Genomic DNA, 64696 nt, shown 5'->3' on the forward strand with positions numbered 1-64696 from the left:
GTCCCCACTTTCCCAGACTCCTTTACAACAAGAAATGACCGTGCAACAGTTGTGGCCCAGGAGATACAGGAATAGTTTGTGTGGAGTCATCTGGGAAAGGTCTGCCTCCTATTAACATGGGCCGATGCAAAAGAAAATCTGGCTAGTGCTGATCCTCCTTCTAGATCCTGAGTGTGATGAAAGGCCATCTAATGACCAAGAGGTAGCAAGCCCAATAACAGGTAGCAGGCTAATTATGGAGGGTGGCAGAGAAGGGTGCAACAATCCTGGTTCTTGAGGATGTGGTTGAGCCACTGCCTTCAACCTAGACTCCCCGGGTGCCCTCCCCACTTCCATCCAGCCCTCCACCACCCCAAGACTTCTTGTCTTCAAACTACTAGAGTCTAACTATCTTGAGGGCAGCGACTTTGTTGCATGCACTCCCCCTGCCTTGAACAGTGTCTGGCACACAGTAGGTGCTCAGTAAATATTTGTTAAGTTTTGAACGGTAAGTAGATGACTCTAAGGTTTACACCAATCAGTCACTGGAGTCATCTGTAGCTTGTAGCCAATGAATCCTGACATTGTAGGACTGAGAACCTCCTGACAGCAGGAAAGAGACTGAGCATTACTGAACACTATCTCACAGGCTGCCACAAGGCCCATATCTAAGAGGAACAAACACCTATTTCTCAGGAGAGCCCCAGGCACTGCCCTGGAGCTGATTTTGGGCCTGCCAGAGCTGGATGGTTAGGTCTGTTGAGTTCCCTTAATCAAGACGTGGGGTGACCAATGTTCATAGCAGCACTCTCCACAATAGCTAAAACATGGAAAGAGCCTAAGTGTCCATCAACAGATGAATGGATCAAGAAGATGTGGTTTATCTATACCATGGAATACTACATGGCAATGAGAAACAATGAAATCTGGCAAGGGGAGCAACATTGGATGGACCTTGAGGGTGTTATGCTGAGCGAAATAAGTCAGGCAGAGAAGGACAAATATCATATGTTTGCACGTATAGGAGGACTAGGAGGAACTTAACAGAGGACCAACCGGGAGAAGAAGGGGGGAAATGGTGGGGGAAAGGGAGAGAGGCAAACCATGAGAGACTCTTGAATGCTGACAAAAACTGAGGACTGATGGATGTGGGGGGGAGGAGGGATGGGCATGGAGGAGGGCACTTGTGGGGATGAGCACTGGGTGTTATGTGGAAACTAATTTGACAATAAACTATTTGTAAAAAAAAAAAAAAAAAAAAAAAAAGACGTGGGGTGAGAAGCCCCTGAGGCAACTAATGAGAAGCTTACGAATGTCCACTCTGGATTTCCCATACCAATGACACCCAGAAGCTACGCCAGCTACAGGCGGAGAAGGTAGAAGCTGCCAGCAGGTGTTGCCACTAGATTCTTCTTGTGGTGGAAAGAAAGAACTTCTGAGAATAGCCGGACCCATCCTCCATACAAGTCATGAATTTTCAAGCCACTGTGGTCAAGTCTCAATCCTAAGTGTGGCAGCCAGGGAAGATGAGAAATGAGGAGGGAGGCACAGGGCATCAGCAACTTCACAGGTAGGACCTCTGATGATCTGGTCCCACTCCCTTGTTTCACAGATGGGAAAATGAAATCCAGAGTAAGTGGGCAACTTGCCCTACCGTACCCAGAAAGCAATGGCAGTGTTTGTGAACTCAGGTTGATTTTAATGTTAAGAGGTTTAGGAATGGGCATTAGAGAAGGGATCCTTTCAGATTCTGCCAACTGGTATTCAGAATTAAGAACAAACATGCATATATAGGTCCACTTTTTTTTAAAAGTTTATTTTATTTATTTTTGAGAGAGAGAGAGAGAGGCAGTGGGGCAGAGAGAGGGAGAGAGAGAATCCCAAGCAAGCTCTGCACTGTCAGCATGAAGCCCGATGTGGGGCTCAAACCCCTGAGCTGTGAGATCATGACCTGAGCCGAAATCAAGAGTCGGACGCTTAACCGATTGAGCCTCCCAGGAGCCCTAGGTCCACTTTTCTGAAGAAGGTCTATAGTGTTTGTCAGATTCTCTAGGGGGTATACGACTAAAGTAAGGTAGAGAGAATGGAAGAGGCCAGGCCAGGGTCACATGGTGAGTCACAGCAGGCCTGAGGCTACCACCTGTGTCCTAGATCCTTAGTCACTGCCCTATACTTTCTCTCCATGGGAAAGGCCATTTTCTTCAGCGCACCAATGTACCAGATTCGTTCAATAAACCAACGCACCAGGTAGGACTAGTCAGTGGGAAGACCATGGTTTCCAAAAGGTGGAGGCTCTGCTGTCCTGCTGGCATGGACACTAGAACTAGGGAAGGGCATAGAACTACACAAGAACCACTCACTCCTGAGCTGTGCCCAGACGATCCCGGAGTAAGATGAAGGCCACGGATCCATGGCATCCAGAACTGAAACGCATTTCCTTTAAGATGTAGTCTGTTCTTTGGTTCTGACTGTTGATGCACGTCATGTTCAAGTCTTGTATATGTTTCCACAGGCTCCACTGGATACCGTGCTAGCCTTGAAAGAGTCAACTCCCAAAGCAAATGACAGATCGATTGAACACAACAGCAAAGTATGAAAATTAATTGAGATATTTAATAGACAGTGCAAACCATAATTTCATCTGAATATAAATGTATGCACATGTTTCCAATGAGTTATCTATCAGTTATCACAAACAGCAACAAGGACCTTAGAGCTATGTTAGAAAAATGCATATAGCTGGAATTTAACTCTACAATCTCACTTGCTCTCAAGAACACCATCCATTTCAAATCAGTGTCACAAACTCCAAAAGACCAGGGGAGTACGAGTGAGGGGTGGGTAGAGTGGTAAACACAGGGGCCAGTATACAAGTGATGGACAGAAATACAGCTCTCAAAGAACCCAAATCAGATGCATTATTACAGCTAAGGACAAGGAAAAGCCTATGGCTTTAAAAAACGACTCTTCTGCCAGTACCAAACAAGTCTCACAAAGAGATGCGCGACGAGTCAACGGACTTAAAAGGACAGAGGCTACATTTTCAGATCATTTCAACTGCAAATGGTCGACCCTTTCCATTGAGGTTCAGCAGTGGAGTTAGCGTAGTCCAGAAGCTCAATGTTGGATTTGCAAATACAGTTTATTTTACAGAAATTCAACATTATAAACAGCAGGCACCTCCCACCCACCCCTCCCTACCCCCCACCCCCCTCCCCATCCCGCTGGGTGCAGACCATGCTATGCAGAGAGTGAGCAGTGATGCAGCCCTACTGCTTTGGAGGGAGATTCAGGAGCGATGGAACCTGCCTGCACCATGTCCTGCCTGCCCCGCACACGCAAACGCCTGCCCGCTGAACAGGCCACCAGAGTCTGTCTGGGCCCAGCCCGCACTGGACCAGTTAAATGGATCCAGCCCAGTTCTCCAATTCCTTCATGTCATCCTCTTCCTCTTCCTTCTTCTTGGCTGTGTGAAGAGAGAAAGGGCTACTCAGAAGCTGGTGACAGTGCTCTCAACACATTCTGGCTGGGTGCCGGGGCTGTGCCACATCGTGTCTGCAAAACAGCCCTGCCCTTGCACCCAGCCTTACGGCCAGGCTATCAGCAGACCGTTTCTCTGAGCCCGAAAGCTGCAGCATAAAACTCCTGATAACAGGCATACCGGTTCCCAGCACCTCCCCTCTACCAGCACTGGGGCCAGGCCAAACAAGCAGGGTTCTACACTGAGAGTCCGTCAGAATTCAGGCGAGGCTTCAGTCCCAGAGCATTCAAGGAAGAACCCCAGAGATCTAATCCTTGCCAGCACTCCCCCTCCGCATCCACAATCACCTCTCCACACCCACAAGTGCCCCTTAAACAGTGTGTGGACCCCCTCTGCCTGAATCCACCACAGGCTGCTGACTCAACTGAGGGACCATTTCCTCACGTCATGCGGGAGGGTGAGAGGAGAGCAGCCTGGATCACTGCTCCCTGGGCTCTCCCTCCATGCCAAAGCAAACTGCTATATCTTTTCTAGAAGTCTGGTGTGGAATACTTCTATTCAAGGGTAAAAAGTTGAGGAGGGAGGGGGAAGTTTCTTTCCCACAGTGGCTGCCTCTGAGGCCCTAAGTTTTTATAGGTGTGCACAGAACCGGATATTAGACGGAGTAAGAGCTGTCCTGGAATTAAACTCTCACATCCTCTCCCAATGCCTAGAACTTTCTTTTGTTTGGTGACATAGGAAAAATAATTCTGGAATAATGGTTCTCAACTGGGGATGATCCCCCCCATACTCTGCAGGGGACAAAGGCAGTATTGAGACATTTCTGGTTGTCAAACCTTGGCGAGGATAGAGCCCAGGGGTGCTGCGTAAACATCCATAGTGCATAAAACAACCCCTTTCCCCCAACCCAAAGAATTACCTGATTGTGTCAATGGTGTCAAGGTTAAGAAACCCTGTTCTAGAGAAAAACTAGGAAAACATAGGTGATGTCGTCTCTGTGGCCATCAGAACAGATCTTATGTGGTTCTCAATCCTGCGCAAACTCAGGACCCAAACTGAGGCCACCACACGGCAGCAGGGGTATGTCATGACTGGGTAAGAAGTACTCACTGGGTTTTGATGGTAAGGTTATAGAGGGAACATTTGGTAGAGGGACTGTTTCGGGTCCACTGATTTCCAGCAAATTCTTGTCTAGTTCCTCCTGTTCTAGTTCTTCTAATTCTGCCATGAGCTCATCCTGGTAAAAAGAAACACAAGAGTGAGAGAGATGTCCCTGGGAATCCTAGCCCCTGCAGCAGCACGTCTTTCCTGATGGCTCAGGGAACACACACCCCTTCTAAAAAGGGCAGAAGAGAGATGAACTCCAGGTCCACACTTTGTGACTCAAACCCTAAACACGGTTCTACTGGTGAACCTAACTAACACACTAGTGAGCCATTATGGAGTCCATATCCAGTGTCCTGCACTAGCTGTCAGCATTTTGAGAGAAGGGACTGTATATTTTCATTCCTATTGCTTTATCTCAGAACTAGACACACTCAATGAATGTTCAGGAATATTTGCTGAATTGAAATTAACTTGACTAGTCCATCCAATTTCAGTCTGATAACATGAAAACCCTCGTGCTAGGAGCCACAGGTGATGAGCCACAGGCTGAAGTGTCAGCCACCCAGTGGGAATCAGAAAGTACAAAGAGGTCCAGGGGAGAGGACGTCACCTTCAGTGGCCTCAAATCTAATCTAACACAGAATGAAATACTTTCAACAGGGCCTATTATTGTATTTTAAAAACCTAAGAGACTTAAGATCCCAATTGCTATAGCAGAAACCGGCAGGTGGCCAAGTTCCAGACCCATCCCTCAGGGATCAGATATAAATGCTCCTTCCTTGGCTTTATCTTTACCTCAAATCAAGAGTTGCCTGAGGGCAAATCCTGTAACCTTCTCCAGGGAACGGTCACCTCAGCTGCCACAGCTCTGAGCCTCGAGTCCACCACAAAACGTGTAAGGTAATTATTTACTAAAACCAGTTATTGACCTGAAGCCTGCTGAGGAGCCTCTATGAAGGTTCCTTTCCTCAACCTAAACGTCTACACCAAAGAGTGAAAGCGTCTCTCAAAGTTCAGAATTAGGGAGAGTTAATACCATGCCCCGTTTATGTTCAAGTCTCTGGAGGGATGAGAAGCGGTAACTTCCAAAACACACACACACCCTACTGGAGAACCCTCAACAGCACATCGAAAGGTGGCTCGGGTGTCACTGGAGGAGCTCGTGTGAACTGCATGGAACCACTCACCTCATCAAACTCTTCTCCAAATCCTACAGGTTTTGAAATAGCTGTGGAAATCTCTTCCGCAAGTTCTTGCTGGTCAGCAATGTCCTGCATTAACTCATCAACTTTATCGATGTCCCTTCAAACGAGATGGACAGATGTCATATTAGACATTCAGCCTGTGTGAAGAAGGCCTATGAGGCAGGAACAGAAACCCCGCTGCACACAATCTACTTCCTAGCGCTACCCTCTGTACCCCCTATAATTATTCCCTATGAGGAATTACTTCTTTGTCTTTATTGTCTTCCTCCCCCTTTTAAAACAGAGTAGCACAGAATCAAGAGGATGGAAGTGTTCTTAGACATCATGTACTCCAAAACCCTAAGGAAATAAGGCTTAGCAAAGTTAGATGCCACATTCACGATCTCTCATGTAAGCTAGTAATAAACACGTCAAACGAGACTACAGGACTTTAACTCCTAGGCCAATAAGCTCTTCTTCAAGCTCAAGGGCAATTCTAACTCCACACAGGGGGAGATAAAATCACAAATCATAAAATATAGCTGTGCCACTTGACAGTTCCTACCCATCTACTCAACTCCACTTATGAGCCTCCACTAGGCTCCAAAAGAAAGGCAAACATGCAGAATTATTTTCTATATACTATGAATCTTATAAACATACAATTAATCAATATAACAAACATACATATATTTCATTTTTTTTTTTTTAATTTTTTTTTTAAATGTTTTATTTATTTCTAGGAGAGAGAGAGAGAGAGAGACAGCGTGAGCAGGGGAGGGTCAGAGAGAGAGGGAGTCACAGACTCTGAAACAGGCTCCAGGCTCCGAGCTGGCAGTCAGCACAGAGCCCGACGCGGGGCTCGAACCCACGAACTGTGAGATCATGACCTAAGCGAAAGTCGGACGCTTAACCGACTAAGCCACCCAGGCGCCCCACATACATATATTTCAAAGCATGCAGAGTGGTTTACGAAGATGGGCTCTATGCTAGGCATCTTGGAGAACATAGAAATGAAGCGGATATGGGCCTCACTCAGGAAGCCTGGTCTAATGAACATGCAACCTCTGATAATACTTCGCTTATTTTTTTTTCAACGTTTTATTTATTTTTGAGTGAGAGAGACAGAACGCAAGTCAGGAAGGGGCAGAGAGAGAGGGAGACACAGAATCCAAAGCAGGCTCCAGGTTCTGAGCCATCAGCACACAGCCCAATGTGGGGCTCAAACTCAAAAACCATGAGATCATGACCTGAGCCGAAGTCAGACGCTTAACCAACTGAGCCACCCAGGTGCCCTAATACTTCACTTATTTAAAGGCTACTTTTCCTGCAACCTCACATTTCTAGAGCACAGATCAGCAAACTTTTTCCATAAAGGACCAAATAGCAAATATCTTAGAATTTGTGGGCCATACAAACTCTGTCACAAACACTCAACCCTGCTGTATTGCACAAAAGCAGCCATAGACAGTATGTAAATTAATGGGCACAACTGTGTTTCAATAAAACTCTATTTACTAAAATAGGTGGCAGGCCCATTGACTGCATTTTGCCAAACCCTGTTCTGGGACGTGGCTGAGTACCTCCAAGGAAGTAAAAAAGGGCTTCAAATACTCCCTAAATATATGCTCCAAGTCCAAGCACTACAACAAATGCAGAATTTTATTCATGGGATAGGCTCTCATTTGGAGTCTAGTGTTACTCTGGTCTTTAATTACAATTGTAACAAGATTGGTTATCTAGTTTCTTAGGCCACTGTATGTGAGAAGTAGCCACATAGGGAAGGATTGCTGAGGTCAAGAACATCGTTTTTACAGATATATTTTCTAAAGTAATCTTTACACCCAACATGGGGCTCAAACTCACAACCCAGAGATCAAGAGTCACTGACTGAGTCAGCTAGGCACCCCAAGAACATTGTTAATATGATAGCCAAAGACTGAGAACAGGGAGGAAGCCAGAAGATTCCATCAAAAGCAGATGTAAGAACAGAGAGGTCCAAAGCCCTTGGAAGCACCATGTTTTTCAGGACCTCTGGCAGCATCAGGAAAAACCCATGGACACTGATTCTAATTCCAGTTCTATCTAAGCTCATACATAACACAGGGCAAGTCACCTCCCCTCTCTGGGACACAGCTTCCCCACTTTGATACTCAGAGGCCTGGACAAGAGGACTTTCTAAGGACCTTTCTGGCTAGAAACTCTGCTTACCACAATAACCCTGAATTACGTAGAAATACTGTTTCATTCCATGTGATCTGCTTCTATAGGCAACAGGGTATATAATCCATTTTAGGAGTTCCAAAAAGGAATGCAAATTAACACAAATTCACGTGTTTGAATGGGTAAGTTAAGGGGTCGCCCAGGCCAGGTCCTGGGGATTGAGGTATTCCAGGGCCAGCACTGCCCTGACACACAGTGCCCCCAACCCCTCCACCAGCGGGTGATCACGTACATGTTGTCATGGGCAGCCTTCATGGCCTTGGCAGCATAGCCCATGTTCTTGAGCACCTCAGTGTTGGTATTGGCGTTCTCCAGGGCCTCTCGCTGAAACTCAATGGTTGATAGTGTGCCATCGATCTGTGCCAGCTGCTTTTCATACCTCTTCTTGCGCTTCAGTGCTTGGAGGGCCGCTGCATGGGGGAGAAAACAGGGTTTCAGAGAGACTAGACACAGAATATCCTCAAATTCACTTGAGTCTTCTCCCTAATTGTAATAGATGCACCTCAGTTGATGCTTTCACTATAACATAGGGTTAATAATCTCTTCTACACAAAGAGCACATTCAGTTTTCTAAGAAAACTATACAAAATTCACATACTTCAAAATGCAGCAAAGCACACAAGCAAAAGTTCACACTGTGGCACCTCCTCCCCCCAACACATCAAAGCACACAGAGACACCCACATGGAGAATGTGTTTTGAGGCCATACTGCTTTAGGTTCAAACCCCAGCTCACAGACTTAGGTGAGCTATGGTGCCTGCCTGATAGGTTCACTGTGAGGAGTAAATGAGATAAAATATGTAAACACCTAGTACAACATTAAACAGAGCAGACACCCAGAAAACAGCACCTCTAATTATTATAAAGCAGCTTTAAAGTATCATTTTATGATAATTAAATTCTAAGAACAATAAATAATTATTATACTAAATACAGGATCAGTTGGGGTTAAAATGCTCTCTCACACATAGCTGACAACTGTAAAATGATACACTGCTTCTGAAAAACAACATGGCAACCCCTAGCACAGCCATAATGGTGTGCCTGTCCTATGACCCAGTAATTTCCTTCTGGAAATATATTCAACAAAGCAAAAATCCTCATGCCTAAAGATGATTACTATAGCATTCTCTATCATAGGAAACATAACACAACTAAAAGAAAGACAGAACTATCAGGACAAATTGAGAGTCTGACCATTTGGTCAAGTCAATGTCATTGTCTATCTATGCTTCCTGGCTTCTTAAGGCTGTAGAGATCATTTGTTCCTGGATCCAGCCAGGGCAAGCAATTTGACCAAGATGAATTAGCAGTAGAACAGGAGTCAAAAGCACATCTCCGTACTCTCACCCAGGTTTTGTTCCCCTTACTGTCTCCCCTGTTTCCACCAGGGAGTATCTTTACTATACATCTCAGATGGTTATCAAAGCCAGAAAGAAGGTTCAGCACAGACTTAAACAAGGAAGCTGCCCAGCTCTGCCTTGGCCTGGACAGCACTAGCCTTAGACACATGTGCACCCACACACACATGCCCCCCATGTCCCTGAGTTCCAGACACAGCCATCTCTGGTGGGCCCTCAGAGACATGTAACTGTCCCCCTATAGGGCTGTGGTTTCTCCACATGTCACATGAATAGGTCCCATGCTCCTTTCACTCATACTCCCTGTTAGCCTAGGGTTGCATCCTGAAAACCATTTGCCAAGGGAAAATGGCCTTGGCCTGCACGTAAACAGTCCATATTTCCTCTAAAAGTAGCAAATAAAACCACTAGGAAAATTCCATCAGCCAAAGGATAAAGCAGGCTAATGAGAAATGTCAAAAAATCTGAAGAACAATGAAATGTGCCTGTTTAAAAGCTGACAAATGGGGTGCCTGGGTCACTCAGTTGGTTAAATGGCCAGCTTCAGCTCTCAGATCATGATCTCATGGTTCATGAATTCAAGCCCTGCGTCGGTCCCTGTGCTGATAGCTCAGAGCCTGGAGCCTGCTTTGGATTCTCTCTCTCTCTCTGCCCCTCCCCCATTCCTATGTGCATGCTTTCTCTCTCTCTCTAATAAATAAACGTTAAAAAAAAAAAAAAAAGACAAGCCATTCAAGCTGGTATTTCCCTTGATTCCTGTGTAAATGGCCTAGGACTTCAAGAAATCCAATCTCCAGTCATACCCTGGGGGCCTCAAGACTCCTTCCTTAATGAATACCTTCAGCTGCTAATACTAAGTTATACATACTATATAAGTACCTCACAAAATGGCAACCCTTTAAGGTAGAAATGACCACCCTTTTCAGCAGATGAGGAAACTGAAGTTCAAAGAGGTTATGTAACTCAGGTTATCCAATAGTAAGTGGCATAAGAGATTAAGCCAAGTGTGGAACTCCAAAGTCCATACTTTGCCAATCTGTTACACCCACATTTAATGAAAAAGGCAGGATTCTGCCCTGGAGGAGTCATCTAGTCCAGCAAAGAGTGTCAATGAGACCATGGAAACACAGAAGAGGGAGTGCAAATCCAACCATGTTTTTCTTTTGTGTAAAAACCCGTTTCAACAGCTACCTGTGCCCAGAAGACAAAGCTTCCATGTGATTTAATGTAGCCTGTAAGATTCTGCAAGGGACTGGGGTTCTCACGACAGGTCGGGTTCTGGGAGTCCTCTGCCACTGAACATCATGGCCAGGAAGATCTCCTGGTATATAAGTGCTCAGGGCCTGGGGCTGTTTCCTTGTGCCTGTGCTGCCTTTCCACAGAAACTCAAACACACTGTAATCAACAAATGATTCTCAAGCCTTCTTAGACCAATGTCCCACAGATGCCTCTTCCAGGTCCACCTCAGCCATCCCCACCACACACAGAATAGCCCAGCCTATAAAAACGTGTGTGCCATGTTTGTGAGTAAAGTGAACAAGGAGTCTGACCGCCTGCCGTATGGTAAGCAAGCTAGATGGCTGTGGCGGTCCTGTCCACCTTCTTACTTAACCTTCCTAAACCCAGTCATGGAACAGAAATCCCAGATCCATACTAACAAAGAGACTGGGGCTCAGAAAGATGAAGCGACTCCTCCAACTCAGGCTGCTATTAAATGCGGAGGGGAGGGCTCAACCACGGTAAGCATAAACCCCAAGGCCTCTGCTCTTCCCATACAGGCTCAGAATGATGGCAAGTGACACTGGGCCAGTCCTTAAGAATGAATAATGAAATGACCCATCTGCCTTGCTTTTCAGTGTCCTGGGTGTAACAGAAGCCTTAATTTTATATAGTCAGCTACATTCTGATTTTTTCTTTTGGTTTTTTTTTTTCAGTTAAAAAAAAAATTTTTTTTTTTTAATGAATTCTTGTGTTGAGGGCTGACTCTCAAAAGATGGCAGTGAGGGAGCTGCTCTGCTATGTACAAAACCCCTGCCCAGAAAGAAGCATGTCCATGCTTGTCCATGAATGGTTTAGCACCAGGTTCCCCATACATTCTCATTTTTAAAATAACTTTTTAACCTTTATTTAGTTTTGAGAGACAGAGCATGAGTAGGAGAAGAACAGAGAGAGAGGGAGACACAGAATCCAAAGCAGGCTCCAGGCTCTGAGCTGTCAGCACAGAGCCCAAAAAAGGGCTTGAACTCATGAACCATGAGATCATGACCTGAGCCAAAATCACATGCTTAACCTACTGAGCCACCAAGGCTCCACCCACCCCCACATTCTGATTTTTTAAATCATATTTATTTTTTCCCTATTAACAACACAGATTTAGAACTGCTTTAACTTTTTCTCTAATAGATTTTCAATTGGCAGTGACTCCTTATATGCCAATCTTAGATTTCTCTTATCTCTACCCTACTTCTAAAATTCTCGCAACAAACGATCTGAAAGCAAATACCCAAACATACCAGGGAGGTAAGCAAGGCCCCCCGCCATGAATGAAATGTTCACATTTTTCATATTTATAGACCAATATCCAGCACAATGGCTGGTACACAGTAAGTGCTTCACATGTATTAAACGGACTCTAATTTCATCTGTATTTAAAATTTTCATATATTTTATGCAGGGTTCCTCATGTGGGATGCACCCACATTTTATCTCTCGTGTACCTCTGACTCAAAGGAGAAATGATAATGTCTCACTGAAATACTGGCTAAAATGGCCATTTGGCAGGATTCTTTCCCTGCATTCCTCCTGCAGGAACTTCTACAAGCACCTGCCCTTCCCTCCTTTCTCACCAAAGAGCATGTCCTCTCTGAGACTGGAAGAAGGGCCTGAGCAGAGCCTGGCTCTCCGGGGTTCCCTGCTCTGCCTGCAGGGTTCACACAGTCTCTTCCTCTCCATGCAGCAATCTCTCCAGCATAGTGTCTGGCAGAGACAGTTGATTTATTTAGCCCAATATAACTCCTCTGTGTACCTCTCAACCAGTTAAAAACTTCAAAAAAAAGGGATACTCAATTCATTTTCTCCCTTCATATATGGTTCATGAGTAAAGTAATCTTGAAATTAGACCTGGGGGTCACCATTTGGGCTACAAGATGTGTAAACATAAATACAGCACTTAAACCACTCTGTATGTTAGAAACAGTGCAGCAGAGTGGTGAAGTATAACTTAGGGCAAACTAAAGGAGCAAAGTGCCACTCTTTCCTGTATAGTTACATTTAAAAGTAAAATATCACTCATCCCAACCTTATTTTTGACCACAGAAATTTACTTCTTTTTTTCTCCTTTTTCCCCAAATGTTTATTTATTTGGAAAGAGAGAAAGAGAGAGTGTGCACATACATGAGCAGGTGAGGGGCAGAGAGAGAGGGAGAGAGAATCCGAAGCATGTTCTGCAATGTCAGTGCAGAGCCCAACGTGGGGCTTGATCTCACGAATGGCGAGATCATGACCTGAGCCAAAATCAAGAGTCACAGGCTTAACCAAGTGAGCCACCCAGGTGCCCCCAGAAATTTACTTCTATAAGTAGCCAAAGTTTAAAGGGCCAAACCCAATGTTTTACATAAACATATGCTGGCTCTTAATATTCTACTTTGTATGTCTCCAAATTCCTGATGGTTGGGTTAAAAAAAAAAAAAAAAAGTACTGGGTTCTCATTACAAGAAAAAAAAAAACTGTGAGGGGATGATATTAATTTATTGTGGTAATCAGTTTGAGATTATATATACATATGTATCTATATATAATATACATACATTATTATATTATGTATTATATGTATATGTAAATGCAAACATTATGTTATGTATTATATGTATATGTAAACATACATTATATTATGTATATATACGTATTACCATTATGCTGTATACCTAAAACTAATACAATGTTATGTCAATTATATCTCCATAAAACTTGGGGGGGGGAGGAATGGGGAAAAAAAGCACTGGGTTAACAAGGAGTTTATTTAAACCAAATAATCAGAGGTGTCCAAAGAAATCCCTTTTCTGCCAGCATCATTCATAAACACAGCAGCTTTAACAACTGAAATCTAGGGGCACCTGACTGGCTCAGTCTGTAGAGAATGTGACTCTTGATCTCAAGATCGTGAGATCAAGCCCCACACTGGGTGTGGAGCCTACTTAAAATAAAAAAATAAAAATAAAAAAAAACCACAACAAACAACTGAAATCTAACTCAGGCCAGTAGAAGTTAAAGAGGTTGCTTTTAGATGGAAAAAAATAGTCTTTGGAATCTCCATATTTAATTATGCCTTTGCTGGTTCCAAGAGAGTAATTACAGCAGCAATTACAGAATCTAATAACCAGCTTTATTGGCTCTGAAAGCTGAAGCAAAAACAACTCCAACCATGTTGAAATAAACATTAGTCTCCAGACAGTTGCTTCATTAGACACTCTAAACAGCTATTTGGGGGAAAATACAGAAGAGATACCCTATGACACAGAGACTAGTTGAAAAGGCATCGCCCAGGACTGGAAACTCCCTCTGTAAGGCACCTGCTAGTGACAGTACACAAACCATTTTCAGAGAACCATCAGTTCAATACAAGATAGGAGGCTCCTTGCTCTTAGGCAAAGGCAGATCTGACTTCTCTTTGAAGAGTTGCTAAGGAGGGCAAGTTTGCTTGCTCTGATCTGGGGACATTCACTATAGGCACCATGGGCCCTGGGCATCTCAACAGATGCTAAAAAGCCATAACTGTATGCTAATGACTAATACAGAGAGATTTAGGCATTGGAGAGAAGGAGGGCCCAGTAATAACCTCTCACTGAATGAATGAATGAATGATGGTGTCTAGAGTCCTTTCAAAGACCCAAGATTCTATATCTGAATTCATCTAGCAAAGATACAGGGACTAGGTAGGAGGGAAAGAGGAGAGTGCCGTTCCTTTCCCACTCTCAGCATGAACTACACAGCAAACACAAACACACTCCAGAGGACACTTCCACACAGATGCAACACTAAGTGGGAATTCTGAAGAACACTCAGCAGGTCTGATCATGGCAGGGCTCCTGGCAGGCAGGCAGATGAGTGAAGCTGAGGGAGCCCTGCTTTGCCTGCCTCCAGCCACCATTCAGATGCCCTCTGCTCATCATGCCCATGAGTAAAAACCTCAGTTGTTCAGGGTACCCTCAGCCAAGAAAACCTTATCTGGCCTTTAAGCCACTAGTCACTGCTGGGGTTACCTGTCATCTGCCCTGTGTATGTGGGCAAGAAAAGACCCAAAGTCAAAACAGTCAAGTTGATCAATGTCAAGGAAAGCCACCTCCTGCAGGGATGGTTATTGATAAGCATCCTGCACCCCATGGCATCAGACGTCCCACCAGACCTGACCAAATGAGTTACAACTTTGGCATCAAAAGGGGGTGGGCTGTGTGCTTAAAGGCCTCACAGAAATACTGATGTCCAAGCTGTCTCCTTAGAGAACTGAGAAAAAATGATGCCCAGAAAAGGTGACAGAGTTTGTCAGGATCACATAGGGAATTAAAGAAAGAACTAGAACCCAGGTCTGTAGCCAGGGCTCTTTCTACCACCTCAACCCTCTTATCTCCAAATGGAGTTGCTACAAGTAAACCAGCAGTTCCCTCACCATAAGGAAAACAATCTCCTAATTCTCTTTCATCCAATTTCCAAACTCTGCCCTTTGCAAACCGCATTTAAAAGCTCATGCTGGGGGCACCTGGCTGGCTCAGTTGGTAGAGCATGCGACTCTTGATCTCAGGGTTGTGAGTTTAAGCCCCATGTTGGGTGTAGAGATTACTTAAAAATAAAATCTTGAAAAATAAATAAAGTTACCAATATTCTCTTCTAAGCCTCCAAGTTAGATGACAAGGAAAAATTAATGGGAAAGAGGTGTAACATCTGCCTGGTTCCAGAATATTTTCCTCACATGTATGCTGTGGATCCTGTCCACAGTCGCAGAAAAAGGGGCAGGGCTGGGCTCTCATTTCTCTACCCTGTATAGAAGTGGCAGGAATAGCAATAGCCTGGGTCTATAGGGACTACAGAAAGGTCTCAGAAACCCAAATGTGCCTTTAAGTCCAAAAAGAGGCTGTTTTGTGTCCATCATCACTCAATATCTCAGGCTCATCTGCGAGAAAGAGGGACTCATCCTGCAAAAGCCTTGGAATGCTGTATTTATGCTCACATGGCTGAAGAGTACAGGCCAGAGGTACTGAGAGCATTTTTCAGAGCAGCTTCCTTCTCTGATATATCTCCCTGTTCCCCTAATTTGCTCTCCGTGACCTGGAGCTAATGCGCTCCATTTAGAGATGGTAAAATAAGTACTTGTGTATGACCAGGAAAGTAGAGTCTGAAACCCTGCTGACTTCATCAGCAAACACACAGGGAGTACAGTACTCACTGCAAGGAAAAATGCTAGAGAGAAAGAAAGAAGCCCCTTATCTGTTTAATGGGGACAAAGATGAAAAAAATAAGTCCCTCAATCAACTATCTAACAGAATCACAAATTGTTCCAAATCATTTAAACAGCACATAGAAAATGGTTCTGCGAAGGTAGGATAAAGGCAGGATAAGACACCTTCAAACAAGCTTAGGAAATGCTGGGTCATGTCAAGTTCACATGGTCATTTAGGGAGTCTAGTGTTCAGCTCTGAGTTTCAGTTCCACTATCAGGTAAACCCTGAACAATTATTGAACTTCACTAATCCTATGAGATAATAATACTCATCTCATAGACTTATTGTGAGGATTAAAATGAGATATGTGAAGCACCTGGCACAGGGCCAGACATGCCAAGTATTTAGGAAGTGGTCATTGGTATTATTATTAACTGCAGGAATTCTCAGAGCCTGTTTTAACAGAAAAAGAATCACCATCATCAACACGCCCCTCTCCTCTACCCGCCAAAAAAACAGCTTGGCGGAAAAAAAAAAAATTTAAAACCACCTTGATTACTTAGCCAACATAAGCTTCATCATCCTTGGTCCTGGGTGATGTGCAGTGGCACTGGAGCACAAAGAAAAGAGTGTGAGGCTTGGTGTCAGAATCGTGGCTCTGACACTGGCCTGCGGTAAGTAATTTCACCTCTCAAGTTATTTCACCTCTTTATCAAATGGAAAACGGGAGTGATATCACTACCCCAAAGATGAATGAGAAAGATAATGTCTCCGAAAATATTCAATAAAATGTGAGCATTCTCTCCATCTTGCCCATTTCTTTAAACTTCTGCCCCTCTCTCCTTGCCTGTGCCTGACATTCTCTCTAGGGAATCTGTGTCTTCTTCTATCTATCCTGTTCTCCCCTTAGCTCAGTGTGTCTCTCCATGAATGGGCATGCAGCTGTGGCGGTGAGAAAAATATAATATAGAACAGCAGCTAACATTTCTAAGTGGCTTCCTGGGTGCCAGGCACCATGACTGGTGCTTTGCATGTTCACTGAATCCTCCCATGAACCGTATAAACTGTTACTGCTCCACTGACAGATATGAACATTGAGGCTCAAAGAGTTTAACCCTTGCCCAAGTCATACGGTCAGACAGTGAGAGGCCTGGGATCAATGCCCGGATGCCTATCTGCAAAGAGTGTGTTCTTATTCCATGGAGAACATCTATCTACCCTGCACTGAGAAGGAAAGTGGCCTGCTTTTGCTTGAGCCTGGGGATCTGAAAGCCTCCTGTGCTTTCCCACCCAACAGATTCCACAAGCTAGTAGTCTGGCACCAAAGGCATCCAGAGGCAGCTCAGTCTGCCCAGAAACACTTGACTAATTGGTAATCCATGAGAGTAGGCAGTAAAAGCCTTTGGCTGAAAAGACACATTTTTTTCCTAGTGGATTTTAAATTGTTTAAAGGTACATGTGCTAAAATTCAACCATTTTATTAGCTCCTCTGCATTTAGGTTGACAATTCCGAGTATTGTAATGAGTAGTTTTCTGTTTTAAAGAATATCTGCTCTAGGGTGCCTGGATAGCTCAGTTGGTTGAACGTCTGACTTCAGCTTGGGTTAGGATCTCATAGTTTGTGAGTTCGAGCTCCATATCAGGCTCTCTGCTGCCAGCATGGAACCTGCTTTGGATCCTCTGTCTCAATCTCTCTCTGCCCCTCCCCTGTTCATGTGTGCTCTGTCTCAAAAAAAAACATTAAATTAAAAAAAAAAAAAAAAAGAGTATCTTCTTCCCTCATGCCCGCCCTGTGTCTTCCCTAGACCACAAGCTCCTCAAGAGTGGAAACTACATTTCTGTGCCCCTAATAGCATTGACATAAGGAAGAGATGAGGGTACTCCATAATGCTCAACTTTGCCCTGTCATTTCTTCTGAGGCCAGTAGGCTCTGCCCTCTGTCCTCTCACTCCATAATGTCCTCTAGATCTTTTCCCCAGAACCTAAAATGACCTTCCCTCTATATTCTACAAGACCCACTACCATAGCTATAAGAACTTGGTAAAGTTTCTCAAACCTCTGTCACTTGCTTACCTTTTTTTGTTTTCTGTATTAATTCCCATTGGAATGCTTACAACTTTATTTGTATTTTTTTTAAGATTTTATTTTTTAATGTAATTTTTTTTTAAAATTTTTAAAATGTGTATTTATATTTGAGAGAGAGAGAGACAGAGACAGACAGAGCATGAGCAGGGGAGGGGCAGTGATTTCTATACCCAACGTGAGGCTTAGACTCACACCCCAAGGGACCCACCCCATGGTGCCTAAAACTTTAAATTTTTCTTTTTCTTTCTTTTTTTAAATGTTTATTTATTTTTGAGAGACAGACAGAGTGCAAACAGGGGAGGGGCACAGAGAGAGGGAGACAGAGAGTCTGAAGCAGGCTCCAGGCTCTGAGTTGTCAGCACAGAGCCCAACACAGGGTTCAAACCTACGAGCCTTGAGATCGTGACCTGAGCCAAAGTTGGATGCTTAACCAACTGAGCCACCCTGGTGCCCCATTGCCTAGAAATTTAAAACCAGAGTTCAGGGGCCTATTTAAGTGACAGTGAGCCTAGGACCTCCCCTTGTGACTGTATCTGAGGGGAAGTAACAGACCTCGAGTAAGCAATACTGTTCCAGACTAGGCCAGTGGGAGTGGCCTAGGCCATAAGTACAAAGAAAAAATGGCCAAGGGAAGTCCACCCAGGGGAACAGTGCAAAGGCCTGTGTGGCTGCCTCCTCTTGTTCCGAAAAGGGCAGCTGATGGCTTTCCAGGGCTCTGCTGCAGCTGGGTTCCATTCACGCAGAAAGAAGCAGCATTTCACTTCCCAGACACAGCAGGCAGCCAGGGAGTAACTCCTGTGACAAGGGTAACTCAGGGCCAGATGGGGGTACTAGGATCCCAGGAAGGAAAATGATCTGCCTTTAGTTATTGAGGGTTGCAGTCAGACAGCCCGTGCTCTGGGATCCTAGGCCAAGGTTCTTTCCTGTTTGCTGGCCAGGGCACAGAATTTCATTTAAACAGCTGTATGAAACTGAGCACCCATGTAGCCCACAGATATGCCTTGGTTGTCCCATGTCTTAATACATACATTTGAATGTTACATATTTCACACAAATATCCAGAAATTTGGCTTCCTTTTGATAATGCCAATTTTCTGGCAACAATCCAGCATAATAAGTAGCAGCCATCCCTTTAGAAAGGGCACATACTCTCTAGTTCACCTCAGTGCCCACCACTTTCCACTAACATATACATGGCCATGTTACTCCTATACATGTCCTGACCACCCCATAACACTAGACATTAATCTTAGGTCTGGAGGAAACAGAATTACAAGTTATCTGGAACAATCCCTTACCTTCAGGCAGTTAAGGTTATTCGCAATGTAAAGACAGGCAGCCAAAGGTTCAACAAGTTGTTCAAAGTCACAGAGTTAGAGGTAATGGCTAAGGAAGAATCCAAGCCGGGTTCCCTGTTCCCTGGAACAGTGCTCTTTCCACTACTCTTGGGGAGACTTATGTCTAGGCAGAACCTGGACCATAGGTCCTGTGATCCTGGATCTAGCTTCTAGATCTGAATCTGTCATGATCAAATTATGTCCCTGAGCAATGCCCCTTTTAGGGCTCAGACTCCTCATCAAGGACATAAGAAGGATGGATTAGATGCTCCTTCTAAGGTGTTCCTCCAGCTCTAACAATATAGGAACCTATACAGTTCTGAAATTTCCAGTAAGTGATTAAAACAAATACAAAGGCTTTTACTGATTGACCCTGTGTGATCTTGAAAATGTAATTAACATCAATACACTCCATTTCCTGAGTTTTCTGCATAATCAAGTTTTTCCTGTCCAATAAAATTAGCAGAATCTCTTTTAACTGGTTTCACAAACTGTGTTAGAAAAATCAGAGACTCCTTCTGGCCTCTGAACTCAGCTGCTCCAGCTGGGGAGAGGAAGTCAGCATTCATACCCAACACTAGCCACAAATGTCATTCATATATGTCATTCAGGGAGAAAAGGTAATTACAGCTAGGATGTAAAACCAGAAGCCCTCACTCTCCATTTCTTTATAAGTTCTGGCACTGCTGACTTCCTCTCTCTAAAATGCCTCTCTCCTGTCAGTCTTAGAATATACCCTAGAGGGACGCCTGGTTAAGCATCTGACTCTGGATTTTGGCTCAGGTCATGATGTCACGCTTCATGAGTTCAAGATCCACATCAGGCTCTGTGCTGCTTAAGATTCTCTCTTTCTCTCTGTCCCTTACCCACTCTCTCTCTCTAAATAAATATAAATAAACTTAAAAAAAAAAAAAAAAAAGATGCCCTAGAATCTGGGTCCCTGGCCCCCATAATTTATTCTTGGGTTTTTCTGGATCCTTTTTCTCCTCTTCCCAATTCCAAATGAGTGGATGGACCTTAACCTTGATCCTGAATTCTTTACACATATACCTGAGCTAACACCTGTTCAGAGCCTTGTACTTTATTCCTTCACTTAACCTGCACAATAAGGAATTAGTCTTATTAGTCCATTTATAGATGAGGAGATTTAAGGCTGGAGAGGTTAAGTAACTTCTTAACCTCTCAATGCTTGTGACTAACTGGCAATTCAGGATTCAAATCCATATCCCTCCTGCTTCTAGCCAAGATAAAATGGTAGGGACTGAACTTATCCTCCTACCTAAGCAAAATGAAACAATGATTTTCAAGATGCAGGGCATCAGGTAAAAAAAAGGTCAGTGATCTCTGAGAAATGGGAAATAAACTAGGTGACAACTGCCCTAGTTTATTGCTTTGAGATTTCCTAGGCCTCTGTGCAGGGAGAGAAAACACAGGCAGGGCCCCTCCTCTGCTCGCTCTCCCTCCCTCTCTCTCTCTCAAAAATAAATAAACATTGGGGCACCTGGGTGGCTCAGTCAGTTAAGCGCCGACTTCGGCTCAGGTCATGATCTCGCGGTTTGTAGGTTCAAGCTCCGCATTGGGCTCTGTGCTGACAGCCAGCTCAGAGCCTGGAGCCTGTTTCGGATTCTGTGTCTCCCTCTCTCTCTGACCCTCCCCTGCTCACGCTGTCTCTCTCTCTCTCAGAAATAAATTAAAGCACTTTAAAAAATTTAAAATAAACAAATTAATTAATTAATAATAAATAAACATTAAAAGAAAAGTCTTTTAAAAAAAGATATTTAAAAAAAAAAAGAATATTTATAGGAATACAGAAATACCCAATACCCCGTAAGGTAAAATTTCCATTTGACATCCAATCAAATTAGGCAGAAGGAAAATGATACCAGATGAAAATATAGCTCTACACAGAGGTATGAGGAGCACCAGAAAGGATAAATACATGGATAAACATATAAAGCTTTTTAGTTGATTAATTAATTTTAAAAGATTGTATTAAGTAATCTCTACACCCAATGTGGGGCTCAAACCCACAACCCTGAGATCAAGAGCCGTACATTCCACCAACTGAGCAGCCAGGAACCCCACTTTTTAATTATTTAAATCTCTTTACACAAACAAACAAAATAATGTAGTGTGGGGTCTATAACATATGTAAAAGTAAAACATGACAGCAGTAGCACATAAGCCTGGGAGAAGTGAGAGTATACCACTGTATGGTTCAGGTACTATATGTAAGATGACAGTATCACTTGAAAGTAAAATATAATAAGTCATAGGTGTATATTATAAACTCTAAAGTAAATATTAAAAATAACAAAGAATTACAGCTAATAAGCCAACAAAGGAGACAAATGGAATCAAGAGAAAAAATGGGAGCAAAGAACAGATGAAATAAATTTTTAAAAAGAGCAAGATGACATTTATATATAGCCATATCAATAATCACATAAAATGTAACTTTTTTTTTTTTTACAAATAGTTTATTGTCAAATTAGTTTCCACATAACACTCAGTGCTCATCCCCAAAGTGCCCTCCTCCATGCCCCTCCCCCGCTCCCCCCCACATCCATCAGTCCTCAGTTTTTGTCAGCATTCAAGAGTCTCTCATGGTTTGCCTCTCTCCCTTTCCCCCACCATTTCCCCCCTTCTTCTCCCCCTTGATCCTCCGTCAAGTTCCTCCTAATCCTCCTATACGTGCAAACATATGATATTTGTCCTTCTCTGCCTGACTTAGTTCGCTCAGCATAACACCCTCAAGGTCCATCCATGTTGCTACACATGGCCAGATTTCATTCTTTCTCATTGCCATGTAGTATTCCATGGTATAGATAAACCACATCTTCTTGATCCATAAAATGTAACTTTTTAAATGCCTCAATTAAAAGGCAGAAGTTGGGGTGCCTGGGTGGCTCAGTCAGCTGAACGTCTGACTCTTGATTTCAGCTCAGGTCATGATCCCAGGGTTTTGGGATTGAGCCCCATGTTGGGCTCCATGCTCAGTGGGAATTAGACTCTCTTTCTCTCCCTCTGTCCTTTCCTCCATTCTCTCTCTTTCTCTCAAATAAACAATGGAGGGGGGCACCTGGGTGGCTCAATCGGCTGAGCATCTGACTTCGGCTCAGGTCATGATCTCACAGTTTATGAGTTTGAGCCCCACATCAGGCTCCCTGCTGTCAGCGCAGAGCCCACTTCCAATCTTCTTCCCCTCCCTCTCTGCCTGTCCCTCACTCACACTCAAAAATAAATAAACATTTAAAATAAATAAATAAAATAAACAATAGCGCACCAGGGTGGCTCAGTAAGTTAAGTACTGCCTTCCTCAGTCATGATCTCACAGTTCATGGGGTTCGAGCCCCACGTTGGGCTATTTGCTGTCAGCACAGAGCCTGCTTCAGATCCTATGTCCCACTGTCTCTATGCCCCTCCCCTGCTTGTGCGTGCACACTCTCTCTCAAAAATAAACATTTAAAAAATAAATAAATAAAAAAGTTTAATGTAAAAAAACAAATAAATAAAAGGCAGATGTTATTGATTAAAAATCCAACTATATGCTGACTACAAAAAATGTATTTCAAACACCAAGATAAATAGGTTAAAAGTAAAAGGATAGATCCTAAAAAAATTAAAAATAGAATTACCCTACGACCCAGCAGTTACACTAGGTATTTATCCAAAGGATACAGGTGTGCTCTTTTAAAGGGGCACATGCACACCAATGTTTTTTTAATTTTTAACTTTTTTTTTTTTTATTATTGAGAGACAGAGACAGCACATGAGCAGGGGAGGGACGGAAAGAGAAGGAGACACAGGATATGAAGCAGGCTCCAGGCTCTGAGCTGTCAGCACAGAGCCCGACGTGGGGCTCGAACTCAAAAACCGCGAGATCATGACCTGAGCCGAAGTTGGACACTTAACCGACTGAGCCACTCAGGCACCCCTGCACCCCAATGTTTATAGCAGCCCTACTGACAATAGTCAAAGTATGGAAAGAGCTCAAATAGCCATCAACAGATGAATGGATAAAGAAGATGTGGTATACATATACAATGGAGTATTACTTGGCAATTGAAAAGAATGAAATCTTGCCATTTGCAACAATGTGGATGGAACTAGAGTGCAGTATGCTAATCGAAATTAGTCAGGGAAACACAAATTTCATATGACTTCACTCATATGTGGAATTTAAGATACAAAACAGATGAACATAAGGGAAGGGAAGCAAAAATAACAAAAACAGGGAGGAGGATAAATCAAAGAGACTCTAAAATATAGAGAACAAACTGAGGGTTGCTGGAGGGCTTGTGGGTGGGGGGATGGGCTAAATGGGCAAGGGGAATTGAGGAAGACACTTGTTGAGATGAGCCCTGGATGTTACATGTAAGGGATGAATCACTGGATTCTTCCTGAAATCATTATTGCACTATATGCGAAATAACTTGGATGTAAGTTAAAAAAAAAAAAAAAGTAAAAGGATGGAAAAAGATATATACCAAGGTTACCCTACTCAAAAGAAAGCTGGAATGGATATATTAATTAATATACCAAAATAGATTTCAGAGCAAAGAATATTACCAGGAACAAAGAAGGTCATCTCATAATCATAAAGAGTTCAATTATCAGGAGGATACAACAATTAGAAACATTTATAGACCTAATAATAGAATTTTAAAATACATGAAGCAAAAATGGATAAAATTACAAGGAGAAATAAATCCACCATTAGTCAGATTTCGATACCCTTCTTTGACAACTGATAGACAGGAAATCAGTGAGGATACAGAAGTTTTGAACAGCTCAAAAAAAAATCAGTAGTAAACTTGACCTAACTGACATCTGTAGAAAATTTCACCACCAACAGCAGAATACTCATTCTGTTCATGTGTACACGGAACATTTAGCAATATGAAGCTCATTCTAGGCCATAATACAAAGTTCAATAGATTTAAAAGGAATTAAAAGCTCAATAAATTTAGAAGTTAAATCAGAAAATCAAGTCATACAAAGTATGTTTTCTAACCACAATAAAGTTAAATTAGAAATCACAAACAGAAGATCTCAGGAAAATTCCCCAAATATTTGAAAACTAACATATTGCTAAATAACTCAAAGGTCAAAAAGGAATGAGAAATTAGAAAGTATTTTGAGGTGCCTGGGTGGCTCAGTTGGTTAAGCTTCCGACTCTTGATTTTGGCTCAGGTTATGATCTCATGGTTCATGGGCTTGAGCCTCATGTTGGGCTCGAGCCTCATGTTGGGGTCTGTGCTTATAGCATAGAACCTGCTTGGGATTCTCTCTCTCTCCCTCTCTCTCTGTCCCTCCCTGGCTTGTGTGCACACACACTCTCTCTCAAAATAAATAAATAAATATTTTTTAAAAAGTATTTTGAAACAAATGAAAATGAAAAGCTAATATATCAAGATTTGTGGGATGCCACTTAAAGCAATACTTAGGGGAAAATTTTACAGCACTAAATGCTTATATTAGAAAAGAAGAAAGACCTCAAATCAGTGACCTCAGCTTCCACCTTAGAGAAACTAGAAAAAGAATAAAGGCTAAATTTTGCAGAAGAAAGGAAATGAGAATCAAAATGAAAATCAACATGGGGCGCCTGGGTGGCTTAGTCGGTTAAGCGTCCGACTTTCGCTTAGGTCATGATCTCGCGGTTCGTGGGTTCGAGCCCCGCGTCGGGCTCTGTGCTGACTGCCAGCTCAGAGCCTGGAGCCTGTTTCAGTCTGTGACTCCCTCTCTCTCTGACCCTCCCCTGCTCATGCTGTCTCTCTCTCTCTCTCTCCTAGAAATAAATAAAAACATTAAAAAAAAAATTTTAAAAAAAAACAAAAAAACAAAATGAAAATCAATAAAATAGAAAACAGATATATGTTAACTAGACTTATGGTGATCATTTTGCAATATATACATATATCAAATCAAATATGTTGTATACTTGAAACTAATATGTCAATTATATCAATAAAGGATAACAAAATAAAAAATAAAACAAAACAGCAACAATGAAATAAAAATAGATATCAATTAAATAAAAATCCTGTTCTTGGGGTGCCTGGCTGACTTAGTTTGTTAAGCATCTGACTTTAGCTCAGGTCATCATCTTACAGCTTGAGAGTTCTAGCCCCACACTGGGCTCTGTGCTGATGGCTTAGAGTCTGGAGCCTGCTTCAGATTCTGTGACCCCCTCTCTATCTGCCCCTCCCCCACTTGTGCTCGCTCTCTCTCTCTCAAAAATAAATAAACATTAAAAAAAAATCTGGTTCTTTGATCAATAAAATTGAACTTCTAGCTAGAATGATCAGGAAGAAAAATTGCTAATATCAGGAATGATGTGACATCACTACTGATTTCACAGATGCTGAAAGGGGGTATGATGTACAACGTCATGCTAATAAATTTGAAAACTCAGATTGATGAATTCCTTGAATAACCCAAATCCAAGCTCCTTCTACTATATCAGGAATTATACTTTGCTTGTAACACTTTGCTACCAGGAACAAAAAATGACACAGCCCCAAAGTTGAAGGAGTTCACAAACCAGCAAAGAGATGGACAATGTGATATAATGACTGAGGTAAGCATAGGGCACTATGGGAGCCCAGAGAAGAGGAACCTAACCTCTGCAGTTATCACACGCTTTAAAGGATGATAAGATAGGGGGCACCTGGCTGGCTAAGTCAGCAGAGCATCTGACTCTTGATCCCAGGGTCATGAGTTCAAGCCCCATGTTGGGTGTGGAGCCTACCTAAAAAAATAGATTAAAAAAAAGGATGATAAAAGATAGACAAGAGAAATATATCCCAGGCAGGAGGAACAAAAAGGCATGAAGAAGGTAGCAAGAAAAGATAAAAGCTCAAGAGAGAAATTCAAGAACAAACTTGTATGTCTTGTTAAGGAGCTGCTAGACTTTATCCCAGGATTAGAGGGAAGCCATTGAAAGATTCTAAGCAGGACAGGGGTGTGATAAGATTTGCATTTCAGAAAGATCCCTCTGGCTGCTGTGAGGAGAAAGGACTGGTAACCACTGCAATAATCCACAGAGTTTTAATTTTAAGGGCCTCAACTAAGGCCACAGTGGAGGGACTGACCAGGAGAAGATAAACTTGAGGGGCGCCTGGGTGGCTCAGTTGGTTAAGCGTCCGACTTTGGCTCAGGTCATGATCACAGGGTTTGTGGGTTGGAGCCCTGCGTTGGGCTCTGTGCTGATGGCTAGCTCAGAGCCTGGAGCCTGCTTTGATTCTGTGTGTGTGTCTCTCTCTCTCTGACCCTCCCCTGCTCACGCGTCTCAAAACAAACAAACTTGAGAGGTATCAAGAGGGAAGACCTTGGTCTGTATCCTCTGTTTGAATGTATAGGGGAAGGAAATGAGGAAAAGCACAGTTAAGAACAACCCCCACGTTCTGGCTGGGGCAATGAGGTGGTGGAGATGCCATTTCTCAGAGAGACTAGTGACTGACTCAGGGGAGAAAAGAGGAGACAGGAAAGGTGCCCTGAGAAGGCACTGTTAAAATTACATACGAGGGTGCCGGGAGGCTCAGTTGGTTAAGTGTCCAACTCTTGATTTCAGCTCAGGTCATTATCTCACGGTTTGTGGGTTTGAGCCCTACGTCAGGCTCCATGTTGGCAGTGCGGGGCCTGCTTGGGATTCTTTCTCTCCCTCTCTCTGTCCCTCCCCTGCTCACTCTCTCCCGCTCTCAAAAATAAATAAACTTAAAGGAATGTCAAAAGCTTTAAAAAATAACTAAAATAATGTACCACTTACATGACTATGTAATCAAAACAAACAAAAAAGTAACTTAAATAAAACAGCCAATTTCTGCCCTATCCCCAGACATGAAAAGACACTTATATTTATTTTTTTATTAAGACAAAAAAATGTTTTTAAATTTATGTTTATTTTTGAGAGAGAGAGAGAGCGCACAAGCAGGGGAGGGGCAGAGAGGGAGACACAGAATCTGAAGCAGTCTGCAGGCTCTGAGCTGTCAGCACAGAGCCCGACAAGTGGCTCAAACCCATGAACCATGAGATTATGACCTGAGCCGAAGTCAGATGCTTAACCAACCCAGCCACCCAGGCGCCCTAAGACACTTATATTTAAAACAGCAAACATGTATTAAGAACAACCTAACGATGCCTGGCACTGGAGCTGTGGTCTGGTCCCACGAGTGGAGTAAAGGCACTGCCGCACTCCTTCTCGCACCCATCAGGTCCCAGGCTGTATGCTCTTAGCCTGCCTCACTTGAGTGATCAGGTTCTTGGCTGGGACAGAGGGAAAAGCAGAGCCTGCCCTTGGTTTCCGTTCCCAGGCTAGGATGAAATGTTTCTTTTCCAAATGGCTTTTCTTCCCCTGCTTCCAGCTGAATTCATGCCAACAAAAGCCCCCTCTGCCTGAACAAGCAGGAAAGCACCCTGGCAACTGAGATGACAACAGCGGTCTGGGGGCTGATGCCGATCGTGGGGAAGTGGGGAGGGGGAAATGCCAACAGAAAAACACTAGGAAGTATTTTTCCAAAGCAAGAGGGAAAACCGTACTAGTGTTTTCTCTTTTTAGAATCGAAGAGACATGATGAAGTGGATAGAGACAAATCACCCTCCCTGCCCAAATGGCAGCTTCCAAAGAATGGAGGGCACGAGGAACTACAGTAAGCTGATGCTTTTCTGGGAAAGATGGTTTTGCCTGGGTCCACAAAAAATAGGGGCACAGAACCTTGGTGTCCTGGAACCCTAACGCATAGCTCTATTTTCACACTGTAAGAATGTGAACTCTGGGAGGAGGGGACTTGTCTCTCCATCTCAGTCTGTATTCTCAGCACATAGTAGGTGTTCTGTGAGGGATGGATGGCTGGACAAACACCCTTCTAGAGAATAAATCCAACCTTGTTTGCACAGAGGGGGAAACTGAGACTCAGGGAGGCTCAAGAAGAGTGTGTGTTCAGTGAAACCCTGGTGGAAGGTGGGCCTATGACCAGAACACAGGTCTCTAGTTCTTCCCCACAAGCCCCCACAAACCCTGCTGGCTCTGAGACAGAATGAACGAGCAGGAGCAATGAGCTCTACTAGGGAGGAGGAGAAAAGTGCAGGGGCAATTGTTTCCTGAGGCCCAACTTCCTCAAACCCCAAGCCTCTACAAACAAACCTGCCTTGTTGGCCATGTAGGGGAATAGGCTTATGATCCAAGCTTAGTCACAGAACAAGCCCCCTCCCCCCACTGCTGTGATTAGTCAAGTACATAACCCAAGCAGCCAATCAGATTCCTCCTCTGGAATTTGCTAGGAGATTTCAGAGGAGAGAAATGAGAGTGGAGGGAGGTAGTGACACTTTCCCTGCCAGGATCCAAAGCTGTAAGCCAGAGCAGCTGGCAGCCCTGGCCCAGGCTCATAAGGAAGTCAGTAAGAATGAGTCAACATGCCGTAAGAGAGACCAGCTCCGCCCTGCCCTTTCCCACAGTCATGTGTCAATAAGTCCTCCTTCCGCAAAGTAAGTCGGTATGAGTTGGCATTTTATCACCCCCAAATAAAACCAAACTGGCAATATCAGAAAAACAGCAGAGAAGCTGGACTCTCAACCGGGGGTCCGGGATCCCCACCACAACCTGCAAAATTTCACATGCATTGTATGTGTGGTTCTGGGAGGAAACAGCACTTACTGGGTTTTGAAAAAGGCCCATGATCTCCCAAAGAATAAAAAACGAAGGAGCTTGAGAAAAGGGAGACAAACATTCCCAAAGCCAGGGTCTCCAGATGAGGATCCATTAGGAGTTCTTGAATGGCCCACCAAATTTGGAGGTCTACGCTTCCTTCCTATTTCCATCTCCTAGCTCTGGTACCCCCAACTTCCTTCATGACTGCTTTTACCCCTGCAGTAACCTCTGTACAAATATTCCTGCCTCCAAGAAAATAACAGAACTGATATTTTCTTCTTGCTATTCTCTACTTTCTGCAACATTTGTGCTGGGTTGTTTACCCCAGAATCAGAGAAGAACCTCCCTCTTCCTTTTTCTTCCCAGTCATAGATCCTGGCTCACGGTAGAGAGACACATACAGCAGAGGTTCTGAGGATCTCAGGGCAAAAAAAGAGAGGAGCAAAAGGGCATCTCTAGGGGCGCCTGGGTGGCTCAGTTGGTTAAGCATCCAACTTCGGCTCAGGTCATGATCTCAAGGTCCATGGGTTCGAGCCCCGCATCGGGCTCTGTGCTGACAGCTAGCTCAGAGCCTGCAGCCTGTTTCAGATTCTGTGTCTCCCTCTCTCTCTGACCCTCCCCTGCTCACACTGTCTCTCTCTCTCTCAGAAATAAATAAGAAACATTAGAAAAAAAAATTTTTTTAAAGAAAAAAAAAAAAAAGGACATCTCTAGAGGACAGGGTCATTTCTCCTTCTACATGTACCCTGCCTGTCCACCTGGGTCAGGGGGATTAGGTTGGAGTGTAGCTAAAGTCCTGTTTACACACACATACGCACTCTCACACCTCTGGGGGAACTTACCTCTTATTTCAACATTCACCCTCCCTGACTGAGGAGCTAGGTGATTAACAATTCTACCTCTTCTCCCTTAGCTATTTACCACCCCTCCCAATTCTGGCAGACACGGATCAAGGCTGAAACATGGAAAAGAGCTTCAGCTTCTCCCTCCATAAAGGCTTGAAAAGCCTCTGCCCACAAATCTTCAGCCTAAGCCCTAAACCTTCAGCACAACAAGGGAAGGCCCCTTCCTACAACTGGAGCAATCAGGGCCCAAGAGCAAGAGGACTGTGTCCAGGGGAGAACTCTGTGTTGAGTGTGTGTTCTTGGGGGCAGAGGGATTATATTGCATACTTGCTCACAAGGTTGTGAGTTGAGCTCTATGAACTGGGGGAAGGCAGTGAGAGGAGAGAATGTATACGGATACGGGTAGGAGCTACCACCTGTCACCAATGGTCTTTCTTCTCTTTTTCTCTTCTTCTTCTTTTTTTTTTAACCAGTGGTCTTTCCAAACACAGACTTTAACATTCCACTCCCCTGCCTAGAAAACCCTGTACTGGCTTTCACTCTTTGCAGCCTCCTCAGGCTTCCAGCTCTCCTCAAATGCCCATCTCACTCTTCATCTGGCTTGTTCCCACTGGTCTTGCAGGGCTGTCCGGGCAGCAGCTTCTTAATCACCCTCCTCTCCCCAGGCCAAGTGAGGACACTTCTCCTGGATCCTGAATCTCTCCTTGCTGAAGACTACCTCAAAGTACCAAACTGTACTGTAACTGACATCCCCTTAGTGCAGTGAAGCTTCTGGGAACAGTCCCTGGCATAGATAAGCTCTTCAAGCCCATGTGTCATTTGAATGAATGAGGACGAACCAATGCCTATGGTCTGGTCAGTCACTTAAAAACTGACCAAGGACTTGCCATCATTCTACACCTAAAAGTTGATTTGAACAAGTCTGGCTACTAAAAAAGTTTTTAAACTATCTCAATGGACTAGACACCCCAACAACAGCCTGAGATCCTTATAAGGTTGGGAGAGAGCTTTAATGAGACTTTTATCCTTGCCAGTCCTCACTATTTATGAAATCACAAGACACCCACTGGCCTACCCCCCAGGGTCAAGGAGAAAACAAATAATGAATCTGTTCTTGGCTCCTACCTCCAGGGAATATAGTTCTCCGTTTCTGTTCTTTTTTATTTATTTATTTTTTTAAATGTTTTATTTATTTCTAGGAGAGAGAGAGACAGCACGAGCAGGGGAGGGTCAGAGAGAGAGGGAGTCACAGACTGAAACAGGCTCCAGGCTCTGAGCTGGCAGTCAGCACAGAGCCCAAAGCGGGGCACGAACCCACGAACCGCGAGATCATGACCTAAGCGAAAGTCGGACGCTTAACCGACTAAGCCACCCAGGCGCCCCTCTCCGTTTCTGTTCTTTGCAAAGCTTCTGAGCAGCATGCTAATAATGGCTAGGAAGATCCCCTTCCTAATCTACTCCTCCTTTTTTTTCTTTAAATTTTTAAATGTTTTATTTATTTTTGAGAGAGAGACATAGTGCAAACAGGGGAGGGGCAAAGAAAGAGGGAGACACACAGGCTTTGAGCTGTCAGCACAGAGCTCGACACAGGGTTCAAAACTCGTGAACCACAAGATCATGACCTGAGTCGAAGTCGGATACTTAACTGACTGAGCCACCCAGGCACCCCTACTCCTCCTTTAATACCTTTTATTATTTTGTGACTCAGGTCAAATCTCATTGTAATTAATTTCCTGGGGTTAGCCAAATTCCTATGCTGAAATGAAATTCATTTTTGTCAACAACTGCTATAAACAACTAGGCCACAGTCAGGTAATCCTGAGGTACCATGAGGTGGGAGTCAGGCAGATTTGGGTCCATATCCTGGCTCTGTCATCTATAATCTGGGTAATCTTGGATGAGCCTTGAGCTTTAATTTCGTCATTTATAAAATGGTGATAAGACAATAAAATAATCCTGGTATTAACTATAATCCCTATCACCTAAAAAAGGTTCGGCAAACATTAACTGAATCAGAGTCCATATGAAAAAAAAATCCCATTTCGGGAAGTACAGTGACAGTCATTCCCAAAAGGTTTCCCCAAGACTTTTAATTGGGAAAACATGGGCAAGTCACTTAACCTTTCTAAGACTCAGTGTCCATATGTATAAACTAAGGATAATAACGTCTGTATCTCATTGGACCACTACAAGGAAAACAAGGCAGCACATGCAAGGCACTTCTGTAGTACAATATCTCATAGTAGATGCTTAATAAATCTCCATCCCCTTCTCCTTCAATAGCAAAAGAATGGAAACAGAGGCTCAGAAAGCTAAGTAATTTCCCCAAAATCACATTCACTTAAGTAACAGAGCCTAAATACAAATCCAGTTTGTCTGACTTCAGAGCCCTTATTATGATTATTACTCCTATTCTACAGATGAGGCCAAATAGTTAATCTTGATGGCAGACATCAAGTAATATATACATTACAGATATAAATACAGATTTTTACACACACACATCCCAGATCATGAATTTGCTATCTCGTCTTCCCATTGAACACTGTAGTTTATAACCATATATATGTGAAAATAATAAAACTAGAGAACTAACTCCAAACTGCATAGAATTATCAGAAACCAAAATACAGGGAAGATAATATCTATTCCCTTGAATAATACACAACAGTGACAGATTGTAACTGGATTATTTAGAAAAGAATGTAAAGAAAGGAATGTTAGAACAGCAGGCTTCCTACCAAGGAAAGCAGTACCTCAGGGGTCCCCCAGTGGTCAAACGGAAAACAAAAAGAGAACGAGGACAAATGCCAAAGATTGTCCAGCAACTCACGGTACTTAGTCCTGGCCACAGCAGCCCCCGCAGCCCCTTGCTATGGTGATCCCAGGGCACCCCTCAGATGACTGACAGCCTCAGAGTCTCCCCCAGAGGAGATACTCTCACCTCTCCCTCTCGCAGCATTCTGGTTCTCCTGCTTCCGCTGTTGGGGGGACCATCCAGGGCTCCTGTCCATTCACCCCCCCTCCACCTCGCCCCTACCCTCTCCCAGCCATGCTTCCTTCGAAATCCTGCCGAGCACTCCTCCAGAACATCTCTGTACTCACTAGACACGAGACCTAGTTCTGGTTCCAGCCCTGACCAAGTCAAAGTCTTAGTTTCCTCATCTGTAAAATGGAGATGGGGAATGGACCCAAATGATCTAAGCCTCTTATGATTCCAAGACACAGTAATTCATCAGAACTGGAACAAGGTTCAGCCAAGCTAAGTCATGTGCCCTTCTTTCTTTCCTATTTACACATGTACTGAGGTAAAGCACTGCCTTGTTCAGAAGTCCCAGGCTGTTATCTTATTAATCCTATCTTAGGTACTGGTCTTTACTACCTTGGGAGAACTTTCTCTCAAGAAAGGAATCACCTTGCATCTGCTTAGACATGGTCTTCTTCCCTCCTACCAACCACAGAGCCATATGCCTTTTTTAGCATTTAAAACAAAATAAAACAAGAACTTGTTTCTCATACATGAAAACAGATGAGAAAAGTCATTCTTGAGTCTCTTTTCACTTAAGACACAGAAAATTCTATGTATTAAACTATTTGACCAACGTAGGTACAGAAATTCAGACCAAAATTAACTCACAAAAGACTTATGGTTTGGGGCATCTGGGTAACTCAGTCGGTTAAGTGTCCGACTCTTTTTTTTTTTTTAATGTTTGTTTATTTTTGAGACAGTGAGAGACAGAGCATGAGCGGAGGAGGAGCAGAAAGAGAGGGAGACAATGAAGCAGGCTCCAGGCTCTAAGCTGTCATCACAGAGCCCGATGCGGGGCTCAGACTCATCAACCGTGAGATCATGACCTGAGTGGAAGTCAGATGTTCAACCGACTGAGCCACCCAGGCGCCCCAAGCATCCAGACTATTAATTTAATTTAGGCTCAGGTCATGATCTCATGGTCATGGGATCAAGCCCTACGTCAGGGCAGACAAAGAAGGTGAGGAGTGCCTTGTTTTTTTTCTCTTCCTTATTGTCCAAGTTGTCTCCAGCAGAGGCAACAGGGCTGAGAAAACACCCAGAGAGGCAGATTTTCAGCTGGGCCTATACCTCTCCAAAGTACCCAATATGGTCTGAAAATGCAAAGAACTGGCTGAGAAGGGACTGAAAATCTAAAATCTGGCTCCTTTCCTATATTTATGAACACTGAGAGGACTGGAGAAAATTCTGTGGCTATATAAATACATACAGTCTCCTCTCCCAGCCAGATGCAGCCTCTTTCCTTCAAGCCGCTTCTCACTTTCTCCATTGGATCCTCGTCATAATTCCTGATGGGTTGTGAGCTTACGACAGGCCAACAATTATTCATTTCTGAACCCCCAGCAATACCTAGCACAGCAGCCTGCACTACTAGGTGTTTGGGAACCATACTGAATGAGTAACAGAAGGATAATATAATGCCTCTGAGATTCTTAAGGGGGCTAGAGTAAACAAATGCTGTTCTCTCAAGTCCTTAAACTGCTATAAAAATCTTCAAGACTGCTGAAGTGTCAGAAATGTTCTAGGTCTTGATCGACGGCAACTGATTACATGGGTATATACATCTGCAAAAAAACATTGAGCTATACACTTAAGACTTGTCTGCTTTACTGTAAACAAAATACACATTAATAAAAAAAGAAAAAAAATCAAGAAGCACCAAAAATTGCCATTTGTATGCCAGTTTTTTCCTAGGTCTCTTTATAAACTTCCTAATCCTCCCCAGAGGATTTTAACCTCCTGTAAAAGGGGTTAAAAGTAGGGATATTCTGATCCCTTGGATAGGTTCTTGGAAGGCAGGGAAAGACAGCCTGGTTACACAAAGTCAGGAAGGTAGCAATAACAAGACCCTGAGGTTTATGAGCCTCCACCGGGGCTGTGCTATCCTGCCAAACCGCCAACAGCCAGTTATAACTCAAAAGAAAACCACTCCCTAAAATAGCAACTGTTTGCTCCATCTCTCCCGTCAGCTGGTCTTCTGCATGGCAACTTTAATTCTATTTTCAAAGCCATTCTGGCAAAAGACCACCCCAGAGTCTGTTGAGAAGAAGTGAAGCAGCAGAACTCATCAGAATAAGATAAGAGTCAGGGATTCTAGTCTCAGGTTTGTCTTCAGGAGCTGTGTGAATTTTTATCTTATTTTTTTTTTTAACGTTTATTTATTTGGGAGGGGAGGTAGTGGGCAAAGAGAGAATCTCAAGCAGGCTTTGCACTGCTAGCACAGAGCCCAATGTGGGGCTCAAACTCACGAACAGTGAGATCATGACCTAAGCCGATACCAAGAGTCGGTCACTTAACCAACTGAGCCACCAGGTACCCTGAACTGTGTCACTTTTAACAGCCCACCTAACCTCTCTGAGCCTGGGATCTCCCTCTATATGGGCAAGATGAACTCTAAAGTTGTGTGATTTTTCCAGAGCTGCTTAGGATACATGAAGGTACTATGAAAGTTAGTAAAAGGGAGACCATGGTCTTTAATGGGCACTAGTAGGGCCTTGAGGTTTTAAAGAACCCGGTGGGTAAATGGCTTCCTTATTTTTAAGAGGCTTAGCTGTTCAAGGTGGTGCTAGGATTTACACCAAGCTCAGGTCTTTTCAGAGAAGCCCATTGTTCTTCCCAAGATATACAGCATCATCTTCCATCACCATCCTCAAAAGCAGATTTAAATAAAATGACTCCAGTAAGGCCAGTCCTGAGCAGCTGGTTCTTTTCTCCACTCCCTTCACAAAGGAAACAACTCCTGTGTATCCTGTGGCCCAATCCTGTGGGTTGGTGAGGTGGTCAAGTCCTACTACAAGGAAGCATCCTCAGTATGTTTAACTGGTCACTCCTGGGTTTTTGTCCAGCAGGGCTTAAGCCTGCTCAGCCCCAGAAGAAATGTGTGCCTCTGATTTGCCAAAAGACTAGCAGTCAAGTCAGAGGCAGACTACTGATCCAAAGGAGGCTCAGACACTAGGAGAGATGCCCTCCGGCAACTGTGCTGCTCACCTGGACAGAGGCTCATGGGAACAGCTAAAAATGATTATTCAGCTCTGGCACCCGAACCAGGGAATCACAAAAACAAAAAAACAAAAAAATCCACCCATCACATTCTATAAAACAGTTTGTGGCTGCCCTCAACATTTACAATGAACAGGTTTGTACCCAAGCTGCTAACGGACAAAATGAACACTAAGCTGCTCCATCTTTTTATGCAGCAAAATTGCTTAGAGCAACACCTGGTTCTCTGGAGAGTTACTGTAATACAGCACTTGTTGACTCAGACAATGTTAGAGCAGGAAGAATCTCAGCATTCATTTAATCCATCTTCTCGTCTTATTGTTCTCAACAATAGCTGATTTCTCAACAAATTGTTGCTTCTCAACAAAGGCGCAGAGTAGAGAAGGCACTTGCTCAAAGACACTAGTTGACAGAATCAGAACTAGAACTGGGGTGTCTCTAAGTCCCAGGGCTCTGCTTGACCATCCTGGGTGATGGAAGGAGCACCTAGAAAATGGGGGAAAAACAGGAGACTGGGAGCTCAGGAAAGAGGAGAGAATAAAAGAGTGAGTTCTCAGAATTTTGTGACTAGGATAGTAGACAGAGACCAGGATGAACTTGAAATGTATGGATCTCAGAAACAGAGGTCCTTGTCATCAGCCAAGGGAAGAAACTCTCCCTCCCTCTCTCAGGGATCAAAGCTAAACATGTAAGGAAAATTAAATAATCTCAAAGATCACAATTAATTGAGTAAGCCAGTTAAGGAGTCCAGAGCGAAATGCACATGAGGTAGTCAAGGACATGATTAATAAATGAGGCTGGGCCAAACTAGTTTAAGTAGGGAAGATCTGCCTGTCTACCTTCAGCATATAACCTGAGATACTCTCAAGTGGAGAAAAGTTACTGTTCTGTCTCTACCCAGCTGCCCAGGGTGTTTCAGCCTTCAGATAAAGCAGAAGGGGAACCCAGAAAAAGTTAACCAGAAAAAGAGTAGTGACCCATGAGTCCCCCCTGATAAGGGAACAACTCTCTACCCAACCTCAATCTCTCAGGTAATAATGGGTAGAAAGCCTACCAATGGGTAACTTCAGTAGGGTGCTGCAGGAAGATGGCTGCTGGTCCCCACAAACAGCTCAAGAGACAGAATGTCTATTCGGTATGTGCCTCACTAAATTGAACCTAACAGATTCCTCAGTTTATTATCCAGGGCCTCCTCAGGGAGGCTGCAGCCTATCTTTCCAACTGTCACTCTGTCTGAGCCACCACTACCCCCCCAACCTTCCCCTATCATCTCCCCTCCCCTCCCACATATACAGAATACCTTGGTTCCCACAATTCTTTCAGCCTGAAATGGCCCCACCCCCCTTCCACTGTCCCAAATCTTCATCTGTGTCCTACTGTCCCTTCACATGGAGGCTTTCACAGTGGGTACTTAAAATGTTGGCCAAATTGGACAGAACTGAATCTAACAACTTTTTTTCCTTATCCCACCATCATCTGACAGAAACAAACAGCCCCATCTTGGGATGCCAACCAGAGTTTCAGGTCCTAATCCTGAGAGGAGCCGGCTCTCTTTCAGGGACCATTTGTGTGGCCTCGCCTCTCTGCCTCTCACCTCTGAAATAAGAGTAATATTTCTTGTCAGAGAAGCTGAGTGCTTCAAGATGAGAGGCTTTGGAAACACATATTCTCAAGTTCAAGGCCATTATTTTAAATTCCCCTCAGACCAATGCATCATTTACCAACTGATGCTAAGAACTTAAAGCTTGTTTCCAGCCAAATGCCTCTTCTTTTACCACAAATGCCCTAGTGTATAGCTGTTGAGAGAGCTACACTGAGGACTCTGGGTAGCCTACTGGCTTTGTATTTCCACAGACTGTGGAGATTTTTCTCTTGAGTTTAAAAATAGCTCATGGTTTCAAGAAAAGCCCCAAGTTTCAGGCCTGCTATTCTCTCAAATCTCATGGTATAATACATTAACTGGTTCCCAGCCTATGGGTTGTGAGCTCATAGGGTTCATATTACCACTATACTAACTACACTGCTCTGTGAAATGTGTCTACCCAGCACTGCCTATGCCTGTGCTTCACACAATAATAAAAGCAACTGCCACCTGACGACCTACTGCCATTCACGTGACAATCCTAGGATGGAAACACAGATAGTGGGTATTTAATAAATACTGGTTGAAGGCAATTATTTATTTTCTCAATTAATGAATACTAAAGTACAACTACACATTATCACGTGACCATTCTTGATTTTTTTTTTTTTCTGGAATTAGAAAAGCATCCTCCAACCTGAAGACTGAAAACCTCTGGGTTGGTGAAAGAGTCCTGAGTAGGGAGGAATTCTGATCTAGGTCCCAATCCAAGCCAGACTCCCAGAAAGCAGAGCCAGGAGGCCGTAACCTATCTCTAGACCTTGGTGTCCTCAACAAGTAGGATTAAAAGTACCCTTACTGGGTCCTCTTAGCTCTGCTCTTTAAAACCTCTCATCCTTAGGCAATCTCTGGAGCAGTGGTTCTCAAACCTAGGAGCTTCTGTCCCCCAGGGGATATTTAGCAATGTTTGAAGATGGGTTTTTTGGTTTTTTTTTTTTTTTTTTTTTTTTGGTCACAACTAGAGGAGGAATGCTATGGACATCTAGCAAGCAGAAGTCAAAGATGCTGCAGTGCACAGGACAGCACCCTCCTCCCACAAATTCTCTGGTCCAAAATGTCAATAGTTCCAAGGCTGAAAAACCCACTGCTCTAGAAACCACTGAGAAACTGAGCTTGTTGTGGTCAAAGAAATGGAAACCAGGCTGGGAAATGCACAATGCTAATGCTGTAACAGACTGTGAATGAATGCAGTGAGCAAAGGTTCTCAAGCCATTCCAGACACATATAAACAGTCTCCTCTTGGTTTTCTCTCTGGCACCAGTCTCACTGTGGATAACATAAGCCAGTCATTCTGAGGAACCCCAACCTTGTCCTCTTCCTCCTCCTCAACCTGACCCACACCCATTATTGACACATTGCCTTGCTAAAGCTGGCAAGAGAATTCAAAATTAAGCATTAATAGCAGGGTACCAGGGGGCGCCTGGGTGGCTCAGTCAGTTAAGCATCCGACTTCGGCTCAGGTCATAATCTCACGGTCCCTGAGTTACAGCCCTGCGCTGGGCTCTTGTGCTGACAGCTCAGAGCCTGAAGTATACTTTAGATTCTGTGTCTCCCTCCCTCTCTCTCTCTCTCTCTCTGTCCCTCCCCTACTCGTGCTCTTTTTCTCAAAAATAAATAAACATTAAAAAAAATAGCAGGGAGCTACAACAGTACATGGTATAGTAGGAAAACACTAGACTGGAGTTCTAGCCTTGACTCAGTTCCTACAGAAATCACTTATGCTTTGAGTCCTAGTTTCCTCCTCTGCAAAATGGAGGTAAAATCACAACCTGCCCCACCTATCTTACAAAGCTTCTCTTTCAAAAAACCCTATATATAACCCTATAAAAATGTGAAGTATTTCCCTGCAGAATAACTTACACTATGTAAAGAACAGCATAAAAATGTATTTCCAAAGATAGGATTTTGTCTATTGATAAGTTATGAGCACTGAAGGCTATGGAGTCCTGGCCCTATCGGACACCCAAAATACCAAAACCCACTGTAATGCAGCCCACATCAGGATCCCCCAAGACTTCTGGATTGGACCAGTGACTCACGTAGCTGAATGTCAGCTTTCTCATCTCTAGTGTAGGTGTAGGTGTAATACCACTTAATCCATGGGTTGTTGAAAAAAAAAAATCAAACACGATCAAGTCTGTAAAGTGTATGGCATTTCCCAAAGACAGGGGAATGTTTTCATTTTCTGAAGATATTTCTATTTCTCCTGAAAATAATTTTTTTTTACTTTGAAATACGGGTTTTTTAGAATGAGAAAAATAAGGTGTTTCCATACTGCTCTGTCCTTTACACCTCGAAAATTACCTCTAAAATCTAAACGTGTGGGGGCACCTGGGTGGCTCAGGCTCAGCCCATTAAGCAGCAGACTCTTGATTTTGGCTCAGATTATGATCTTGAGGTTCATGGGTTTGAGCCCTACTTCGGGCTCTATGCTTACAGTGTGGAGCCTGCTCTGGATCCTCTGTCTCCCTCTCTCTGCCCCCCTCCTCCAAAATAAGTAAATGTTAAAAAAAAGAAAAAAAAAGTTTTTTTTTAATAATAAATAAATAAAATCTAAACATGAGAAGGGCTGTCTGCAGCCACCAGCTCTGCAGCCCTATCTGCTAAACACAACAAGCTGGATGCCAGGCTGATACTAGCTCCCTCCTTGGACATCCCATAGAAGGCTATCAGAGCCCATTACAACTCAAAACCCAAATCTTCTAACTCCAAACTTGCCAAGCAATCTGCAACATTTCACTGACCTTGTACAAGATTCTAAAAGGAGAAAATGTTCTGGAGACGTGGAAGCAACTGATATACTTGAAGGAGAATTAAGAAACTAGCAATTATTTGAGGTGTTCTTTTTAATTTTTAAATTAAATTTTTTTTTGTTGTTTTAGAGAGAGAGCATGAGGAGGGAGAGGGGAAGGGAAAGAGAGAATCTTAAGCAGGCTCCACGCTCAGCGGGAGCCCGAGAAGGGTCTCGATCCCAAAACCCTGGGATCATGACCTGAGCCAAAATCAAGACTTGATGCTCAATTAACTGAGCCACCCAAGAGCCTGTAATTATTTGAGTTTTAAATATCATCCTTGTTAGTTAACATTTCAAAGTCTAATCAACTCTGGGGACAAGAGCTGATCAAACTCCTCACCCTAATGAGTCTCGCTGAGAACGAACTCCCCCTCTAAACTCTACACAATAGCAGCCAAGCTACACACATGTAAAGTCTATTTTTTGCTCTTACAACCACCAGGCCTTTCAAAGATTATAAACAAGAAATTTATAGTTCCTGCTTATGCAAACAGTAAATCATTTCTCAAGTTTATTCCTACTTTCTTTGGTAGGAAATAAGACAACTGTAAAGCAAATTTGTAATACTTATCAGAATAAGCTGTACTTTAAATTTAGTGTTCTAGAAGTAAGTCTTTCATGACGAAGCCAAGTTAAACATATATCCATTCTTACGTCGCCCCAAAGGGGATTCTGATTCAAATAAAGTGCTTTTTAAAAGTAATGCATATATTTACATGTTCCTGGGTTTTCCTTCTCAGAAACCTTTTATATTAATTCAAAGTTTCAAGCACTTACACATTTTGAGTTCCTTCCCACTGTAATATTCTATTATTCTCCAAAATAACTATTTGATAAAAATGTAGATTCAATTAACACACACAGACTGTTTCAGTTCCCTCCACTGCATATCTTGTACTCTGAAATCTGAATATGCTTCTAGAACAGATCACACTGTACCCTGATTATAACTGATTACTTGTTTGTCACTCTAGCTAGACTGTAAGCACCACGGAGGCAATGACATGTCTTCACCTGCATTTACCCAGTAAACTAGGACAGTATCTGGGACACAGCTCAAGTTATTACATACTTAGCAAATGGGTTTGTGAATAAAGCAAAAGTTTCTAGCCACTCCTATTTTTTAAATTGAAGTATAACCATACAATATTAGTTTCATGTGTACAACATAATGATTTAACATTTGTATCATTATGACATTTACATATATTGCAAACTGACCACCATAATAAGTCTAGTTTCCAACTGTCGTGAGTTAAAATGATATTACTGACTGTATTCCCTATGCTGTACATTATACTTGATGACTTATTTCATAACTAAAAGTTTGTACCTCCTGATCTCCTAGCCCATTTTACTGCTCGCCCAAACCTCCTCCCCTCTGGCAACCACCATTCTGTTCTCTGGATCTATGAGTCTAGGTTTTTTGTATTCCACGTACAAGTGAAATCATGCAGTATTTGTCTTTCTCTGACTTCTTTCACTTAGCATAGTACCCTCAAGGTTCATCCATATTGTTATAAATGGCAAGATTTCCTTTTTTATGGCTGAGCAGTATTCCAAATATACCCACAACTTCTTTAATCCATTCATCAATTGATGGATACTTAGGCTGTTTCCACATTTTGGCTATTGTAAATAATGCTGCAATAAACACAGGAAATCCATATATCTTTTCAAATTACTGTTTTTGTTTTCATCAGATAGGTACCCAGAAGTGGAATTACTAGATGTGGTAGTTCTATATTAATTTTCTAAGGAATTTCCATGCTGTTTTCCATAGTGTTTGTACCAATTTACATCCCCACCAATAGTGCACAAGCTTCCCTTTTCTTCACATCCTTACCAACAATTGTTATTTCTTGTCTTTTTGATAATAGCCGTTACAACAGGTGTGAGGTGATATCTCATTGTGGTTTTGATTTGCATTCCCTGATGAAGAGTGATGTTGAGTATCCTTTCAAGTGCCTATTGCTACCTATATACCTTCTTTGAAAAACATATCTATTCAGATCCTCTGTCCCATTTTTTATCAAATATTTTTATTGTTATAGTTTTGAATATTAACCCCTTATCAGATACATGATTTGCAAGTATCTTCTCCCATTCAGTAGGTTGCCTTTTCATTTTGTTGATGGCTTCTTTCACTGTACAGATGTGTTTTAGTTTGATGTAGTCTCATTTGTTTATTTTTGCTTTCGCTGTCCTTGCCTTTGGAGTCAGACCCCCCCCAAAAAACGTCGCTAAGACCAACGTCAAGAAGCTTATCACCCATGTTTCCTTCTAGGAGTTTTATGGTTTCTTTTAAAAAAAAAATTTTTTTTTAATGTTTATTTTGAGACAGAGAGAGACAGAGCTTGAGGCAGGGAGGGGCAGAGAGAGAAAGACATAGAATCGGAAGCAGGCTCCAGGCTCCGAGCTGTCAGTACAGAGCCCGACACAGGGCTCGAACCCACGAACCATGAGATTATGACCTGAGCCGAAGTTGGACGCTTAACTGACTGAGCCACCCGGGTGCCCCTTAACTTTTTTTACATGTATTTATTTTTGAGAGAAAGAGACACATATCACAAGTGGGAGAGGGGCAGAGAGAGAATGAGACACAGAATCTGAAGCAGACTCAAACTCACAAACCGTGAGCTCATGACCTAAGCTGAAGTCGGACGCTTAACTAACTGAACCACCCAGACGCCCCTAAGAATTTTATGATTTCAAGTTGTACATGCAAGTCTTTAACTCACTGGGTTAATTTTTGTATATGACATCAACAGTGGTTAAATTTAATTCTTTTGCATGTAGCTGTCCAGTTTTCCCAACCCCATGTACCAAAGACACCATCCCTTCTTCCACTGTATACTCTTGCCTCCTTTGTCATAAATTAATTGACCATATATGTGTAGGTTTATTTCTGGACTCTATTCTGTTCTATTGACCTGTCTTTTATGCCATACCACACTGTTTTCATTACTACAGCTTTGTAGTATAGCTCGAAATGAGGAAGTGTGATGCCTCTGGCTTTGTTCTTTCTCAAGACTGCTCTGGCTATTCAGGTGTTTTGTGGGTCCACACAAATTTTAGAATTATTTGTTCTCGTTCTGTGAAAAATGCCATTGCATTAAATCTGTAGATTGCTTTGGCAGTATAGACATTTATACAATATTAATTCTTCCAATCTATGAGTAGGAATAGCTTTCTATTTATTTGTATCTTCTTTCATTTCTTTCATCAGTGTCTCATAGTTTTCAGTGTACAGGTCTTCCACCTTCTTGGTTAAATTTATTCCTAGGTATTTTATTCTTTTGTGTGTGTGGCTCTTTTCAGTTTATTGCACATAGGACTTAAACTAGTCCAAGTTAAAAGCAGACCCCAAATCATCACCTTTACAAAAAGCTGTAAGATTTTTAAACTTGTAAGAAAGGACAGAAAGGAAATTCTACTCATTGTGAGGAAATCCTCACTTAAGCTTCAGTGAGCCAAAAGCACTTAACACCCATGAACCTTCAGCTGATTGTCCTTAGCCAGTCCAATCTCTAAGAGGGAGGGAGGACCTGGCATACATTTTTGCACTGGCCACCCTATAGCTGAATGACTTCTCTATATTCTGGATGCTCAATCACGGTACAATGACAGGCAAATTTCTTCTTAAACACCTTCACTAGTTTTTATTGTAATTGTCAACAATGCCTGAGACAGTAGTAAGGGTCTTCCTGCCATTTCTCTGTTGAATTCTTATAATCCTCAGTGCCAGCAGGAGGCAGATCATCACCCTATTTGCATCAACATAGGGATCAAAGGAGAGGAGGTTCTGGACAGTGGAAATACAAAGTGATTCCTTTTCTTTGGTGGAAAAGGCCTGTAGGAGAAGGAGTGGGGGAAAAGTGGGGGGGATACAGCATGGGGGAAGCAAGTGGGCTCAAGGGGGAGGCAGCTGAGTCCCCAGTGGTGACTCAGTCACGGGGGCTATTTTATTCTGTTTGGTGCAATTATAAGTGAGACTGTTTTCTTGTTTTCTCTTTTTTTCCCCCTTGTTTTCTCTGATAGTTCCTTATTAGAATATAAAAATGTAACAGATTTTTGTAGATTAATTTTGTATTCCACAACTTTATTAATTTATTAGTTCTGAAAGTTTTTTGGTGGAGTCTTTAAGGTTTTCTATATATAGTATCATGTCATCTGCAAATAGTGATAATTTTCGCTTCTTCCTTTCCAACTTGGATGGCTTCTAGCTACCTCCTTTTAAAAGGGACCATCTAAAATGAAATTCAAATGTTTACCTATACAGCACTAAGACCAAAAAGTTTTGGGATCTCAACATCAAGGTCCCTAAACAATACATAATACAATATCCAAATCCATTTCAAAAGCCTTAGTTTCCTTTTCTCAAATATACTACTCTATACTCAACACAGCTAGATAAAAGCAGACAGAGGTTCTTCTGCAACTTCCATCATAACTCTAGATCGGAGGTGGTGTCAAATACCAAACATGAGTGTCCTCACCCAATTTCCACCCCTCTCAACCCACCCCACTCCACCCTATAGCTGCCTTCTCCTTTAAGGACTAACACAAAAGATCACATTGTCATCTCAACCCTAAACTTTCTTCAAATCTCTACCACATGCCATTTAGGGTGCTCCTGTGGGTGGCGTTTAAAGCCAATATTGCACTTTAATTATTCCTGTCTACCAAGAGTATGGGCTTTCTGAGAGCAGGATCATTCAACAGGCCTCACACTTGATGAACTGGATGAACTTCTGCTTTGGGACTTGTAGAGCCTCCGGCTCTAAGCAAACTCAACTGCCCTGATTGTTCAAGGAGAGAAAACTTTCCTCAGCAGGCTGTGCCAAGTCCCAGGCCTAGTACCCCAAGCAACCTGGTGCTTGATTCTCTATCACCCTAAATCCAGAAAAATGTCATTTTATGGAATCAAACAGGGCAGGCTCATGATGGAATTCCCTGCACTGATTCTCTCCCACCATCTATACTTCATCATCCCATATAACTCCTTTCCCCCTAGCTGAGAAGTTCCTTGAATCTTTTAGTTTATCCATGAGTTCCTGAAAGGTACACTTAGGATGGTTGTTAGACTCCAGTGAAAAAAAAAACATATGGGTTATTTAGTTGCGGTAACTTTTTCTTCTCTGAAACAGCCACAGATCTGTTTAACTGTAGGATCCACTGGGCCAAGCTGTGTCTTTTTCACTGCTTGGAAATCCACATGGCATCTGAGATGGCTCCTAACATAGAACTGGCTCTCAGAGAACATCTGTCCCTCCTGATGCAGAAAACTGGTGGATCAGAACAGTACCAATGCCATAGAAACAGAACAGGAAACAGCACAAAGCCACTAAACCAAGAAATCAGAACTCATTGAAAAATCATTTCTGGTAGAATAAACTAAGACCTTAAAAAGTTCATTTCCTAGCCACCCCCCAGCCCCCAAGTGGAATTAATAATTCCTCTTCACTTGGGGTTCTTATAGCACTCTAAACAAGCCTTACTGGGTAAAAACTCTTTACCAACTGGTCCCCCCATTAGGCAGTAGTGCTTCCTAAGGATGGGAACTGCCCCTAACTTATTACCAGAGTTGCCAGTGCCTAATAATCACTGGTTCCTCATGACTGACAGCTTGACTGAATACTTGTCAATTACCCAGATGACTGACTTCTTTCATGAAGAAGGCCATTACCTCATTAGCAGGATATGTGCTTCAAGTTTTTCAAAGGTGGGCATGGGGCGCCTGGGTGGCTTAGTCGGTTGGGCATCTGACTTCAGCTCAGGTCTTGATCTCACAGTTGGTGGGTTTGAGCCCTGCATCGGGCTCTGTGCTGACAGCCAGCTCAGAGCCTGGAGCCTGCTTCAGGTTCTGTGTCTCCCTCTCTCTGACCCTCCCCTGCTCACAGTGTCTCTCTCCCTCTCTCAGAAATAAATAAAAAACATTAAAAATTTTAAAGAAAAAGTTTTTCAAAGGTGGGGGAGGGAGATTCTACTGAACCAACCACATTCTGTGGCCTCCCTGGGTTTGGAGGTAGCTGAAGGCATCTGGAAATAGACTGAGCTAGATAAGAGTTCAATCTCTGACCAGCAAAAGAAGTGAGCAAACTGACCAGGAAGACAGCATCCCTAAGTATCCCGGCATGAATATTGGCATGGACATATAAAAACTGCCCATTATTCTCTTTTAACCCACACAACAGAGAGGTGTCTCTCAAACTTTCATATACATACAAACAACCTTGGGGTCTCATAAATATGCAGGTTCTGCTTCTGTAGGGCTGGCAGGGCCTGAGAATCTGTATTCCTAATACATTCCCAAATGTTCCCATGGACTACACTTTGAGTAGCAAAGCTGTAAAGGAAATATTAAATACTGTTTTTGCAGCTGAAAACGCTGATGCTCAGAGATATAAGGAGACTTGCTGTAGACCACAAAACAAGCAAGTGGCAGGGGTGGAATATGAGTGCAGGTCTTCTGATCTTAAGCCCATCACCTTTTCCACTATACCATGCCATTAAACTTTTGACCTAAACAGCCACAACCACAGAGATGTACAGTTTTCCTACATCCCTCAAATAAGCCCTCCAGCCAGCTTTGCCCTGTATGGAAGAGGGAAGAGGTAGAACTAGAAATATCAGCTACAGGAGAATCAAGACAGCTAGATACCTTTGTCAAGAATTTAAATCATCCAGGGGCACCTGGGGTGGCTCAGTCGGTTAAGTATCCTACTTTAGCTCCTGTCATGATCTCGAGGTTCACGAGTTTGAGCCTCTTGTCAGGCTCTGCTGACAGCTCAGAGTTTGGAGCCTACTTTGGATTTTCTCTCTCTCTCTCTCTCTCCCTCTCGCACAAAAATAAAACTTAAAAAAAAAAAAAAGAATTTAAATCATCCAACCCTTCAGTTAAGACTGCTTAAGGGCCAAACTTTAGTGGTTCCTAGATGCTCATTCTTTTATTAATGAGAGGCCACCAGAAAGCATAATTTGCTTAAAAACAAAAATCCTGTCTCAGTGATATGGAAATTATCAGGGCTATTCAGCACACAGAATCAAATTAATTCCTAGACAAATGGCTAGCCCTGCATGTTCTGGCCTATGCTGCTCAGACCTCAGCTGGAATATTCAGACAGGTCTGCCCACTCCACAACTTAAAGGAAACACTGATAAAGAGGAGCACGTCCAGAGGAGGGTAACAAGGAAAGAACAGAAATTCCTGGCAAGAGCCAATGGAACAGAGATCTGTCCTAGAGAAGTCCAGGCTTGAAACATTAAGCACTATCTTCCCTGGTTTATCTTTACTGGAGGAGGATTAGACTTGTTCTCTTTGGCCCCAAGAGGCAGAATTAGCAATTAGCTTTCCAACGGAAGAAACACTGTTCACAATCCTCTACTGCCAGGCCCCCCAGGCCTTGCAGCACATTCTTTTTACTAGCCCAAACTGCTTCCCTACAGAGCTACCACCTCAACCTACTGGAAGTAGGCACTACAGGAAGAAAGATCTCAGTTCCAAAAAAGAAAGGTGATTTTGTAGTCAGAGCTATCCAAAGACAGACGGTGCTGTAGGATGGGAGGATAGAGCACCTAATACAAATCCTGTCAGCAAAGAGGTTCAATCGGAGGTTAATTGCTTGGCAGGAATACTGCAAAGGGAATTTGGGCATTGGATGGGTGGCTGGGTGAAATGAACCTGCCAACCCTCAGAGATGAATTAATCTATTCCTGCTGTATTTTCCTCTAATACTTCATTTGTACACTTACCATGCTTTGCCTTTTATCAGTTACTTGTACATATATGTGTCTTCCTCACTAAAGTGTGAGCCCTTGTACGGACAAAGTAGCGTCTTATCCATCTTTATATTCCTTATTGTGCCCAAGACTATACATGGGAAACCAAGGACACATTGATATCTCTCTTATGTTCCAGGCACTCTGCTGGGCACTTTACATGTATCAACTTATTGCATATCCTCACAAGAACCTTAAGAAGTTATTATTTTCCCCCTTTTTATAGATGGGAATATTGAGACTCAGAGAGGATAAGTAACTGCCAAGGTACTGCTGATGAGCGGGGAGGCCAGCATTCAAACAGAGAAATCTTGAGACGCCTGGGTGGCTCAGTTGGTTAAGCCTCCGACTTCAGCTCAGATCATGATCTCACGGTTCGTGAATTCGAGCCCGGCGTTGGGCTCTGTGCTAAGTTAGCTCAGAGCCTGGAGCCTGTTTCAGATTCTGTCTCTCTCTCGCTCTCTCTGACCCTCCCCTGCTCATGCTGTCTCTCTCCCTCTCCCTCAGAAATAAATAAAACATTAAAAAATTAAAAAAAAAAAAACACACAGAAATCTTTCGCCTAAAGCATCATGCTGCCTTCTTCCCAGAAGGAAATCCATAAGCATCTGCTGGTTTGAGCCAAACACCTTAAAAACAGGCTAGTATATCCAGATAGGTCTGTTCTTGTTTCCTGTTGCTAAGTTCAACTTTTCCTTCTAAATATAACCATCTTCCCTCAAAATGACCATTCTAAAGTTGTTGTTTTTGAAGATCCTCTCTCTTACTCTTTTAAAGACAATAAATGGTACAGCATGAAAAATTCTGGGCAAGAGGACCAAGTTTTCATAAACCTTTCCTACCCAAATGAATTCCTCAAGACCCCAAGAGCTTCCTTTTAGCCTCCCATTTAGCCCTGGCTCCACCCCAGGGCTCTGGACCACTGGAAACAAATCAGGTCCTGGCTTTCTGCCTCAGGGATATAGGGCTCCCACACATCTTCAGAGGCTATTTTCCAAGATCTCGCTCTCTGCACACAAACCCAACCATGGACAACACTAAATTTCCCTGAGCACAATAGTCCAAGCTCAAAGGTCCTCACATTTAGCTAAACTTCCAAACAAAATCTATCTTGAATTTCAAAGCACATTATAAACCTCCTGGCAGGCACTTAAAAATATTTAATCCCCCTGCCAAATGGGGCAAAAAAAGATTTTTGTCATTTGAATCAAAGGCACCAGCATGTTTGGACAGCCAACACATAAGGCCTCTCTGACACTCCATCTGTCTTAAGAAGTAAACCAAACCCAATCTGGCCAGCCATTTCTTCAAAAAAGTAACTTAAGCGTCACCAAGGGAAATTCCCACTGTTCAGTTCCCTGGGTGAGTTTTGAGATGGGTGATTTTCTATCCCAGGGCCTCCAGAAAAGGAGATCCTGCTGACACTAAGACGCTGTACTTTTCAACCTGATACCCTGATTCTAGAGAACCAAAAGGCTACATTCATTATAAATGTAACTTATTAAGATGTCTTCCCACATGCTAACATTTTAAAGCAATTCTATTAAACATGAGAGAGTTATCCTGGCTCTAGCAATGAACAGGACTTAATGATGATATATTTCCTGTGAGCACACAGCCTTTCTACATCCATCAGACATTTTCGGCTAAACCTAAATTAACCTGTAAATGAACTGATTTGTATCCATAAATCCAACAGAAATGTACTGGTGTAGGGTGTTTGAGATACCCAGTCTCATACCCATCTCCTAATATTACACAGTTCTCGTTAAACTAAAATATAAGCCTGTCTACAAATTGTTTTCATCTTTATTAAAACAGGAAAAGGGAAATCTGAACAACCTAGGGTAGATATTTCATAACTCGTCACAATGCCTTAAGAAGATAAAAATCTTGGATATTTGATGATCTGTCTTAGGGAGAAAACTAACAGGGTACTGTGCAAAGGAATGAAAAAAAATCTAAGTTTGAGGGATTTTTGTCAGTTCACCTAGACTGGTTTCCATCCAGTTCTCGGGTGAAGGATTTTCCATTTTGACAATCAAACCAAAGAAATCTGAGCAGCAAGGGGCACCTGGGTGGCCCAGTCAGTTAAGCGGCTGGCTCTTGGTTTCAGCTCCCAGCTCCGGGTCATGATCCCATGGTTCATGAGTTTGAGCCCTACATTGGGCTCCACACTGACAGTAGAGCCTACTTGGGATTGTCTCCCTCTCTCTCTGCTCCTTCCCTGCTCCCATGCTATCTCTCTCTCTCTCTCAAAATAAATAAGCTTGAGGAGGAAGGAAGGAAGGAAGGAAGGAAGGAAGGAAGGAAGGAAGGAAGGAAGGAAGGAAGGAAGGAAGAAGGAAGGAAGGAAGGAAGGAAGAAGGAAGGAAGGAAGGAAGGAAGGAAGGAAGGAAGGAAGGAAGGAAGGAAGGAAAGAAAGAAAGAAAGAAAGAAAGAAAGAAAGAAAGAAAGAAAGAAAGAAAGAAAGAAAGAAAGAAAGAAAGATTAGAAATCAAAGTTCAGAAAAACTGAATAACTTGTCTGAGGTTGTGTGATCAGTCAGAAAGACATAGTTCTGAGGTTTGCACTTTCCTGCACACATCCCAATCCCTATGGATAAAGAAACCATGGGGATTAAAGAAAGGTGCTCTCTNAGAGCCTGGAGCCTGCTTTGGATTCTGTGTCTTCCTCTCTCTCTGACCCTCCCCAGCTCACTCTCTCTCTCGTGCTCTCTCTCTCTCAAAAATAAATAAAACATTAAAAAAAATTAAAAAAAAAAAAGAAACCTGAACAGCAAAAACTTTACCAGAAAAGTATACTTTTATATCCACAACATGTCACATTCTTTTATATGTTACCTTAGCTAATCCTCACCATGGGTTATGTGAGATGAATATTATTTCTACTTTATAGAAAAGGAAAGTGATGATAGAAGTCCCTTGAATGGCAGGGACCATGTCTGATTTCTCTCTATTTCCAGCAGTGAGCATGGGGCCTAGGAGACAGTTTCAGAGCCCACCACATGCTTAAGAATGAATATGTGGGGCGCCTGGGTGGCTCAGTTGGTTGAGCATCCAACTCTTGATTTCAGCTCAAGTTACGATCCCAGGGTCATGAGACTGAGTCCTGCATTGGGCTTTGAACCAAGCGTGGAAACTGCTTAAGATTCACTCTTTCGCTCTGCACCCTCCCCCGCCCCCCATGAATTAAATAAAATATTTTAATAGAAAAAGAATGAATACATGACTAAAGGAAAGGCCAAGAAATTTAGAAAAAATATGCAATCCAAATTTTGCTCCGGGCCCCTAACTAAAACCACTTCCTAGAAAACATTTGTGCACTGCAAATAATCTACTTGAGCTTCAGAGATTTGTTTCATATATTTTTAATTTTTAATTTTAATTTTATTTTATTTGAGAGAGGGGGCAGGTAGAGGGAGAGAGAATCCCAAGCAGGCTCCATACCCAGCATGGAGCCCAATGCTGGGCTCAATCTCATAACCCTAGATCATGACCTGAGCTGAAATCAAGAGTCAGAAGCTTAACTGATTGAGCCACTCACGTGCCCTTCCAGAGATTTGTTTTAAAGGACAATTTATCATCTTTCCAACGTGTATGTCACAAGGATATGGCATAACAGGGCCAGGCGTGGTCCTTTCTCACTTCTTTTCCCCCCACTCAGCACCACACCTTGCACAGGTAGGTGTTTAATGAGCTGAGTGATGACAAAGACATCATCATTACGATGATGCCTTCAGCCATGATGGGAGTAAACAGAACACAGGATGTCCAGAGCCACCAGAAGAACTGGTCTCTGAATCAAGTTACATCCTCTCTTGAGCCTCATTTTCTTCACTGTACAATGGGAATAACAGAACACAATCAACAGATGGTTTCCATTCATTTAACAGATACTCACTGAACATTAACCATGTCAGACCCTACACTAGGGGACACAGTGATGACCATAACCATCACAACTGGCCTCAAGGAGTTCACAGTCTCACAATGGATGCTGTGAGACTCAGGAAAAAAGAAGTTTTACAACTTCCAAGGACTGCATGATTATGAAGTATTGCTCCTCCTCTGTGCTTCTCAATTTGGTTAATGGCATCATCACCCACCCAGTTGTCCAAGCTGTAAACCTGGGAATTGTCCTCAACTCCTCCCTCCTTCATCCTGCCCCGATGTCCCACAAATCACCAAGCCTCCTTTGGTTCTCCTTCAGAAAAGTCTCACATGCATTACTTCTCATCTAGTTTTCCATGCTTCTACTCTAGGCCCTTTGTTCCCACCTGAATAATTACAAGTCTCCTTAACAATAATGGTAATGGCAAGCATTTATCGATCACTTACCATATGGCAGGCACTATGCTAAGAGCTTTGCATGCACAGCACAATTTAATCCAATAAGGTAGATACTAGTACCCCTATTCACAGAGGAGAAATCTAAGGTGCAGAGTAACCAGCCCAAGGCACCAGCTAGTAAATGATAAATCTACAGCTCAAATCATGTCTATGAGATTTTCTATCCTTATGTCTTAATGGATTCGTGCCTCCAGCCCCTTCCTGGTTAGTCTATACTCTTTCCTAACCTCCTCACTTACTTTTATGCTGCTGCTGGTGTACTCTCTGGAAATTCAAGCTGATCTGTCTCTTCTGCTTTAAGACAGCCAGTGGCTCCTCAGCACCTCCAGGCTGAGGTCTGAGGCTACAGGCCACTCCGCAGTACTATTTATCTGCTGTCTCACCCCATGAACACTCTCACTGCTCTCCAACTCCCTGCTGACCCATCTCATATTTCTCTCATCTGTGAAACCCCCCTTGCCCTTGCCCTTCCAGACAGGAACCTCCTCCTATGCAGCCTCAAACCCATGTTCACACGTTTAGCACTGAGTGGTATGTTTCTCTCCCTTCCCCACCCCTTCCTCTCTTCTTCCTCCAATTCCTTTTCCTCCTCCTCTCTCACTCTTTCACACACATACACACAAAAACTACAACAAAAACACCCCCACTACCAATCCTGAGTTCCTGGAAGGCATGCACAGTGTACTTCCAACTGGTTGTGCAAATCCTACTACAGTAGCAAGTTAATAAGTGACAAACTGAATGGTATGTGGTGGTGTTAGTACCTCACAGCACTATCTCAATAAGCAGGTAAGCCCTTTCCCCCAGAATATGCTAAAAAGGAAGAGCAGCTTATAGTAGCTCTTGTCCTCTCAGCCAAACTCAAGAAGGCAGACTGGGGGCACCTAGGTGGCTTAGTCAGCTCAGGTCATGATCTCAAGGTTTGTAGATTCAAGCCCCGCATCAGGCTCTGCACTGACAATAAGAAGCCTGCTTGGGATTCTCTCTCTCTCCCTCTCTCTGCCCCTTCCCACCTCAAAATAAATAAATAAATAAACTTAGAAAAAAAAAAAAAAAGACAGAGAAGAAGACAGACTGCTTTCAGCAAAGACTGCTTTCAGCAAAATTATTACAACTAACTGAGATTGGTCCTCCATAATCTGCTGGTACCCTCTTGAAGCCTCTTGAAAGAAAATTCAATCACCTCTAAACCTGCAAAAACTAAACTAGCTCCAGACCAAAAGACCTCAGAAGAATCTCCCACTCAGATGGAAGATGAGGTAGTAAAGTGATACCCTCTCCTCCACCACCCTGCAACGGGCAAAGCATTCCAAAATGCTGACTGCTAGGGGCGCCTGGGTGGCTCAGTCGGCTGAGCGTCCGACTTCGGCTCAGGTCATGATCTCACGGTCAGTGAGTTCGGGCCCTATATCGGGCTCTGTGCTGACAGCCAGCTCAGAGCCTGGAGCCTGTTTCAGCTTCTGTATCTCCCTCTCTCTCTGACCCTCCCCTGCTCACGGTGTCTCTCTCTCTCTCTCTCAGAAATTAATAAAACATTTAAAAAAATTAAAAAACAAAAACAAAACAAAATGCAGACTGCTAAAACCAACGACTCTAATGAACAATAGAGGATCCTAACTGAGGGAGCATCATTAGAGAAAAAAACTAGAGGCAGCAAAATCTAACCCTGTTCTCTGTCTCCAGGGCTACCTACGACTGGCTTCCAGGCCACAAATGGATGACAGCAACTGCCTCAGGCCTCCTTGCTTCCATTCTCACCCCCACCTACTTTCCAAAAGAGCAGCTAGATGGTGTTTTAAAAACTCTATCAATGATAAGGACACACTCCTGGATAATAAATACCCTTCAACGTCTTGCCACCCACTTGAAGTAAAATACAAACTCTACCAGGAGATCCAAGGTCCACTCCCCATCTTCCTATTTCATACCACTCTCTCCTTCAACTGCTACATTCTCCTGTTTCTTAAAACAGGCCAACCTCCAGGCCTTTTCTTAGGCTGTTCTGCCTACGTGGAAGGCTCCTCTAGCTTTTAACAGAGCTGGTTCCTTCTTAAGGCTCAGTTCACCCTTGACTTTCTAAAAGAGGTCTTCCTTGACCACTCTACCTAAAGTGGCATGCACCCCTTTTCCCACTCCATCGCTCCCTATCAGATCTTTTCTTAAAAGTGCCCACCACCACTAGACAATATTTTCTTCACTTATTTTCCTGTTTCTGTCTTCTCTCTCATTAGGGTGGAAGCTGTGCTTTGTTCATCCTATGAATATGCAGTAAAGAAAAGCACTCAAAAAAAAAAAAAAAATTCCAGAGTATTTGCTGACTATCAGCAGAGAAGCACCCTCAGGATAAGCTATTTTGTTCTTCTGTTAGAACGAAGAAAACCACTATTTAGCCCCTACTATGTGCTGTAAATTCACTGCAAAGAAACGATCTTCCTTTCAGAGAGGTAAAGTAACTAGCTCAAGGTCAGGCAGCTAGTGGCTTCTAAATTAAATGCTTGTTTGTGCAGCTCCTCAATCCCTCTCACCTTTGCTTCCCTCTGGGGGCGGGGGCTGGGCAGTTTAATAACTGCTTACAGTTATTATTAAAGCACTGTCACGTTCACCTTAAGAAGAATACAAAGCACTTGCCCAGAAAGCCACACAGCAACAGAAGTATATTAAGCATGCCTCAAGGTTCACTATCCCCACCCTGACCCCCAGGAATGGGGACTGGGAAGGAGTCACGGCCAATGGAGGACAAGAGGGATGGGAAGGGATGGGGAACGGATGGGGACGCCACGGGGAAGCCGTGAGTCACCCGTGAAGGCTTATGCTACCAGAAACTCAGATAAGCCCTGGCTATGAGGCAACAAGCAGTGAATCACCGATGTGGAAGGCAGTGGCCGATGGACGGGGAAAATTAGGCCTCAAGAGGGAAAACAACTTACTCAAGTTCACTCAGCAAGTGCACAGAGACGAAGCAGGGGTCTCCTCTCTCCCACTCCCCTTTTCTTTCCATCAAGGAGGTTTCTCAAGGAGAATTCTGAGTCAGGGGGCTGGGGGAGGGCAGGGGCAGCTCATGGACCCCCACAGAGGGGTCAGGAGGAGGCAGGGCTAGGACAAGGAAGGACACACGAGTTAGGATGGGGGGCAGAAATGAGCCAATACGGAAGAGACGGCAGTGTCTCGAAGGCGGGTGAGGGCAGGCCTGAAAGGGGAGGAAAAGGCGGAAGAGAACAGAATACAGGGAGGACGGGGGTAAGTGTGTGAAACCAGGGTCTGAAGGGGCCTGGCAGAGGAGGGAGAGCCCGGAAGGGAAAGGCAGGAAGAGAGTCCGATGGTGGAGGGGTCCAAGGCCCCAAGGGACACTCAAGGGAGCCAGAGGAGAGGGGTCCGTTAAGGCCCGGAAGGGAGTCTGACCGGGAAGAGTTCCAGGGTCCGGGCACACCCCGGGGCGTATCTGACGACCGTAGAGTCGCGGCCCGGAGAGCCTGAGAGGAGCCTGAGGAGAGTCCGAAGGGACTGGGCCGACTCACCGCGCTTGTTTTTGGTGCCGTGCTTCTTGGCGGCGGTCAGCTCCTGCTCGATCTTCGTCTCCAAGAATTCCTGCTTCTTACTTAGCATCTCCTCCGTGTCTCGCAGCCGCTGGATGGCATCCTGAGGGGTCGGGCCGCCCTTGCCGGCCTTACCCCCTCCGGCCCCGAACAGCTTGCCGAACACCGACATGGTTGCTGCTCGCCGCGCCGGCCTGCGCCGCCCGCTCCGGCTCGGCTCGGCTCCAGCGCCCGCTCCTGGCCCCGCCGCTCCCTGCCACCACAGGCCTCTCCGCCGCCTCCGCCCCGGAGCTGGGCTCGGCCGCGCCACCTCCCACAGGCCCGCACGCCCCGGGCCGGCCAGCGTCAGAGCAATACGCCGCTGACTACAACTCCCGATGGGCAACGCGCCGGCCGTGCCTCAAACCTAATGGAGGGAGGCGCACTGCATGCCGGGAGACTATAGTCTTCCGGCTTGAGGCGCGCGGCGGCGCATCTTTTTGGTCTAGCTAGAGTCAAAGGGCGAGGTGGCATGCTGGGAAATGTAGTCTCCTTGGAGCCCGTTCCGTAGCGGTAGAAGGGCTGGAAGAGAAATAAAAATCTTTTTCAAAACCTGAATTAGCATTATGCACGTTCTGTGATCCAAGCATTATGTAAAGTACTTTACACACATTATCACATTTAATTCTCACAAGCCAAATGATAGATAATACTGTTCCTATTTTGAAGGTGAGTAACCAAGACTCAGAGAAACTGAGTGACTGACTAGCTTAATTGACCAGCCCTGTCTTTGCATATTTTGTTCCCTCCACCTAGAATGTCCTTCTGTTCTTTATTCGCCTAGCAGGTCCTTCGAAACCTAGTAGAAAACTAACAGCCTTGGCACTGGAGTTAGACTGCAAACGTTCAAAATGCACCTTGAATACTTGGGCAAGTTACTTCCCCTACTCTGTGTACCTACCTGTCTGAAACTGTAAACTGGAGATAATACTAACAAGACCACCTGCAAGCTTACGTGAGATAGGTAATGTGAAGTGCTTATTTAGCATGGCCTAGCACTGTAGGTAATCAAAAATTTATTCCTTATTCTTGGTCATCACTATACACAATAATAATTAAGCCAGGAAGAGACGCAGAACTTTCAATAGTAGCAGAAGTATTGAAGAGTTTTTTTGTCCCTGCATTATACAGACCCCTGCGGTTGTGGGACCACATTTCATTGTTTTCCCTTGTCCTTTGCTGTCAAGAATCACTTTTCCCTTAGGGCGCCTGGGTGGCTCAGTCAATTAAGTGTTCAACTCTTGGTTTTGGCTCAAGTCATAGTCTCACAGTTTGTGAGATCGAACCCCATGTCGAGCTCTGCTCTGGCAACTCGGAGCCTGCTTGAGATTCTCTCCCTGTCTCTACCCCTCCCCTGCTCACGGTCTCTCTCTTTCTCTCTCTCTCTCTCAAAAACAAAAAGCAAACAAAAAACAAAAAAACCCTCTCCATCCATTAGCAGTGAAGCAGCTTCTAGTAGCCAATACCTCCCCCAAGCCACCATTCTAATTTGCTGCTTCCAGTCTTTTATTTGGAAGTCTCGTTACTTGTCACTTAGTCTTGCATGAAATCAAAGGGTAAACCAGTTCTGAGTGATGGTCTGAAGTGCTCTCCAATAAAGAAAAACAGCTTCTCAAAATGCTTTTTTATTCCTTCCTGGATCTTCCAAATATGTGAAGTTGTTTGGAAGAGAGTTTCAAATAAATGAAAGTTTAACTGAAAAATTTCTCTATTATTTCACATACAAGTCTTGTCACATGTGATAAAAACATACCTCACATTTAAAAAATCTTTTAAAAATACCTCAGATGTTGTTCTTATTGTAATCAGCCAGTCCCAACCTGCATATACAGGGAACCATTCCCAGAGGATGGGAAAGTTTATTTCACCCAACTTTCCAGGTTGGAAGGAATTTTTCAAACGTGAGAGACGTGCCAGAACTGTCAAGATTCACAGCTGCATAAATTATGAAACATAAGTCACACTTGTGCCTATTTTGTAATTGAGATATTGCAATGTTTTTATCAAAATACCAAAAATATCAATAAGGAGGCTTCATTCATGCCACCTCATGGGTACAGCAACTCCTCCACATTTAAGCAATGTGTTTCCTCCCCTCTTACCTAAGTCATGTTGCAAGCAGGCATACAGGTAGCAACGGACTTGCTGGATTTGAGCCATGACTCCATGAATATATGAACAGGAGACACCATAGGACTTACCACCATCAGTCTTATAGTGATGTGAGATAAACTGAGGGTGATAGCAGAAGCTCTCATGTCATAACTTTGGGAGCCTAGAAAAACATCTTAGGGATATGATAACAAAACATTTAGATTTTATCTTGAGTACCACCCCTAATCAAATGGTGCAGGCTGCTTAGATTGCTGGATTGAGAAGAATTCTGAGGCTGCATCAGGACTCCCCAAAAAATGTGCTGAGATCTATCTGTGATGTCTGTCTGGAGAGTGGGATAGGAAACTGTGACATATGGGCAAGGTAGCTGCAATCCTGGCTCAGAATCCAACTGCCTTGGTAGAAATTCATAGGGTGGGTTGATTCAACACAGGAGAGCCCTGGGTTTTCCTGGAATTCGTTTTTTCTGTTCTCTTGGGCAAATGCACAGCCTTTTTAAGCCCTGAGTGACTGATGTTAAAAATTATGTGAAAGGGGTGCCTGACTGGCTCAGTCATTTAAGCGTCCAACTATTGATTTTGGCTTAAGTTGTGATCTCATCGTTTGTGAGTTCAAGCCCCATGTTGAGCTCTGTGCTGACAGTGCTCAACCTGCTTGGGACATTCTCTCTCTCTCTCTGCCCTTCCCCTCCCCCCCTTTCTCTCTCTCAAAAAAATTTTTTTAAAAAGTATGTGAAAAAAATGATCCATCATTACATGCAATAACCTGGATGATTTGCAGATATTAGGCTGAGTGAAAGAAATCAGACTCAAGTGTGTATGATTCTATTTATACAGAGTTCAAAACCAGGCAAAACTAATCTGTGGTGATAGGTGTTAGAATAATGATTCAGGTGTGAAGAATGATATTTGTGGGGTGCTGGACAGGTTCTATATCAAGATCCAGGGGTGTTCATGTGGCTGTATACAAATTTACCTGTCTTCATAATGAAGGTAACTGCGCTTTACATATCTTATGTATTTTACTAAATATATCGTGATTTTTAGAACTTCTCTGGTGGGGTTCCTGGGTGGCTCAGTCAGTTAAGTGTCTGACTCCAGCTCAGGTCATGATCTCATTGTTCGTGGGTTCGAGCCCTGAGTCAGGCTCTGTGCTGACAGCTAGCTCAGAGACTGGAGCCTGTTTTGGATTCTGTGTCTCCCTCTCTCTCTGACCCTCCCCTGTTCATGCTGTCTCTATCTCTCTCTAAAAAATAAATAAAACATTAAAAATTTTTAAAAAAGAACCTTCTATGGTAAAAGCAGCAATAGAAGCAGTTTTTATTAATTTGCAAAGTACTTTCACATACAAAATCTCATCTTATCTCCATCCACCAAAGCCCCAAGAAATAAGCATTACTATACCATCTACAGCTTACTGTTGATTATTTATTTTCGAGAGAGAGACAGAGCATGAGTGGGGGAGGGGCAGAGAATGAGGGAGACACAGAATCTGAAACAGGCTCCAGGCTCTGAGATGTCAGCACTTATTTTTTTTTTTTATTTTTACAAATAGTTTATTGTCAAATTAGTTTCCACATAACACTCAGTGCTCATCCCCACAAGTGTCCTCCTCCATGCCCATCCCCCCTCCCCCCCACATCCATCAGTCCTCAGTTTTTGTCAGCATTCAAGAGTCTCTCATGGTTTGCCTCTCTCCCTTTCCCCCACCATTTCCGCCCTTCTTCTCCCCCTTGGTCCTCCGTCAAGTTCCTCCTAATCCTCCTATACGTGCACACATATGGTATTTGTCCTTCTCTGCCTGACTTATTTCGCTCAGCATAACACCCTCAAGGTCCATCCATGTTGCTACACATGGCCAGATTTCATTGTTTCTCATTGCCATGTAGTATTCCATGGTATAGATAAACCACATCTTCTTGATCCATTCATCTGTTGATGGAAACTTAGGCTCTTTCCATGTTTTAGCTATTGTGAAGCGTGTCAGCACTTATTCTGATGTGGGGCTCAAACCTATGACCTGTGAGACCATGACCTAAGCTGTAACCGACTGAACCACCCAGGTCAAGTCAGGTTGTGGGATCGAGCTCTGATTTAGGATTCTCTCTCTCTCACCCCCCTCTGACCCCTCCCCTCAGGTGTTCTCTCTCTCCTCTCTCTCAAATAAATAAATAAATAGTGAAAAGACATCTATGAAATGGGAGAAAATAATGGCAAATCCTATACCTGACAAGGGATTAACATTCAGAATATAGATTTTTCAATTTTTATTATCTATTTTTATTTATTCATTTTTTAAACATTTGTTTATTTTCGAGAGACAGAGCATGAGCAGGGGAGGGGCAGAGAGAGAGAGGAAGACACAGAATTGGAAGCAGGCTCCAGGCTGTCAGCACAAACACACGAACCCATGTGGCTCAAACCCACGAACCATGAGATCATAACCTGAGCCAAAGTCTGACGTTCAACTGACTGAAGCACCCAGGTGCCCCTAGACTTTTTATTTAAAAAAAAAAAGTTTATTTATTTATTTTGAGAGAGAGGAAGTGTGTGTGAATGGGGGAGGGACAGAGAGAGAGGAAAAGAGAATCTCAAGTAGGCTCCACTGTTAGTGCAGAGCCCAAAGTGGGGTCCAAACGCATGAACTGAGAGATCATGACCTGAACCAAAATCAGGAGTTGGCCACTCAACTGACTGAGCCATCCAGGTGCCCACAGAATATATTTATATTTAAAAATCCTCTTACAACTCAAAAAACAAAAACACAAGGGACTCCTGGGTGGCTCAGTTGGGTAAATGTCCGACTCTTGATTTCAGCTCAGGTCATAATCTCATGTCTGTGAGATCAAGCCCCTGTCGAGCTCTGCCCTGATAGTGCCAAGCCTGCTTGGGATTCTCTCTCCTCCCTCTCTCTCTCTCTGCCCCTCCCCTGCTTTCTCTCTTTCTGTCTCAAAATAAACATTTAAAAAAATTTTTTAAAGACAAAAAACCCAATTAAAAAGCACTAAATTGTATATGTTAAATAGTTAAAATGGTGAATTTTGTTATGTGAATTTTATTTTCAAAAACTTGTGTTGAAGAAATTTCAGGAAAACATGCTTTGGTGCCCACCGCACATACCTAGATTAGAATTGAGGCTCTGGCCATTCAGCCATTTGGAAAGGGGTGCCATCTGACTCAGTTTCCCTAACTGTGAGAGACACTATCTCCCTTACCAGGCCATTGTGAGGATTCAGTAAGAACATAGGTAAAGGGCCTGGCACCGAATATGCATACGACGCACATTTATAAAATAAAGAAACAATAATAGTAACAACAGGAATAATGTTACTGACATCACTCTGAGTCAGATGGCTAACAAAGAATATCTCATTAATTGTCTGACTATAGCCCTATTAAGTAGGTACAGATTACAGCTGAGGAAACAAGTTTAGAGAGGTTGAGTGACTTGCCCAAAGTCATACTGATCAAGTTTTGGGGTGATGGGGGATTCATGGGGTCTGGAGCCGATGGCCAAGAAAGAATTCTTGAAGACATCTTTGGTGCAAAAATGGTGATTTTATTAAAGCACGGGGACAGGACCCATGGGCAGGAAAAGCTGCACTGGGGTCCTGATGGATAACTCACTATATACCCTCAGGTTGGGAGACGGTCAAGGACAGAGTATGTCTCTAAGGAATTTTGGAAGCAAGGTTTCCAGGGGCTAGCTGTTGCTAGGGAAACACCATTTACCACCGTTTAATAAAACCTCAGTCACGAGACCCCCTCGGATGTATGTTGAGGGGCCAAAAGCTTGGAGCATGATTGCCAGCATATATCCTGGGGCAGTTGAGATAAAGGAAGTAGACTTACAGGATCCTTGAGGTTGGGACAATGTTAAGTCAAGGTTCTCGTTTGCCCCTAGCTAAGTGTCATCATGGAGGCAGCTGAGCTCCTAGAAGGAGGTCACTCTGTAGGTTTCAAGGACTTGTCAATGAGCTATAGGCAGGAAGGGAATTTAATTTTTCATTTGCCTTAGTTTCCCACATCGCCATGGCAAGCACTTAAACCCCTTCCTTTGTTCTCGGGTAGCTGAGAGCGTCTGAGGAATATCACACAGATCCCACCTGTCGGGGTGCGGGGAGGCGGGGGGACAGTTGCTAGCTTGTGCTTTGCCCCTCTGCCTGACTCAGGCTCCCTCATCAATACCATTATTAAGTGATATGGCTGGCATTTGAACCCCCAGCAAACAACAGAAAATATTGAGTACTTCATGCTAAGCATGCTGAGCTGAGCGTTTACATCCGTTACCCCATTCAGCCTGCACACCTGCATGAAGTGGGCATTATTATTGTCCCCATTTTATATATTACGTGCTGGAGAAACAGAGACGTTGAAGAGCTTGTCCAAGGTCACACAGCTTGTGGGGGCAAAGCTGAGAGTCTTACTGTAAAGACAACCTCCTTAACCTCTCTATTCTACACTGCCTTCATCCAAATGAATGACTGGATAGAGAGATATGCACAAATAAATACAAATAAATAAATGAAGTGGGATGAGCCCTGGAGCAGGCATGACCTCCCTGGGAACGGGGCAAAGTTAGTGGAAGGAGAGACCCAGCAGAACCTGAGAGGAATAAGTGGGGAGCGGGGGGTGGAGACTGCTCTGGAAGGGCCCCTAGCCTTGAGTTAATGGTGGGTTACAGGGCCTGCCTACTCCATATCTCTTCATCTGAGATATGCAACAGGCTCTGTGCCCTAGAGGCTCTGTTTGCTTCCGAGTAAGGCTTTTCAGGCCACCCCATATGAGGCTGCAGCATGCACCCCGCCCCACACTCACATTCTACTCTCCCCCGCTATTTCTTTTTTTTCTATAGTACTCATCACCTTATAATGTATTATATAATTTGCTTTTTTGCTGTTTATCGTCTGGTTCTTCCACAGAGGAATGATCTCCACAGATCATTATCTGTTTAGTTCACAATGTATTGTCAATACCTAGAAGTATGCCTAGCATATAGTAGGCACTTGATAAATATTTGTTAAATGCATAAATGAGTGGACTGAGGGAGCAGTGACTTGGGGGGCAGGAGAACTAGATTTGGATGTAGCCTTGCTATGATGAGACCTTGGACAAGACCCCTTCCCTCTCTGTGCCTCATTTTCTCCTCTGTGATTCTACAAAGGGCTCAAGGCCCTGAAGTTGAGCCTCAGCCCCTGGCCTCAGGATTCTGTCCCCGACCACGCGCAAGCCATCCTCAGTGAGCAGGGGTTCACCCCAACCCTCAGGTGGAATCTGCTGGCCTCTCTGCTACCACCACAGGACCTGAGAATCCATGGGGGGCATTTGCTGGCAGCCCTAGGGGGTTGGGAGCACCTGCAGCAGCCACCTCCTCTCCAGACTTCCAAGGGAGACAGAACTGGTACAACTGGTTCTCCTGGGCCACACCAGATACCTGCTGTGTCAACTGAGATTTCCAAACCACCACCTCTGTCATTTGCCCCAGATGGTCTCAGCTTCCTCTTAAAACAAGAGAATGGGGCTTCATAGTGCATTGGGTTACCTCTGCTCAGCCTACATGGCAGATCCTTACTGAGGGAAACTTACCCTTGGCCTCCATGGAATGAGAGGAGGGGTCGATAGAGTGGGTCTTGTTCTCTCAAAGCGCTGTTGTTGGTTTACTCAAAAAATATTGATTGAGCAATTCCTGAGCAATTCCAGGCACTGTAGATGTATCAGTGAACAAAAACAGAGAAAAATCCTTGTCCTTGTTTTCTAATGAGGGGAACGGACAATAAAGAAATGTCTAGGGACTCCTAGGGGCGCCTGGGTGGCTTAGTCGGTTAGGCGTCTGACTTTCGCTTAGGTCATGATCTCGCGGTTCGTGGGTTCAAGCCCCACGTCGGGCTCTGTGCTGACTGCCAGCTCAGAGCCTGGAGCCTGTTTCAGAGTGTGTGTCTCCCTCTCTCTCTGACCCTCCCCTGCTCACGCTGTCTCTCTCTCTCTCTCCTAGAAATAAATAAAAATATAAAAAAAAAAAAAAAAAAAAAAAGAAATGTCTAGGGACTCCTCTTGGCTCAATCAGTGCAGCACGCAACTCTTGATCTCAGGAGTGTGAGTTCGAGCCCCCATGTTGGTTTGTAGAGATTACTTAAAAAAAAGAGAGAAATATCTAATATAACATCAAGAATGACAGATAAAAATGATGAGTAAAGAACTGAAGTGTGATGGGAATGGGGTGGGGCTATTCTCCACAGATTGGCCAGGGAAGTCCTGAGGAAATAACTTTTGGACAAAGGTAAATAGAGGGAGGGGGCCAGCCATATGAAAATCTGGGGGAAGAGCATTCTAGACAGAGGGAACAGCAAGGGCAAAGGCCCCGGGACAGGAACTAGTTTACATGATGGAGAAGCAGCAAGAGGGCAAGTATGGGTGGAGTAGAATGAGAGAAGAGTGGTAGGGGACACAGGCCGTATCATGTAGAACCTTGAAATCTACCATGAAAACTTTAGATTTCATCCTGGGAGACAGTGGAAGCCACTAGAGTGTTAAACAGGAAACTAGCATAATCTGATTGAGGCTCTAGAAAGATCCCCTGGGCTGCTGTCAAGAGAATGGATCATGGTGTAGAGAGAGAGAAAGCAGGGTGATCAAAGAGAAGTGTGATGCAATCATCCATGCAAGAGAGGCTAGCAGCCTGGATAGGGTAGTGGTGGCTGAGATTTAAAGTGGTTGGAGCCTTAGAGAAGT

At 43.6% G+C, this 64696-nt stretch overlaps 1 protein-coding gene and 1 pseudogene across 2 annotated transcripts; both read right to left on the reverse strand.

Moving 5' to 3' along the window:
• Positions 1-2570: 2570 nt before the first annotated feature.
• On the reverse strand, positions 2571-56143 carry CHMP4B (charged multivesicular body protein 4B). Of its 2 annotated transcripts, none has more exons than XM_039248732.1 (5): positions 55797-56143; positions 8207-8384; positions 5755-5869; positions 4571-4697; positions 2571-3445 (listed from the first exon to the last, which is right to left on the reverse strand). In XM_039248732.1, the coding sequence occupies exons 1-5, from the start codon at positions 55984-55986 to the stop codon at positions 3381-3383; spliced, it is 675 nt and encodes a 224-aa protein (XP_039104663.1). In that variant the 5' UTR covers positions 55987-56143; the 3' UTR covers positions 2571-3380. The 2 variants fall into 2 exon arrangements, with proteins under 2 accessions (XP_039104663.1, XP_039104664.1); XM_039248733.1 differs by lacking the exon at positions 55797-56143 and adding an exon at positions 32628-32880.
• On the reverse strand, positions 43601-51675 carry LOC120242789 (annotated as a pseudogene).
• Positions 56144-64696: the final 8553 nt, after the last annotated feature.

This window comes from Hyaena hyaena, unplaced genomic scaffold (assembly GCF_003009895.1).
Source record: "Hyaena hyaena isolate Hyena2069 unplaced genomic scaffold, ASM300989v1 scaffold_315, whole genome shotgun sequence".
Taxonomy (NCBI): Eukaryota; Metazoa; Chordata; class Mammalia; order Carnivora; family Hyaenidae; genus Hyaena; species Hyaena hyaena.

Bases quoted from the DNA above. Each gene is read 5' to 3' on its own strand.
- CHMP4B (XM_039248732.1), bottom strand. From the start codon at position 55,986: ATGTCGGTGTTCGGCAAGCTGTTCGGGGCCGGAGGGGGTAAGGCCGGC. The intron at 5,870-8,206 runs GTACGTGATCAC...TCTCGTTTGAAG, and splicing joins AAGGCTGCCCATGACAACAT to GGACATCGATAAAGTTGATG. The intron at 3,446-4,570 runs GTGAGTACTTCT...CTCTTCACACAG, and splicing joins AACCTTACCATCAAAACCCA to CCAAGAAGAAGGAAGAGGAA.